General features: G+C 39.2%; 5 protein-coding genes and 1 long non-coding RNA gene across 9 annotated transcripts in view; all 6 read left to right on the forward strand.

Moving 5' to 3' along the window:
• The first annotated feature begins 3,467 nt into the window (after positions 1-3,467).
• On the forward strand, positions 3,468-21,591 carry LOC133739516 (protein NO VEIN-like). Its single transcript, XM_062167301.1, has 13 exons — positions 3,468-4,074; positions 4,524-4,861; positions 5,254-5,902; positions 6,517-6,621; positions 7,300-7,489; positions 9,186-10,945; positions 11,476-11,688; positions 14,177-16,414; positions 17,813-17,922; positions 18,783-19,185; positions 19,259-19,573; positions 19,801-20,058; positions 20,377-21,591. The coding sequence occupies exons 1-13, from the start codon at positions 3,625-3,627 to the stop codon at positions 21,484-21,486; spliced, it is 8,139 nt and encodes a 2,712-aa protein (XP_062023285.1). The 5' UTR covers positions 3,468-3,624; the 3' UTR covers positions 21,487-21,591.
• Positions 21,592-32,409: 10,818 nt separating this feature from the next.
• Positions 32,410-38,311, forward strand: LOC133738368 (G-box-binding factor 4). Of its 3 annotated transcripts, XR_009860096.1 has the most exons (5): positions 32,410-33,399; positions 33,485-33,556; positions 34,573-35,510; positions 35,599-35,666; positions 36,115-36,144. XR_009860096.1 is itself a non-coding variant. In XM_062165896.1 (4 exons), exons 1-4 carry the CDS (start codon positions 32,635-32,637, stop codon positions 37,958-37,960), a joined length of 948 nt encoding a protein of 315 aa, XP_062021880.1. In that variant the 5' UTR covers positions 32,453-32,634; the 3' UTR covers positions 37,961-38,311. The 3 variants fall into 3 exon arrangements, 1 of the variants encoding a protein (XP_062021880.1); XR_009860095.1 differs by having other exon boundaries at positions 34,573-35,666; XM_062165896.1 differs by lacking the exons at positions 34,573-35,510; positions 35,599-35,666 and adding an exon at positions 37,880-38,311 and having other exon boundaries at positions 32,453-33,399.
• A 12,305-nt stretch (positions 38,312-50,616) lies between these two features.
• On the forward strand, positions 50,617-52,959 carry LOC133739423 (uncharacterized). 2 transcript variants are annotated; one of them, XM_062167204.1, is made up of 5 exons: positions 50,617-50,928; positions 51,040-51,155; positions 51,822-52,211; positions 52,628-52,707; positions 52,744-52,959. In XM_062167204.1, exons 1-4 carry the CDS (start codon positions 50,799-50,801, stop codon positions 52,688-52,690), a joined length of 699 nt encoding a protein of 232 aa, XP_062023188.1. In that variant the 5' UTR covers positions 50,617-50,798; the 3' UTR covers positions 52,691-52,707; positions 52,744-52,959. The 2 variants fall into 2 exon arrangements, with proteins under 2 accessions (XP_062023188.1, XP_062023187.1); XM_062167203.1 differs by having other exon boundaries at positions 52,628-52,959.
• A 500-nt stretch (positions 52,960-53,459) lies between these two features.
• LOC133740326 (uncharacterized) lies at positions 53,460-55,157 on the forward strand. Its single transcript, XM_062168266.1, has 2 exons — positions 53,460-53,872; positions 53,977-55,157. The coding sequence occupies exons 1-2, from the start codon at positions 53,725-53,727 to the stop codon at positions 54,897-54,899; spliced, it is 1,071 nt and encodes a 356-aa protein (XP_062024250.1). The 5' UTR covers positions 53,460-53,724; the 3' UTR covers positions 54,900-55,157.
• Positions 55,158-62,957: 7,800 nt separating this feature from the next.
• Positions 62,958-65,146, forward strand: LOC133737529 (ATPase family AAA domain-containing protein FIGL1-like). Its single transcript, XM_062165064.1, has 6 exons — positions 62,958-62,971; positions 63,068-63,195; positions 63,275-63,402; positions 63,491-63,583; positions 63,701-63,760; positions 64,967-65,146. Exons 1-6 carry the CDS (start codon positions 62,958-62,960, stop codon positions 65,144-65,146), a joined length of 603 nt encoding a protein of 200 aa, XP_062021048.1.
• A 3,444-nt stretch (positions 65,147-68,590) lies between these two features.
• The window catches only part of LOC133739434 (uncharacterized), a 2,959-nt gene continuing 911 nt past the window's right edge, over positions 68,591-70,638 (forward strand). Inside the window, exons 1-3 of the long non-coding RNA XR_009860624.1 lie at positions 68,591-68,941; positions 69,170-70,182; positions 70,297-70,638. The exon at positions 70,297-70,638 is cut by the window's right edge and continues 911 nt beyond it. This is a non-coding gene — a long non-coding RNA (uncharacterized LOC133739434). The remainder of the gene's footprint in view (positions 68,942-69,169; positions 70,183-70,296) is intronic.

The raw sequence follows: 70,638 nt of genomic DNA on the forward strand, positions 1-70,638 counted from the left end.
TATCCCAAAACAACATTAGTGTTTTGGAAGGTTTTGCTGATGCTGGGTATCTCTCTGACCCACACAAAGGTCGTTCCCAAACTAATTATGTGTTCGTCATGGATAAGACTGCGATATCTTGGAAGTCCACAAAACAGACCATTGTCGCTATATTTTCGAACCATGCAAAAACTATTGCTCTTCATGAAGCAGTTAGCAAATGATTATGGATTGGATCCATAATTATGCATGTTCGAAGCACTTATAAAGTTTGAAGTCTACCACAAATGAGCCTACGAGCATTTATGAGGATAATGTCGCTTGCATTGAACAAATGAAGCAAGGCTGCATCAAAAGCGACGACACCAAGCATAATCAGCAACAACAGACTCTCCTCAAAATCAAAGTGAACTAGGTTCGATCTGATGACAGTATGGCAGACTTGTTACTAAGTCATCGGCTCATATATATGTGGTTTTTCTCACCATATGTGTCTTTATTATATCTACCTACAATAGAAGAAAACTAATTCGTAAATTTATATCTCTTACTTAGGTACATGTCTCAATTAAGTAATCAAAGAACATTAATCCGTAATCGTATATCTCTTTTTTTTTTTTTTTGAAGAAGAAACTTTATTAACTAGATACGATTACAATCGTACAAGAGGGCATCCAGTATAAACTCTGGAGCAATAGTAAACCATTCAAGATGGACATTTGAATCAAAACTATGACTAGCTAGACGATGAGCAACCATATTTGCTTGTCTAGGAGTAAAACTGATTACAATCTCCCCCATGACATTCACTAAACCTTTGATATCAGAAATCAAAGCAGCTAAATCAGAAAGATCCTCAGCCATGGAATTGATAGCCTGAATCGCATATAGACAATCACTCTCAATCACAGCCCGTGTAACATTCAAGGCCTGCAACAACTCTAGGCCATACTTGATAGCCACCAGTTCAGTATGCAATGGAGAGGTAACGAAAGCTGACCTGTAAGAGAACGCAGCAATGAAACCTCCATGGGCATTCCTTAACACTCCACCTGTACCGCCATACTGAACAGTTGGAAGGAAAGCCCCATCCACGTTTAACTTAAGCCTATCTTCCATGGGTGCCATCCATTTCTTCCTACGAGGAGGATGACTTCGCACCAACGGTGCATCATCCCTGTGGACTCGGGAATACTCCTCAAACCAGGCCATTGCAGAGGCCGCAACCCCCAACCCTGTTTGAGTCCGATCCCTCCACAGCTTCTCATTCCGATTCCTCCAGATACTCCACATCAGAACAAGAAGTTTATCAAAAAGCTCGGGAGGCATAGAAGTAGCTCTCTCCAGGAACCAGTCCTTCCAAGTGGCAGATGAAGACTGAAGATGGAATGGAGGAGCACCTAGGATCTCTGTAGAGAAGGGACACTGGCAGAACAAATGCTCCACTGATTCAATAGCATTGGAGTAGACAACACAATGTAGATCCCCCGAGTACCCTTTGGTCGACAGAGCAGCTCGAGTAGGAAGGAGGTTCTGCACTGCCCGCCACCCAAAGATAACAACCTTACTGGGGACTTTTGCCTTCCAAAGAGCCCTCCAGACCGGACCATACGGGTCTCCAACTGAAGTTGAAGCGAACTGGTAGCCCATGACAAGATCACAAGCTACCGTATAAGCGGACTTCACCGAGAAGAAACCTCTCTTGTGCAATTTCCACGCCACTCGATCTTGACCATGATGTCTACTAAGAGGGATGGAGAGAACCTGTGTAGCCACCTGAGGCTCAAAACACATTAGTACAGCAGCCTCATCCCACGACCATGTAGACTGGTTAATCAAATCTGCAACTCTCTCAAAGATAGTATCCAGAGGCCGGACTAAGGAATGATGAGAAACCTGTGGAATCCAGTCCGAATCCCATATACCCACAGAAGCCCCGTTGCCAATCCGCCAGGTTAATCCAGCCTGCAATACAGGCCTAGCCTCCATAATACTCCTCCAAGAGTACGATGGTCGCTCCCCCATATCCGCAGTGAGGAAAGTACCATGAGGATAGTATAGCGCCTTGAAAACTTGGGCTACAAGCGTAGAAGGATGGGAGAGTAAACGCCATCCTTGCTTTGCCAACATGGCCAGGTTGTGAGCATGAAGATTTTTGAAACCCAGACCTCCTTGAGCTTTTGGAAGGCACATCCTCTCCTAAGACCTCCAGTGGATTTTACGTTTATCATATGTACTACCTCAAAAGAATTGGCAGCAAAGTTGTTGAAGATCGTCACAGAGTGATCTCTACACTAGAAGAAATCCTTAAATTTATATCTCTTACTTAGATTATACATATCTTTTAGCTAGAACGTTTTGATGAACTTTTTTTTTTGCACCTTCCAGTTAGGTTGATTTCCCATCTCTATTTACTAATTTTATAGTACTAATTATATTTTGAATTATTGCAGGTTCATCATGGGTTCAAAATCCAAACTGAAAAAAAAAATGAATAAATTAATGCTTAAAGGCAATTAATTTGTTTCTATATTTAACTCAAGGGGCAAAATGGGCATGAAAATATAATGACAAAAGTCAATGGACCTAGATTGATAATAAAATTACCTATGGACTGCATCCATTATGGTGGAATAAAATTGGACTTATATTCAAAAACCTCTTTAAATTACTAATAAGATTGCTAATTTTAATCATATTAATTTTTGACTTTTATGTGCAAAGACATTCAATAAGGGCATATTAGTCATGTAAAAAGAAAAACTAATGAGGGTTGAGTCAACAAGATGGAAAAAGAAATAAATCTGAGGTGACAGCTGAATCATTGGACTGCAATTAACAACAAAATTGATGTATAGGGTCTAGCTTTTGCACTTTAATCAAATTAACTCAATTTATAAAGTGGCAGTTTGCTGTAACAAGTAGTTGGCTTGATACGTATAACGTGTATAAGAGGACCAATGTTTTAGTCGCAGTAAGTTAAAATTCCTACATATGAGTATCTTTAAACTCGTGTTACTTTAGCATATTGCATATGAAAGTTTTTCTCACTCATGTGCTTAAGTGCTTATGTCACAAACTTAAAGAAAAATCCTCTCAACTCATGTACTCTGGCAAATCTTTTTATAAGTCTTGTATAGAGTTCAATACATGCTTCCTTTAGAAACTGCTAGAGATCCTCTACAAAAGGAGAGACATACAGACTCGCTAACCCTAGAGTGGCAATCATTCATCGATGGAGAGTTCAATAATAGGTATTGGGCATCTTGAGCCTCTGCTCACGGTTTTCTCTGGATTCATGGACTCTTTCACTTGTTGATTAGATCAATTTGGTTCGATCGAGTAACATAATTCTAACTCAATTCTCTGCCATCTCATTTTTCTTTCCCTTTTTAACCACTCAAATATTCTCGTAAAATAAAAAGGAATGAGCCAAATATGAATTTATTGTTGTATTGTTAAATTTCTTTATATTAGGCCTAAAACCCTAAAGTCCTCTGAACCCTCAGAATGAGACTAACAAAAAAAGTCCCTCTAAACCCTACGGAGAAAGACAGGCCAAAGTGCCCAACCTAAGAACATAAAACGAAGCACCGGAATAAGGAGTTGGCGCCAAATTAAGCAAGGGTAGAGTCCCGTGCCGCCATGTACGGACGTCCTTCTCGCTCCTCCGGCGGCGCATGGGGTCAGCCGCCGCCGCTTGCACAGCCTCTAAACCCTAATTTCTCACTCCAAAACCCCAACACTCCATACATCTACCCTATAAACCCTGCCTTTACGCCCCACCACCATGCCTACCGAAACTTCTCCCCCAACAATCTCCCACCGCAGAACCCTAGCTTCGTTCCCCAGCAGTTCTCGAATTCGCCGTTTCGGCCTCCGCCGCCTCAGGGTAACTCCAAAGAGCTGCTGGAGAAAGTCGACCGCGCCGTGGCGAAGGCTCGGTCGGAACTTGTTGCCGCCGGCGACAGCGTCTCGGCGTGGAAGGTCTCGCAGTCGGCGCTTCTGATGCTCCAGATTGATGGCTGGAGCTCTCTGGGGTTTCAGATGCAGCAGGTGCCGTCTCTACACCGCCTCATGTTCACTGAAGGCAAGGTAATGGAAATTCCATTTCCGATTTTCATTGTTAATCTGGTAAATGCTTTGTGTGGTTGCAACAATTGTATGGAAAAAAATTGTAATTGATATACAAGATAAGAGAGAAACGTTTCGCTTTTGTAACTAAAATACTCGTTAGGAATGTAGTGAATTCATTCATTTACACTAGATACTCATGTGGTTTTCGATAATAATTCTCGACTTGAATGAGAGCTAGACTTTCTGTGATTATGTGAGTCCGGTGTTGTTTGTCTTCTGGATTCACCTATGATTAGTTGCTTAGGGGGAATGAGTAATTGGCCCTTGTCATAATAGAAGCAATCATGAGGAGCATGCTATATGATTTCTCTGTTTACTTGGCAATGAAGAATAATATACCTGGTTAAATTTTCTGTCTCTCTCGATTAAATCCTGCCTCTAATTACTTATTTTCTGTTGGGATATAGATAAATGCATTTATTCAGTGTTTTGTTGCGGTTCGAAGAATTTCTTCATTATATGATCTGGAAGTAGCAGTCTGCAAGAATGAGGGCATCGAGAAGTTTGAAGAGCTAGGGTTGGGCCCTTTGGTGCGACACCCACTTGTTTTGCATTATTACTCAGTGAAGCCTGATACTAATGAAGTTTATAAGATTACTAGCGATGAGATAATATCTTTACTCTCTGAGTACATGGATACCTGCAAGAATAAAGAAATTAAGATTGAAGAATTTTTAGATTTCATTGTAAAGAAGCGATCAGTTGCAAGCAAGGAAGATCTTGGAATACGAATTCAGAGCATGGGGTATGTCACAAATTATTTGTTTCTACATTTTGATACACAGGAATGATTAATATAAGCTGGTTTGTTAGATACCTTTTTACCGGTGTTGCATCATATTTCTTTAAAGATTCACCATAACATATAGCAGTTAATATTCTATGTTATGGTTGTTGGGTTATAAGGGTAGCTTCTCTTATGAGCAGGCAGAAAGGGTACAGGTGTTAGTTTTCAAATAGGCAACTTTTTCAATCATAATTTAGTTTTCAATGGGCCAAGATTACTTAACAATATTTTGTATTCAAGTAAATTGAACTGTCCGTTTCAATACAGACAGGCACACAATACATATTTATACCTATGAAATTATGCAAACTTACAATGCCACTCATTAAAGCAAATTTTTATGATCATAGGATGCATATTTCTGCTATCCGGGATGTGAAGAAAACTGAACAGGTTCTTAAGCAAACATCTAAGAAAGGTAACAATAAGCGTTACTTCTCATTGAAAAGGCAGCTAGACGAACGTTTCAACGACATTTCTCAGCGTGTTGAATCATTTTCCTCCGTACAGAAGTTTTGTGGCAAGCACATTAGGTTTGATTCTTCAAAAGACTCGGAGGCTGACAGTAGTGATGATGATTCATATGAAGATGATGATGAAGTTAATGACCATTCGACAGGCAATCAGGTTAACTTATTATCAAAATCTGTTACAACTTCTGATCGAGCTAGCAGATGTCCTTACCCTTCTGAATTAGAAGAGAAGAAACGGCTAGGATTGAACCAGCATTCCCCAGCTAGTTGCTCCCAAAAGCTTGGTGAGAGTAATCAGTCAGCTAAAAAGAAAAGAAACTCTGAAGATGTAAACAGTCCAATCTCAGTGCCCACCAAATTGCGTAAGAGAGATAAGACGGGAGAAGATGCTCCTCGAACAGGGCATGGCTGGAAAACCAATGAGGTTAACAATTTGGATGAGAATGATCTCTCAATTACAGATAGCTGTTTAAAGACCTTCATTACAACTTGGAAGGAGGCATGTCGGCAGAAAACTGTGGCTGAGGTATGTTCATCCTGTTGTTATTATATGTACAGCTGACCATAAAATTGCATTTACAGTGTAGTAACACCTGTATATAGTTTTGTATCCATTATGAAATTAATTTTTGTTTTCTGTTAACTAGGAAAGAGAGAATAATGCTGAAGACAGCAAATTTTTTTTGTGTACAAAGCACATGAATGTAGCACTTACCATTGGATAGTGCTATAGAGACCACATGACAATGGTTGACTGCTACATCATGTGGTCGAAATTGTCGTACAAGAATACACAAACTTTACATTTCCACATACTGTGACTGCTATTTAGAATTTCCAATGAAATTTCTATTGAAATAAAAGTAATATTGAATTTGACCAAATCACTTTTTTGAAGAAACATAATGCTAGAAAGTTTGCCTCATTTTCTGACTAGAAGTTTTGATATAATGGGTTTATGGGAAGGCTACTGAAAAAGGGAAATCATTTTGGGAAGAATTGGAGGTATTTGCTGATATTTCTCACAAGAATAAGTACATGTCAAATTAGTTTAGTGTTAACTTTTTAGCTACTGTTTTATTATTTATATTTGTTTCTAAAAATAATGGGTTCTTAGAAAATACCTTCTGTTTCTTGTAGGTACTTGATAGATTACTGCAGCTTAATAACATAGAAGCTCAGAAGAAAAAGGAAATCAAGTCAATGTTTTATTTGGATCCATTAATTGGATTGTTAAATGTTGCTGTAAGTCATTGTGTTCCATTTATCGGTTTATTGTTCAAGTAATATAACATTATTTTGCGGATATTTAACTGTTTTGTTCAAGAAGTTGTTAAAGTTTGAATAACAATATGGCTTATGTCATGCGTGTATGTATATCGCTGTACAAAATCCTCGTTTATCCACATGCTTTCATTTTAATTTTGCCACTGGATACATTTAAGTATCCTGTACTTTACTCCTTCAGGGTAACTTTCAACTGAACCTTTATATAATTAATTCCCTTGATGTCTCCATCTGTGCCAAACAGGTTCAAAAGAATATGATCTTTAATGAAATTGATGAAATTTTTTGGTGGCTTTTAGCATAAATCCTCGATCAGTAATAGTTTCAAATGGTTGTTTGGTTTATGCGGCAAAATACAAAAAGCGTTCAGTTTCTTAGCTATTTTTCCTGTTAGTTTGCTTTGCCATCTAGTTCTACTGTATAAAGGAAAGTTAAATATTCTTATTGAAAGACTACTGATTAGATTTATCGCTATTGATGGTTGATTGTTATATTATGAACAAATTATTTAACTTCTGCAATACTCTTGTCTCTAAAATATATAGATTTTACTGTGACTACATGGGTGCAATGCTTCATTACTGTTATGGAACTATATATGGTCACTTACCTGAAGTTGTTGCTTCCACGTTGCAGGTCTCATCTATCAAATCCGGATTGTGGGATAGCATGTATGATGCATTCCAAACTGTTGGTCGGTTAACTGACAGTCTTCCGGATAACTGTCCTGAATATGTGAACATAGATGTTGAACCAAGTATTAAAGATGTGAAAAGTACCAAGGATGCACTAGTCATTCCTGAACACGCTGTAGACCACAGGCAGAGTGAGTCGTGTTGGCTTTTCATTTCTTTTGACTAGAACTAGATTTTATTAAATAAAACAAAATCTTGTCCACTTTACATTCCTGCTTTGCACAAAATACTTTAATGAGAAAAGGCATGCATAATACCCACTTTGGATTACCTTACACATATAAACTTTCCCATGTCAAAACTTGCACTCCATGTGGAGCCTTTGCTCCCCTAATCTGCCTGAAATGCTGAAGTATAAGAGCATAACATACAAATCACATGATAATTCTCCTGAAGAGTCCAATGTATCTCCTTGCATTAGATTTAGTTAGTGAAAATACCACAGTTTCTAGTAACATGTGTTACAGAGATTCCTCTCCTGAAGAGTCCACACTTTCTGTTACAGAGATTCCTCCACCTCCATCATATAGGTTTCTCCTAAATGTTTAGTCCTGATGTCTGATGAGCACATATAATCTAAGTAATGCTGCTTTGAAAAGTTGGCATTCTAGTTAAAGGGTGGTGATGTATTGTCTCGTTTGCATTTTTCGTTCATCTTCTATTTTCTTTGATAAAACATCATTGTTTTCTTTCTTTCTTTTTCTTTTGGTTATTCTTTATTTTATTTTATTTCATTTTTTTTTTAATTTTCTACTAACCCTGATTAGATAACTGAATGTTGAATAAGTGAGTAGCTGAAAGTATATCTTTCGATGGTATATGAAATGTCAGTTATCCCATTAATATTTGTAGTGTTTAGTGTTTGGAAGTAAGAGCCACTGCTTGATCTAGGTAATTGTCTTGTTTTGCAAAAGTTACGTGTCCTTCATAAAAGTTCATGGGTTAGGACTGCCTGTATGAGTAAGGAAAACGAGATGTCTTCTTTATTTGTAGATCCACTGTTGAGAAGATTTGAATCCTAGAAATCAAATAATATTTTAACAGCTAACTAAGCCTTATGTACACTATCAGATAGTGTTTTGAAAAATTATACATTATGTACCCTTTCGGTAGAAAGGAAAATAACATAAAGTATGTCCATCTAGGACATGACATCATCTTTAGTATTTTGACTATTTGCTAGTTGAAAATTAGCTCAACGAATATTTTTAGCACTACCAGTTTTGTTCTCTAGTTCAGTCAATTCTGGTATGGTTCAATGGCAGAAGGCTGTATTACATTGGAAGTAGCCCTTTCCCCTACCCAGAATCCTTACCATATTGCTGGCGAGGCTAGTTGTTTGTGATTATTGTTGAATCAACACCAATGATGAACTTTCCTAATTAGTTTAGCTGGTAACTAGATTTATGGTTTAAAGAGTAAATTGACTATTGGTTGTCTGAAGCTGCTGGAGTTCACCTGCCGTATTATTTAATAGAGGGTTGGCACTCATATTTGGTCAATTCTCTGTCTCAGAGGCTTTTTTTTTTTTTCCTTTATTTATTTATTGATGTTCATCAATACAGAGATGTCTGTTTGATTATTGTAAATGGATTCAATAGCAGGTTAGCCTCGCAAATGATCATTATGGTGCCCATTTTATTAATAGATATTCAGACCCTTTTTAGTAATAAAAAGCTGTTTCTTGTCAAAAAAAAAAAAGAAAAAAAAGAAAAGAAGAAGAGATATTCACAAACCCCTTTCCTCTTTTACATTGGCACCCCTTTTTATATGTGTTCTTTCAGTAGATTTGTAAACCTTATGGTATTTTGTAATTAAATTTGACAGGTGTTTCTGTTGAGGACATAATCAGGAAACTTACAATGTATTTTGAGATTGATCGAGGTGTACATGGCAATGGTAAATCACTTCAGGAGAAAATATGTACCTTCTTGACAAAGCTTTACAGTTGTGAACTATGGTTAGTGGAAGAATTTTCTGTCAAGGAATTTAGATCGCTTGGTCATGGAGAGTTTTTAAGGTTCTTAGAAAATTATGCTGGTCTACTTCCACAAGACCTGTGCAAGTTCCTGACTGATGATGTAATTGAGAAGTGCCCTTTGGAAGTTTGCATGCTCCAGCACCATTTGGTTGTTTTACTATCTCAAGCTTTAAATAGTTTATGGGAGGATGAAAATATCACAAAACAGGACATTCTGTTGCTGCTTAGGAAGCAATTCCCATTGGTTAGTTTCAAAACTATTGAAAATGGTTCAGTAGAAGATTTCTTAAGCATAGTAGGAAAGCATAAAAATGCTGTGATTTCCAAATGTGTTCTGTTCTCAATGGCATTACATGGCACTAGCTATGCGATAGACTCATCAGTACATTATGAGAACGTCCTATTGAAAAGCATGTCATTGAGTTCTGACAGTGGCCAGAAAGCAAAAACCCATGTTACATCCAAGGATGCAATTAAAGTCTTAGCTAGGGCACCAATGATGTCTGACTTAAACTTATGGTCACACTGGGACCTTTTGTTTGCTCCTTCACTTGGTCCTCTTGTACCATGGTTATTAAATGAAGTTAACACAGATGAATTGTTGTGTTTGGTGACCAAAGATGGAAAAGTCTTTCGGTTAGACCAATCAGCTACTGTAGATTCCTTCGTGGAAGCTGCCCTTCAAGGATCCTCTTTCCAAACAGCAGTGAAATTGTTATCTCTATTTTCACTAGTTGGGGGAGAAAAACATGTCCATGTGCCTCTTTTGAAAATCCACATGCAACATGCATTTGAAGTCATTTTGAAAAATTTTGTAGATGACATGGTAGTACATGACAATAAGAATTCTCTTAATTATGGAAAAGCGTTGTCTGGACAACAAATGATTGGTGAAATTGCAGCTGGTAAACTATCACACAGAGACTTACACAAGACAGATATTGGAAAACCCATTATATCAAGATTTGTCCTTGAATGTCTTGGGTATTTACCTGCAGAATTTCGTGGTTTTGCTGCTGATGTATTGCTTTCGGGAATGCAGTCTGTTGTCAAACATGCTGCTTCGGCCATATTGAGTGAGTGCAGCCAATCAGAGCAACGTATCATGCTTCATGAAGTTGGTTTGTCTCTTGGTATAGTTGAGTGGATTAATGATTACTACACATTTCTTTCCAATGGTATGGCTCAGTCGTTCATATCTGGGGCCTCATGTTCCAATGCTGTTGGATATGAAATGGGGTCAGGTTCAGAGCCCTTGCAAGATGTTTCAGATAATTTTGTGACTTCTGGAGGGAGCATGGCTGGATCTGTTAGGGAAGATGTGCAGGAATTTGGATGTACTGATGTCTCTCTGAAAATTAGTGGTGCGGAAATCTCTGATGAGAGAGCTGGCAGTGGTTACACACAACATTCTGCCAAAATTAGTGAATATGAAGATGCATCCCAGGTGATTGAGTCAATCAGAAGAGATGAATTTGGTCTTCATTCAAGCCAAACGACCTCTGAAAGTATCATGTTGAAGAAGCATCATGCTCGCTTAGGGAGAGCTCTACATTGTCTTTCACAGGAATTGTATTCTCAGGATTCACATTTTCTTCTTGAGCTGGTAAGACCACTTTTTTATTTTTTACTCTTTATTGTGCTTTGTGCAGTTATCTACAATAATGATGAACGTAACCATATAGGACAGTTTTGTTTCCTTGTTTGTTTTGCTCTTCTTTCATTTATCTTGGGCTACAAATGAAATTCCCAATGTTACCGCTGTGGTCAAAATTTTTTATTAACACCCTTGGGTGATCCTGTTTGCAAATTTGATCAAACCCTGATTCCTTTCTAGTTCCATCAAAAGGGATCAACATGATTCCCAGGTGCAGGGATAAAGTTGTCCCTGGGGTGGGGAATCATCAATGTTATTGTAACACCCTTGGGCAGGACTCTACCAAATTTTTGTTTATAGTATGTATTGCACGATTGTTTCATGATCTTTTTAATACTCTAAAGTCTATTATTTTGGATTTATACGATCTTGTATTTGACACTATAGTTGAGTCTGCAGTTGAAAATAAGCCTCTGACTGATAACCTTTTGATGCTTTATATTCAATTACATACATATTTATTCTTCTTTGTTGTTCAGGTTCAAAATGCAGATGATAATACATACCCAACATATGTAGAACCAACTTTAACATTCATTCTTCAAGACTCGGGTATTATTGTTTTAAATAATGAGCAAGGCTTCTCTGCCGAGAACATTAGAGCACTTTGTGATGTTGGAAGTTCAACCAAGAAAGGATCTAATGCTGGCTATATTGGGCGGAAGGGCATTGGTTTCAAATCTGTGTTTCGGGTAGGTCACTAAAATTACTAGTTTTTCTGATTGTATATTAATTCTTGTTAAATTCGCTCCCTCCCTACCCCCCTCCCCCCAAAATATTTTTTTTATCAATAACCAAATCATATCTTACATAGCATGGAAAAGGAGATCACTTCTATACATATATGAGATTCAAAACACAAAACCAAAGCCACAGTCCCAATCTGCAGAATGGAAGAAAGAAATTAGGGAAAATGCTCATTTACCCAATTTTAGCTTAAAATGTGCCCACTTGCCCGACTAAGAGTTTTTAAACCCCATTTACCCAAAACACTCTAAGGGATTATTTCCCCTTTACCCAATTAATTCTTTTTATTAATTTTTGGGACTTTTTTGCCCTCTCCTTCAATCTCTCTACTCTCAGTTTCTCTCTCTCTCTCTCTCCCCCTCACCGATTTCTCTCTCCTCCCCCCTCACCGATTTCTCTATCTCTCTCTCTCTCTCTCTCTCTCTCTCTCTCTCTCTCTCTCTCTCTCTCTCTCTCCAGAAGACGTCGGATCTCTCTCTCCCTCCCTCCATCCCTCCGGCAGGTCGCCCACGACGCCTGCTCTAGCCATCGCCGCGCCGAAACTCGTCGTCGTGCTCTCCGCTGCCAGGCTCGACGCCAAGCCGACGGTCCTCGTCGCTGAGAAGCTCGGCGAGGCCGGGGTTGACCTTCTGAAGGAATCGACGACGGACTGAAAATGGCTATCTGCTATTGTGCAGTCATAACCATAAAAGTTGTAACATTAGTGCCCCCCAGTAGACTTTGTATTGGGGGCCAATGATGACTGCTTTATTTATTGACGGACTGAAAACTGCTATTCCAAAGTAAATGTAGTGTTAAATTGCAGTAGTTGATAAATGAAAAAAATTGTGTTGTTTGTGTCAGTCTAGTGGGGGGCAGTAGACAGAATATTGACCCTCATAATGTGGGTTTTTAGACATTATCTGTTGTTTTGAGTGTGAATAACTTGTATAATCTGCGAAACATAGGAAGCGGTGTAATGTTTGATGGTCTATTGGGGGGCAGTAGACACATTAGTGCCACCCAATAATGTCTTTCTTAGGAGACAGTAATCATCTCTTGTTGATTTGTTTGTGATAAAGTGCAATACACTGTGAATCCTTGAAACTGGTACAAGTTTTAATGGTTTAGTGGGGGGCGGTAGACACATTACTGCCCCCAAATAATGTCTTCATACGAAGTCAGAACCCTTCACTTAATTGGTGCAAGTTTTAATGGTTTAGTGGGGGGCAGTAGACACATTACTGCCCCCAAATAATGTCTTCATACGAAGTCAGAACCCTTCACAAAACTGGGGCAAGTTTTAATGGTTTAGTGGGGGGCAGTAGACACATTACTGCCCCCAAATAATGTCTTCGTGTTAAGTTTAGGGTTTAGGGGCAGCGTTAGGGGCAGTAGACACATTGCCGATGAACTGCGACGAGGACGTTGGAGTGGCTGGATCGCCGATCAATCGAACGGCGACGAGAACGTTGGATCGCCGACTGGAGCTTCATCGTCGTGTTCAGATTTGGACTGCATCTTCGGCGCGGCGATCAGAGAGAGAGAGACAGACCGGAGGTGGAGATCATGGGGAGGAGAGAGAGAGAGAGAGAGAGAGAGAGAGTGGAGGTGGAGATCGGGGGGAGAGAGAGAGAGTTTGGGAAGGAGAGAGAGACTGATAAGAGATGGATGGGTTTTAATTTAATTAACAGGGGCTAAAATGTCAATAGATGTAAGATTGGGTAAATGGGGTTAAAAAACTCTTGGTGGAGTAAGTGGGCATTTTTTGGGCTAAAAATGGGTAACTGGTCACAGCCCCAAGAAATTAACTGACAGTGGTAGTCCAATCTCACAAACTGGTTTAGAACAGAGGGACACCCCAAAAATTACTCTATCCCAGCATGCATGCTTGCTGTTGTAGGATCTATTTCCTGTTTTTAAGATCTCCTCTACTGGATACATGGTTATTTTGGGATCCCACTCTACAGTATTAAGTTTTTACTTTATGGTTCAAATATGGTCCAGATATGAGACAAAAGAAGGGAGAGATGGAACAGAACATGTCATACAAAATATTTTGTTTCCTGTCATGGTCCATCAGCTAATCAGTTTATTCTCTTAATTTTTATTTTTCTCTGATCACCTGCACTATGGAGTAATTGTTGAAAATGTTGCTGGGGAAAAGCTCAATCTCAGCAATATTTTTCTTACTCAGATTATTGATAGTAGTTGGAGATGTCTTTCCCTGCATTTGGTGATATTCTTCTCATGCTTTTATCTTATTCATTGGGTGTGGTGAGACTCTAGGGTGCAAATAGAAATACCCAAAGTAATACATTGATCCTAAAAGAGAGATCTTTTGGTTAGGAACTTGTTATATAGGTTGAAGGGGCCTCTGTAATCTGGTGTTCAAACTAAGAAAGCCAATTTCCTGTTGTACTACTTTCCTTAATACATGTACGTTTTCTGCAGGTCACAGATGCTCCAGAAATTCATTCCAATGGATTCCATATCAAGTTTGATATAAGTCAGGGTCAGATTGGTTTTCTTCTGCCAACAGTTGTACCTCCTTGCAACATTGACATGTTAAGTAGGCTGACTTCTAGTGACAGTGATCAACAGGACAGTAACTTCTGGAACACTTGTATTGTTCTTCCTTTCAGATCGAAGTTTTCAGATGGATCTGTCATGAAAAGCATTATAAATATGTTTTCAGATCTTCATCCATCTTTATTACTCTTCCTTCACCGCCTCCAATGTATAAAGTTTAGAAACTTGCTTGATAATTCACTGACTGTCATGAGAAAAGAAACTGTGGGAGATGGTATAGTAAAGGTTTCACATGGGAAAGAGAAAATGACATGGTTCTTAGTATCTCAGAAATTGCAAGCGGATTTTATACGTAGTGATGTACAAACAACAGAAATCTCCATAGCATTTACATTGAAGGAATTAGATAATGGTGGTTATGGACCAGATCTAGGGCAACAGCCTGCTTTTGCATTTCTTCCTCTAAGAACCTATGGCCTGAAGTTTATTGTTCAGGGTGATTTTGTTCTTCCTTCATCTAGAGAGGAAGTGGATGGAGATAGTCCCTGGAACCAGTGGCTATTATCAGAATTTCCTGGTTTATTTGTCAATGCTGAGAGGTCTTTTTGTTCTCTTCCCTGCTTTAGAGAGAACCCCGGGAGAGCAGTGGCAGCTTATATGTCATTTGTTCCACTTGTTGGGGAAGTGCATGGGTTTTTTTCTTCTCTTCCTCGATTAATCATTTCTAAATTACGGATGTCAAATTGCTTACTCCTGGAAGGAGGAAATAACGAGTGGGTTCCTCCTTGCAAGGTCCTAAGAGGTTGGAATGAGCAGGCCCGATTGCTTTTGCCTGATAGTTTACTTCGGGAGCATCTTGGCCTTGGGTTGTTGGATAAAAATATAGTTCTGCCTGATCCACTTGCAAGAGCACTCGGCATTGCAGACTATGGACCCAAAGTTCTGCTTCAAGTTATGGACTCCTTATGTCGTTTGCAAAATGGCCTCACATCAATGGGACTGGGTTGGTTGACCTCTTGGCTAAGTGAACTGTATGCAATGTCATTCAATGCTTCTGTGGAAACATCATTTGACTCTGGACTTGGAATGGATTTGATAGAAGAACTCCGAAAAATTCCATTCATTCCTCTTTCAGATGGTACATATGGTGCAGTAGACAAAGACCCAATTTGGTTACATTTTGATGCCTTGAGCACTGGGTTTGAGGGTCAGCATGGACTTGAGTCTTTTCCTAACTTGTATGCTAATCTTCGTATCGTAAGCCCTGCCTTCCTTTCGACATCATGTGTAGATATGTCATCCATGGATGTGACTACAATTGACAAACAAATACGTATGCTTCGTAGAATTGGTGTCCAGCAGTTGTCCGCGCATGAAATTGTCAAGGTACACATCTTGCCAGCTATATCTGATAACAGAAATGCAGCTAGGGATAAGAATTTGATGACCGAATATCTCTGCTTTGTAATGGTTCACCTACAGTCGACCTGCTCCGATTGTCATGGTGAAAAGGAATACATAATGTCAGAATTACGAAATAAAGCTTATATACTAACAAATCATGGCTTTAAACGACCTGCTGAGATATCTATTCATTTCAGTAAGGAATATGGAAATCCTGTCGACATAAATAAGTTGATAAATATGGTGGATATGATGTGGCATGAGGTTGACATCTCCTATTTGAAGCATCCAGTTACAAAGTCACTCCAATGTGGACTAACGGAGTGGAGGGAATTTTTCCAGCAAATTGGCATCGTGGATTTCGTGAAAGTAGTTCACTTTGAAAAAGGATTTAATGATACATGTAAGGACTTGGTTTCTCTTGGATCAAATGTCACAGATTGGGAGTCCCCTGAATTGGTCAGTTTATTGTCCCTGTTGACCAGAACTGGCAACAAAAAAGGCTGTGAATATCTTTTACAGGTTCTTGATAGTTTATGGGATGAATGCTATCTTGAAAAAGCTACAGGCTACTGCGCTTCTAAAGATGTAGTGGAGAAAAAGCCTTTTAAATCTTCATTTATAAGCAGCATCTGTGATGCACAATGGGTAGTATCAACAATGGATGATGCACTTCACTATCCTAGAGATTTATACCACGATTGTGATGCAGTGCGCTCGGTTCTTGGTCCATCTGCTCCATTTTCTGTTCCAAAGGTTCGTTTGAAATATTTCCACCTTAAATTACTTCCCGCTTTATTATTTCTTAAGTTGTTTAGCCATACTTCCCAACACAGAGTTGTTGGATTGGGACTTTATGAGAATTAGCATATGTGAATATGACCTCAATTCAGTCTCCTGTCCTGTTATATTCTCTACTCTCCTCTTTGCAAGAGATCTAAGGTCATGGTATTCCTGATTTACCCCATTACAGTTTGAAATATGCGAAAACAAAAAGAAAAAAAAATGGAGCTAGTGGAGCTTAATTTTGGCATATACAGTAGTTTATGTGCTATGCTATAGCAGTACATGCATGTTACTTGTCTTTTTATCTATATATCTATCACATAAGGGTCCCTTAAATTGCACAATTTGAAAGATTACATGTGGGACTCACTATGCAATTCTGTTTCCATGATAATAACTGTCCAAGTTCTAGGCTCATAGATCTCTGTAAAACATCAGTTAAATTAAAAATAATTTTGCAAATAGCTTTCATTATGATAATCAACTGTTAGTATTGGACATTGGACACAATTTGGGTGTTTGCTTGGTTCCAACTAGATACCTTATTTCGGATTCGGCTGATGTTGGTACAGAGAGAGACCTAAACATTGTAGGGGCTGGAGTGGGCCACATATGCAGTCCCTCGACTTAGACAAAAAAAGTGATCCCTTATTGGAGGGGTCTCATATAATGTGTGTGTGTGTGTGTGTGGGCCACATATGCAGTCCCTCAACTTAGACAAAAAAAGTGATCCCTTATTGTGTGTGTGTGTGCGCACAATTCTTTATCGTGGAAGCTATAAATTTTTTATTGTATTTGTTATGATGCTATAAATGATACTTATTGCTCTAGTATTTATACATAATTTTTCTAGCGTAAAATTGGATGTGTCCAATAGAAAAACAAGATGTGAAGTTGTAGCTTTTCATTTTATTTTTTTTTGACACAAATCCCTACATCTCAGAGGCAAGGACTTGCGGTATGTTCCCTTTTGATACATGCTGCCCAGAAGTCTTTATGGCCAACCTTTAAGAATCCGTTAGTTATTTGGTCCCTTTCTATATTCTTCTAGTGTCCACTACTCCTCTTTTTGTGGTAATTTATCATCTTTAGAGTAATGATAGTTATACATTAATACAATCTGGAGATGGCTGTATCTTTCTTATATCAAATTCTGTCCTAATTGATTTCACTGGTAGAAATTTTGTACATCTTTTTCAATAATTGAAGTGTTGTTTTATCTTTAGCCTCCTACTCTATGACAATAGATTACTTGTTATTGTGCTTATCCAGTTTACTCATGAATTACAGTTTAAGGTGTATGATAGTATCATATCTCCTTTTAAAGCAATCTTTCATGCTATACATTTTTTTTTTTTTTTGAAACAGATAGGGAGTGGAAATTTTGCAAGTGCTATGGGGTTCAAGACATTAGTTTCTCTTGACGATGGTCTAGAGGTATTGAAACTATGGAGGTGTGATAACCCATTCAGGGCCAGGTATGCTTTTCCCTATAGTGATCTTCCTCATTTATTTTGAAGTGCTTTCATTAGCTTCTGTTTTTTAGATTGGATATCTTATCCTAATTTATTGGGGTTCGGCAATATATTTATTGCTCGCAGAACAAAGAATTCATGTCTGTCTTTTTTTTTTATATCCGCACAAAGTATTAAGCTATGCATACGACAAGAACCTTTGCAAGTTCTGGTGAGGGTTTAGTAGGACTGATCAGGCCCGTGATTTTCTTCCATGTGGTGTGGGGTCCAAAATCCAAATCTCCTCATGCTATCTACCTTGCTAATTACTAGAGTTTACTGTCTCCTAAAGTTCGCCAAGTGGCCCCAGTTTTTAGCCTGACTCCACAAGCAGGACCGGTATTTCTGGTTCTGGGTATAAAAAAAATAAAAAATAAAAAGCTTTTGAACAATTTTATCTGCAGTGCAAATACTTTCTGTTAGCTTTTATATCAGTATTTGGGTTAAGTTTCTCACTTGTTCGTCGTGATTTGAGTCTGGCCACAATATTTTTATCTTTGCTGTTGAGGACTAGAGTGTTGGGTTAGTATGAAAGAACTTTCGTGATCTGTAATTTGTATGAAGACAATAACAGAATATTTGGATGAAGGATCTTTGGTGATTTAGTTTTTGTTTCAATAATGTATGCCATTTGATATTGTTACCATTATTACCATCAAGCCCAAGAATCACATAAAAGAAACCTCAATTTAAGTGCATCTTCTTACATTGAGCATTATCCTTCTGATACCAAATGAAACTCGAATCTTTATTTGCATTTTATCTTTTATTTGTTTTGTTTTGCACGATGCTGACACTTTGGCACTGAATTTTACGTCTTCCAGCATAGCGCAAATGTTCAAATTTTACACATTAATCTGGAACGAAATGGCCACTTCGAAGCCGAGAGTTTTAGAGGAGTTCCATTCCAAACCTTCTATTTTTGTTCCATACGCATCTAGCTCAAGGCATGAGGATGTGGTGTCTGGTACATTTTTGTCCCCTGAGGAAGTATATTGGTATGATTCGACTTCCTTCGTGGACCAAATCAAGCAGATACATCCTCAGTGCAGCCCAACAGGTGTTACTCATGGCCCCTTGAATAAGACATTGTGCAACTTTTATCCTGGCCTTCATGACTTCTTTGTTGATGGATGTGGAGTACCTGAGACCCCTCCTCTCCGTAGCTACCTACAGATTTTGCTGCATTTATCAAAGGTTGCTCTGCCTTCACAAGCAGCTAATGCCGTAAGTAATCAAATATAGAAGAATATTAAAACTAATGTTAGTTGCAGGATAACCCAAGTGTTCCTTGTCTCAGGTTTTTCAAGTCTTTCTTAAGTGGACTGATGGACTGAAATCAGGAATGAGCCCTGAGGATATTGTTTACATTAGAGATTCTCTTAAGAAGATGGAATGCACGGTGCTTCCTACTGTACATGATAAGTGGGTTTCTTTACATCCATCCTTCGGTCTTGTATGCTGGTGTGATGAGAAGAAATTAAGCAAGCAGTTTAAGCATTTGGATGGTATTGATTTTTTATACTTTGGTCAATTGACCAAGGACAATGAAGAGATACTACGTACGAAAGTGTCGAACCTCATGCAAACTTTAGGGATTCCTGCTCTTTCACAGGTAAGATATGTGCTATACCCAGGTGTGTGGTTTCACGCATGTGTGCAGTGCGAGTGAAACATGTGAGACATGATTTAAGAAAACCGTTGAACTTCAATAAGTCATAATAATCATTGATTTCCTATGCATAGTTATGCCATACAACATTGTGTAATATATAATCCTGTAATCTAAATGAAAGATCCTTTTAACACTTGAATCACCCTTCTTCTTGCATTTATATGCAGGTTGTGACTCGTGAGGCAATATATTATGGCCTGCAAGACAGTAGCAATGAAGCTGCATTGGTAAATTCAGCTCTTCCATATGCACAGCGCTACTTGCATAGTCTACACCCAGATAAATATTCTCAACTCAAGCAGTCTGGATTTGATATCCTAAATTGTTTGCAAGTAGTAGTTGTTGAAGAGCTGTACTATCGAAATGTTATAAAAGTTGCTGGAAGTGAATCTAAGAAGCGGGTTGCATGTAGTTGTCTTCTGAAGGTATGTTGAATGTGTATTACTGCTTTTATTGAATTGCGAACTGATTTAGAGGTTTATTGGAACCAAAATATGTTTATACAGCATGCTAAACTACGGGAATAGCACTTTATAACATATCATGTCAGTTATATAACATGCATCGTCCAAAATCCTACTTTGTTTGTTAAAAAAGAAAAAGAAAAAGGTAAAATGAAATGTATTGTCCAAATGTGCAGACTCTTCTCCTTTGAATCAAATCTCTCAAATGTTGTTTGCAACTGGTTTATGATTTTGATAGATTTCTCTCATAACCTTGTTCCTTTATTCATGTCAATACAGGGTAGCATGTTGTATACAACCCGAGAATCAGATTCTCACACATTATTTATGGAACTTTCTCGTTTGTTTTTTAATGGAAATCCTGAACTGCACTTGGCGAATTTCCTTCATATCATCACAACCATGGAAAAATCAGGTTCGAACGAGGAGCAGATAGAGTTATTTATCCTCAATAGCCAAAAGGTGCCAAAGCTTCCTGATGGGGAATGTGTTTGGTCCCCTTCTTCTTTGCACTCATTGACTGAGGATGATGAATCACTCCAGACAAGTAATACTTCAATGGAAGTAAATGAACAAAACAGTTGGAAACCCAAAAGGAAAGCAGAAAACTGGCCGCCTGTTGATTGGAAAACTGCACCAGGGTTTGCTTATGCTCGTGCACATGGTTTTAAGACACAGCCAACAGTTTTACAGCCCTATGGCGCCTTACAAAATAAGATGGATGGTGATTCTGAAGGAATTGTTGGACAAATAGATAATTTGGCTCACAGTTCTGTGGAAGCTAATTGGACGTTGGAAGATTATTCAGCAACTGCGTCTTTAGCTTTGCCAGACAATAATGATTTGCTAGAACATCGTGGGGAGCATTTCAATGACTCTGACTTTGCATCACATATTGAATTTGATCCCATCAATCTCGGTCTTGTTTCCAACCCTCCAGAGTTGGGCTCATCCAATGTTGGCAAGAGAGAGCAGCTTAGATATGGCACACCCAATGCTACACAAGCAATTATGACTGGGAGACTTGGAGAGCTTGTTGCTTTTAAATATTTTGTTGAGAAAGGCGGCAAGTCAGCAGTCAAGTGGGTTAATGAGCACAATGAAACAGGGCTACCCTATGACATAGTGCTGGGGGAGAACAATAAGGAGTACATTGAAGTGAAAGCAACGAAATCTGCAAGAAAAGATTGGTTTGAAATATCAATGAATGAGTTGCAATTTGCAGTTGAGAAAGGTGAAGCTTTTAGCATAGCTCATGTCATCTTATTAGATAATAATGTTGCAAAGGTCAGAGTGTACAACAATCTGGCAAAGTTATGCCAGCTTCGCCAACTGAAGTTAGCTGTATTGGTGCCTGTGCAGCAGAAGGATTTCGCCATTGTATCTTAAGATTGACATGTTAGACGTGTATTAGGAGATGGACAACAGTAGTGGAAATCATTGTACGGTTCATTTACCTATAATAGATACGAGCTCTGAGAGTTCTGCGCGTAACCTTCTTTAAGCTTTTTCTATCTTCTCCAATTTTGTGACATTCGTAATTTATGCATCATTGATACCTCGCGCTTGAACTAAAGCTTGCAGGTGAGATTTTTAACATCATGTTAAACCAACTTCACTTATGAGACCATCTTTTTAAAAACAGGCATCTTCTAGTCTTCCTTGTACTAAAGAATGTGGACACCAAATTAGTGTGTCCTGTAATGCGATCCTTTAATGGAAACCATGTAGTTGACCATTTCAGTAGATAATGTTGTAGTCAATAAGGGTGCAGTGGAGTATTTTAGGAAGAAAATGCTGAATTGGACCATTCCCCTCGTTTCGGGAGGTCAGCATATTACTCCCCTGGTCAATTCAGCATTTTCTTCCTAAATTCAGCATATTACATTTTCTTCCTAACATACCTCATTGCATTTCTAATACTTGCAACTGACTTGTCCAAAATAAAACCGGATCTGACTATAAGGTTTAAAATATGAGCTAGGCCAATGCAGAGGATTCAAAGTCTAAAACTTGTAGGAAGAGGGTTGGGTCACCCGATGATGCAGATTGGGAAATGGCATAAATTTTTGTGAAGTTTGTAAGAGATTTTTTATTATTCTTTTTTATTTTTTATTTTTTTTTATGTTACAATGGGGATAAATGCATCAATGAAGCCTCTACTGCACAAAGGCTTTCATGATATTATTGCAATAGATGCAGATATTAGTGTCTTGTTTGTGAGCCCTGAGATGGCTGATGGAAGTGAATCGAGAGGATTATGGCTCTAATGGCAGTGAGGATTAGAAATAAGTTCCAAAAATACTTTGGCAAGACTGATGATATTAATTAGTTATTTTTGGTTGTGTTGATTATGGATCCTAGGTATAAATTGCGCAATTTTCAGCCATATTTGTAGTAGGATGTTGCATTTTGATGAGCAAACTGTTAAAGAGAGGGCGGCAAAGGTCAAGGATTTGCTAGTTGCAATGACGGACATATATGCATCATCATTAAGTCCATTGACAGACCAAACGGGTGAGACCAAAATGTCCTCTAATATCACCACTTTTGCTACTAAAAATCTGAGCTGAAAATTGCAACTATTCGAACGATTGCATAGAGTGATTGCAACATAATGTTTAACTTCTATAAATATGGTTGTCTAATTTTTGTGATTACTACGTTTCCATTGTTCCCAACCTTCTGGAATGCCATTATTCATGTTCTTCTGGTGCTTCTACTACTTGAATTAGTAGGACTAGCTTTGCAGGTTTGGCTTCACTAACATATCTTTTCTGGTTTTGGGCAGCAACAAACACTCCTTGGTTGTCATTCCTTCTCCTGGTTTTGGAGATCAAATCAGTATCTTTTACATCCTTCACAGAGACATAAACTAAATCCGACTTCTCAGAGATAAGCAAGGTAAAGCTTATTCCTTTTGTTTCTACTTCTAGCACAGACACAAAAGACTAAAACTTCAAGCTGTTTTCGGGTTATTTTAGAACTCGGGGCTTGGTTCCTGTGATGCTTTTAAATATTTGAGATGTTAAGATTCTGAAATTGGTATCCACCCATGTAACTAGATATTTAAGTTGGAACTTGTGATTTTGGTTCATTCACAATGATCATGGGAAAAAGGGATATGGCTCACTCTATCTCTACGTTTTTGTTAGGTTACTAGGTACATGTAAAGGGCAGCAATAAACACTCCTCGGTACGTTCTCATTCCATGAATGCAAAAATAGTTTTTGTTAGGTTACTAGGTACATGTAAAGTTGGAATCGAGGAGTGTTTATTTTGGGAAATGTTGCCTTCTAGTTTTGGGTATTGATCTCAACATGATGGTTATGTTCTCACTCTCTGTACTGATCTTGTTGTTTTTATTTCACTTGTTTAGATTCAGAATTGTATATTGGAATTTACACTCTCTGTGCTGCAATATTAGGATTTGCTCCTGCCAGTTGCTTAGTTTGTTATTGGTCTTGGCCTTAGTATTTGCAACTACAGTTATGAGTTATGACCTTAGATCTCTTTTAAATGGTCTTAAATCTAGGCTGCCACTGTGCAGTTAAGTAATGTCAGTTATCTGCTTTGGTTTTTGTTTTTTGGTAGAGGAAATAGTTTCAATAATTCTGAAGTTTGAGTATTTATGTGATCATTAATGTTACAATTACACGAAGGAGGTCCGGCATTGTATTACAATTTATATGTAATGTATGCTTATTTGAGTTAAAGACTGTTATTTAGGTTCAGGACCAGATTGTAAAACTATGGGAGTGAATGAGAAAAGATTAGGACATAATGTGTAATATGATTTATACGCACAGAGATGTGATTTTTTTGGTTAACTCTTGTGTTTCTTTGAAGAGATAATGTGGTGGACTGGTGGGGATAGGGGTCTGGGAAGATTAAAAGATTTTATAGTGGATGAATTGATGGGATCAAGGGCACAAATGATGGAGGAGACTTATACTTGCTGATTTACGATCTTATACTTGTTTTTCTTTTATGGGGTTTTTAGCATTGCTTTCTCAGTGCTATGTCATCTAAGTTTGTCACTAGTTTATCCTATCTACTTTTCTATGTAATGGTCACTAATTATTCGAAGCTATATAACATGTATGGTTTTATGCTTGTTCCTTCATTCTGCAGTTCTCTTGATAATGTTCAAGAAAGCTGCCCTTTCTTCATACAATTTCCAATCTGCAAATGTCATCATCACTCTTGTTTGCATCATGTAAAATTGTAAATAGCTATCATGTAAATGGCTAAAGGTATAGTGAGGTTGCTTCTTGGTTATCATGTTTGCATGCTAGCTTCAACGTTTGGTGTCCTATTTGGCTGATAAACTATTGTTTCAACCGTAGCTATGTCCTTGCTTTCTCCGATTGATATGTTTGCATTCATTTTTCTTCCATAGGTACTAAAGCTTGGGCTACTTTTGATAGCAAAGACAGTTCCACTTTTGAAAAGAAAAAAGTGGAAGATTTTAAAGGACATGCAAGGTTATTCATTTGAGAAGCAAGTGAAGATTGTCATTGCCACCATGACACTTCATAATTATATACGGAGACATCCGCATCGTGATAGACATTTTGTCCGTAGTGAAGAAAGAGAAGGTGATGGGTCAAGTGGTGAGATAGAGATGGATGATGATGTAGAAGAAGAATATCATGGTCATGGTGCACAAGAAATGGAAACAATAAGAAATAGGGAAAAATGCACCAACAGTGTCCGGACACTGCGAGGACTGTCAAAATAATACCTGAACTTTCAAACGTATCAATGTGATACCTGGACTCATATTTTCGTATCAACGTAGTACCTTCCGTCACTGCTCCGTTAAATTTAAGGGTAAAATTGTCTTATTACACATTTTTATTAAAAAAAACAAAAACAGAAGAAATTTCTTATTTCTTCTCTCTCTCCTCTCACTCTCATTCTCTCCTCGCCAACACCACCGCAACCAACACCAGACCACACCAGTCGATCAGTTCAACCAACACCACCGCCGCGCCCATCGAGCCCATTCCCTTTCTTGATCTCCGACGAAACCCTTATTCTTCCTTATGGTCCTCTTCTTCTTCACCCTCGTCCTCTTCAGCATTTAAATAAAAGATGATTACATTTTTTCATGTTCATCTTCTCAAACCCAGCAAAAAAGCAAAATTTTTTCATGATCCCATTTTCAGCTCCATAGTTAAGCTTGTGCGCTTCAACTTTCAGTTCCTAAAAGAATGGATCCTGATCAGGGCTAACTTCTATTATGTAAAGCCTGACAGAGCCTTCTGATTCTGCAGATTCTTCAGCCCATCTCAGCTCTTCATTAGTAGTGATGGTGACCAAATCACCTTCTTCGTCTCTATATTTGATAAGAACTGCTCTTGATCTTGGAAACCGATCACGGATCACCTCTCTTAGTTGCAGGAGGGTGCAATTTACTGGCAACTGAGCCCATCTTATGTCCTCACCCAACACCAATTTCACACTTCTTTTCGGCACTTCTTCCGTTGTTGTGATCTTCTCCTCCACAACTACCTTGACCTCTGCCTTCTTTTCCTCAGCTATTTCCAGATCCTTATCTTCCTCACCTATACCCCCAGACTTCTTTTCCTCACCTATTTCTACAGCCTTCTTCTCCTCAATCTTGTCTTCAGTATTCCCCCTGGTATTGTCCTCATGAACTTTCTTCTCTTCATCTTTGTTTCCCTTCTTCTTCCGACTCTTCAATTTCATTAATTTTCCTGGCAGCACATTATGACTCTTCAGTAATGCTGCCGCCGTCACTGCAAGCCGCCGCCGCCGTAATCGAACGCCCACCGAACCCAATCTAGAGCCACCCCCACCAAACGTCACCCCTGGTGCGTTACCGTCTCCAAACCCGATCGAACCGGCAACCAGATCCCACTCCTGCAGCCATGGCGATCCGATCTGATCCCATACTCCTCTCAGCCCTTCGACCCACTTACCTTTATCTCCCACAACGAAACAACCTCTCCAGGCCGCCATTGGAGCCCTCAACACCATGAATTGAACACTGAACCTAGCACATAGAACCCAAGCACAACACGTCCAACAATAAGGCGTACTCGCGCTGTCGGGGAAGAACTCTGAAGAAGAAGAAGAAGAAAGAAAGAAATAAAAAAGAAGAAAGAAATAAATAAATAAAAAAGAAGAAAGAAATAAATAAATAAAGAAAGAAAAAAAAACTTTTGAGGGTAAATAGGTCTTTTTGACCTCATTTTCGGCCTCACGTGCGTCGCACGTGCAAAATTTAACGTTTCCGTGACGGAAGGTACTACGTTGATACGAAAATATGAGTCCAGGTATCACATTGATACGTTTGAAAGTTCAGGTATTATTTTGACAGTCCTCGCAGTGTCCGGACACTGTTGGTGCATTTTTCCCTAAGAAATAACATTACTCAAAATTTGATGAGTGTGCGTAATAATGGACATTTGAATATGTTATGATTTTTTTGTGGTTACTTGATGCTATTCAGAAACCAATTGTTATTTTATTTTTATTTTTTTGAAGGAGGGCCGGTGCGGCTGCTCTCAGGTCTTGATTAATGAAACCATATAATACAGAAGGGGGGGGGGCATAGATCCTTAACCCCAGATTACAATAAGTAATGTATTCTAACATGCACCAGTTAGCAAAGATTGCACAATTGGCTACTCTATTTGCTTTGACAAAGCGGTGACATAACGGAAAGATAACTCTACTAAAGAGAAGCATCATAACAAAAAGCGCAGCTTTCCTACTATGTTGCCGCACAGAATCTAATCCAGCGACACTCTGTTTCATCCTGCCACTAGGAGGTTGCTCCTATTTTAAGACAGATAGCCATCTCACTAGGCCAGGCAAGGCACACTGAGTGTGCAGACCGGGACAAAGCCCACTATCGCCAACCATACTTTGATTGGGGGGGGGGGGGGACATAGAGCCTTAACCCCAGATTACAATAAGTAATGTATTCTAACATGCACCAGTTAGCAAAGATTGCACAATTGGCTACTCTATTTGCTTTGACAAAACGGTGACATAACGGAAAGATAATTGAGTTTCAAATCCGACAAAACGGTGACATAACGGTGACCACACTCATCTTTAGTTAAACCCACTTTTAAATAACTATCCACTATCATATAACTTCCTAATGTTTTTTTTATAATAAGTTTTAGTATTTTTCTTATCTTGAAATTTATTTTACACATGCTTTGTAGGCTAGTGTTTTTTATAAGAATTGCGCAAAGGTATTGCCTAATCGATTAATACCTATGTTTTTTTTTTTTAACCCACCTACCATCTCTCCCCACCCTTAATGGGGCTCAAATTTATGACCTCCCAAATGAGGAAATTGTTGAATACTATTATTTCTCCTTACTATCATTAAGAGAAGAGAATTTGCTCTCTATAATTGAGTTTTTTTTTATGATTATAGCCATGAATATATTAATAAACTTAAAATAAAATTAATTAACAAGGACAATAATATCAATATATAAAATAGAAGATAAACGAAAATAAAATAAAAAGAAATCAAATATCTATAAACATGGAGGAAATAAATTTTCCAATACTTCATATCTCCCCACACACATAAGGTGTGGACCCTTCTAGTTTATTTAATAATTCAATTAATTTTGAAAAGAGTAATGTGTGATTTAGCCGGTAGCTTCTTCATTGGGTTTCTTTCTATCCTTTACTTGGAGGATTATTGTACATGCACGGTAAATACATTTTTTTTTTGTAGGTGGTAGATTGGGAATGGTAAGTCGGTTGAATTTGAGAGCACTGTTAGTTGCCCCACCCTTATATTTTTTGACTTTTGCTTCATCTACGGACTTCAACAACCCTATGTTTGGTTTCCCAACTGATCGATTCCGTTATCTATACGGCGTATACTTATATATTGAACTCTATCTTCTGATGGTGTGATGGTCTTGTTATTCTTTCCATTCAATTAAGTTTGCAGTTGCTTAAAGGAATTGTTAGTATGACATTATGATCGAAATTATATCTTTTTTGTCCATAGTGCTTATAATGTAAGCTTGTGATCAAATTATCTTGGTTATTGTCTTATTGAAGCGAACTCAGCCTCCAACTCTTCTTCCTCTTCTCCATATATAATGAATGTCATTTGAAAGTCTAACTTTCCAGGTAAGGTGAATTTGTGCATGTAGAAGGCATACCATGATGTTTTTCCTACATTTATATGTTCTGGGTGCTTGCTTATTCTATCATAATCGCCCAAAAACTATATCTCACTTGTTTGTTGGGTCAAGGAGGTTGCTTCCTTGAGTTTTAGCATGTCTTTAAGTCTCAAGCTTCCTCTTTATAAGAATGGTTATTGGATGAGTTTGTCAACCTCCAAGTGGTTAAATTCCTAAGCTTTTGGTTCTGCATGTTATGGTTCATGTGGAAATAAAGTTCAAATTGATAATCTTTGGAATGAGAAAATATCCCCAGCTCATACTCTTTGGTGATGTTTCTGCCCAGATCGAGAGATCTAGATAGAAGCGAGGTAGAGAGTAACTGATAGTGCTGACACAAGATGGATATATAGGTTCACCTCCCGTTTTGGGGAGATTATGTCAACTTGAATGTTTCACTATATGTTTGGACCTTGTGGCCCAAGTAAATACAATTATTAGAGACAGATGTCTAAGAAGGAAGGAGTCCTATTTTATAGGTAAGAGAGGCCATTTCCTTTACATTTTCTCCCATGTAAGCTATGGCTGTTCTAGTTCATAAATGCTTATCATGAAGCATATTGGTGAGGGTGAAAGGATGAGGTCTTTAGCCGGCTTCCACCATGACGAGGTAGCATAGGTATCGTCCTACAAGATGCATGTTGTGGTTAGATCCCACCATGTCTTGTGGGCCCACTAAGAGGGTATCACTTATGGTTGGTGACATAGTAATACTAGAGGTATGTACATGTGGTATGATCATAATGTTTAAGTGAACAAGAAACACCCAAATCAAGTTAGTGAGTGAGGTCCTCGGAAGAAATCACCTTATGGCTAGTATGTATAGTCTGACAATGGATGACGCTTTAAGTGGGGACTCAAATGTTGGTAGTGTGGGAGTTCTAGTACATAAGAAAAAAGATGAGTTTGTTATGGGTAAAGTCTCGATGACACAAGCTAATTCACTTGCCAATCTTATTCATGTGGAAGCTTTGTGGGTCGTTTTGCTTGTTAGCTAGTGTTAGAGCAAGACTTATCTCCAATTTGTATTGAGATTAAACTAGGACTCACTTAGTTTTGTATAAAGGAATGCCAACAATTACAACTTCATATACTAACAATCTGTTTCAATTTTAAGATTGATATGTTGCAGCTTTGAACTAGGTTTAAACCATAATAGAAACCCCATGCTTCGAACATCCAAAACTATTCCAACGCCTAAGTTTATTTGAAACCCAGAAATCCAAGAACCATTATGGTCCCTGATAACACCTCCAACCCCAATTTTCCCAGAAATAGCAGCCTTAGTACCATCAAAATGCAAACTTCATAATAATTCACAGAAGGTTTTTCCAACAGAGCCTAGAAATATTATAAGTCTTGACAAAATCGGCTCTAATCCGAGCAATTCTTCATTCATCATAAGCCTCTAAAATGACTTTGCAATGACTAATAAGCATGTGGAAAGAATCATCAAAAATCTCTCAATTCCTCTTCTTCCACGTGAACAAGATTTTAGGTGTTCTTATTCTCTATAATTGAACTCAACTACCTAATAATTAAGGGTTTAGAGTAAGGGTGGGTCCTAGACATGATGGACATGTTATGCTTGGATCAGATTGAGTATTTTTTCATGGCCCTTTGGATTGTGTGGTGTGAAAGGAATAACCTAGTTTGGAAGGGGGGTAATTTCCAACCCATGCATATGCTTCAGTGGTGTAGACAAAGTTTGGAGGACTTTCAGAAATATCATCCGAAGGCCAGTAGCAAGAAGAAGCATCCTTTGACCAAGTGGAAATGTCCTCCACGCGGTAGACTCAAAATTAACATTGATGGTGCTTATAGAGCGGATAGTGGTGAAGGAGGTATTGGTGTGGTGGTCAGAGATGATTTGGGCACGGGTATTGCAGCCATTGCTAGACCTTTTCTGCATGCACACTCGGCTATTAATATGGAGGCTGAGGCGTGTAGAGCTGGTCTTCTTCTTGGCATACACCTAGGTTGGACAAAAGTAGAAATTGAAAGTGACTCTGCCCTTCTGATTGCCGCACTCAAGAATGAGGAGAAGAATTTCTCGGAGGTAAGTCGGGTTTTTGATGATTGTAAGGAGTACTTAACTGCTTTTCGATCTGTGGAAATTCGACATATTTACCGTGAAGCAAATGGTGTTGCACATAGGCTTGCACACCTTGCTAGTTTATCTTTTATTGATGATGTTTGGTTAGATGGGACTCATGCTATTATTCAGGATGTACTCTAATATTGTAATAGTTCTACTGTAGCTCGGGGTTAAGGTTTTATGTCCCCTCCGATGCAAAATTTTAATATTAATTTAATAGATGGAACCGGGCGTGGGGCTGAGCCTCCTAGCTAGGCTGGGTTCCAAACTCCTTTAAAAAAAAAAATTAAGGGTTTTTGTCCATTTACCTCATTTCTAGGGAGACATTTCCCACTTACCCCATTAAGTTTTTTTTTTTTTTTTAAAACTATTTTACCCTCACCCATTTGTTACTTAGAGAGAGAGAGAGAGAGAGAGAGAAACCATAGGAGACTTCGCCGGAGCCCCGTCACTGGCCGCTGGATTCTGATCACCTGCCGCCGCCTAACAGACTTTTCTGAAAACCTCGCCGGAGGTCCCCAAAGAGGTCGTCGGAGATTTCATAGGTCGCCGGAAAAGTTTATTGCCCATAATAGACGTCCATTGCCCCCTCCCCCCCCAATAGACGATTGCCCCCAATAGAGGGGCAATAAATCTCTATTGCCTCCCAATAAAACTTTCGGTCGCCGAAATAGGAACTAATATTCCTAAAATTAGACAAATAAAACTTTGATTAAAAAAAAAACGAAGAGATTATATCAATTCAAAACGTCTATCGCCCTCCAATATACTTCTATTGCCCCCCATAGACCTCTTTGGGAGGCAATAAACAACTTTTAATTTATAATTCAGTATTTTTAGCAGCACATCTGCATTATCTATTCACCTATATATTGATTTACTCAGTACAAAGCTCAATCAAAATTTTTTAGAAAAAAAAAAAGTGCAAAAAGACTATTATTCCACAATCCCACACTCAAAAAAAATAGTATCACAAAAAAAGAAAAAGAAAAAAAAGTCATGCTGGCCATGGCTGTTCAACTTGACTTGTTTTCTTGTCTGTCCTTTGTTGGATAAGATTTTGACTTTTCAACATAGAGAGCCAAGCAAAGCTTTCAATGAATTCAAAAGGTAAGAACGTGGCTTTTTTTAATCAAAAGCCACTAATCCAAAGCTTTTAAGATACCCAGAATCCCAGATACCAACCAAAGCTTTGCATTATTCATCCGAGTTCATATTTCAACCAAACCTTAGCATTATTCGATTTGCCTCCGGAAAAGGGAAATCTCCTACGCTAACCAGCAAAAAGGAGCTACCAATAAGAGGATGAAAATTATGAAGCTGTAAAAACTATGAGTAGAAAGTAGAGGATCCTTAATTATGCGTATCCTTAACCCAGATTCTTCTTGATGATGAAGGTCTTGTGCGACGGCTGCAAAAATCAAACGGTCAAATTTCCGGCATCGATCGGCGACTTGGAGCAGCGGCTTGCCGTATTTGACCCAAATTTGGGCATCGATGCACGCGCCAATTTCAGGTGGAAATCATCGGAGCCTCCGGCAAGTACCCCTGCTCCGACGGCCTTGACCGGGACAGGGAGAGAGAGAGAGATAGCAATCTGAAATCGGAGAGGGATGAGAGAAAGTGAGATCTGAAAGAGGAGAGAGATCGAGGGAATAAACAATTTGATTAAGGATAAAATTGTCATTTTGCTTTAACACATGGTAAGTGGGAACAAAAATTTGTTGCTGTGGTAAGTTAAACAATTTTGGCTTATTTTAGTACTTTGGGTCAAGAATCCAATAATTAAATTAAAGTTAATTCAATCTTTTTTTTTTTTTTCCTTATATAAGCTAGTGCTAGTGCTAGTGCTAGTGCTGGTGCTAGTGCATCATTTGTCCTACCCTCAATATTTTCTTGTCCTCCTCTTTTGGTCACATCAATTAGTCAAATTTGGTGCAAGGGGAAACTCCTTAAGGTCATCTCCTTAATCGCAAAAAAAAAAACAAAAACTAAAAAAAAGACTGTTATTAATTGGTGGGTTCCTCCTCCTTATAATATGGGTAGGTCCGGAGCAATACTGTCAAATCGTAAAATGTAACTCTCTCTCTCTCTCTGTGAAAAGTGAGTCCAAATAAACAAACAGACACGTACTGCTGCTGAAAAACTCAAAACCGCTCCCCCCACATTTGCTGATCCCAACACAACAGTAAACCCAAACCCTACACAGTCGACGCCATTTTGGCTTCGCCGGAAAACATGGCGTCGTCGAAGCTGATCTCGTCGTCGTCAAATTCCCGCAACTCCGACCTCTCCCGACGCCCCTCTTCCAATTCCACAAAACCCTCACCCTCCTCCTCCTCCGCCGCCGCCAACCAAGCCCTAAACACCACCACCGCCGCCGCCGGCTACATTAATCCCACGCCGGTCCAGCTCGGCTCGATGGCCGTCAACGGCCTCTTCTACAACAACAGCCTTTCCACCTCGGAGCTCGAAGCGCAAATAAACCTGATCGACACCGCCGGCTTGGAAATCAACTCCGCCGCCAGCGTCAGCTCGCCCCCGCCGCCGCCGAGGCCGAAGACGGTCGACGAGGTCTGGCAGGAGATTGTGTCCGGCGAGAGCCGGAAGGGGTGTAAAGAAGAGGTGACTGATGAGTTGATGACTCTCGAGGACTTTCTGGCTCGGGCCGGCGCGGTGGAGGATAACGACATTAAGGATTTTCACCTTGTGCCGCCGCCGCCGCCGGAGACGGAGAGGTTGAGCGGAGGACTGAGCGGAGGGATGTTTGGGTTCGATCAGATCGCACTGAGCCCGTTCCAGTCGATTGAGAAGATTGAAAAGGTTGAGGGATCCATAGTTGGCTTCGGAAATGGTGCTGAGGTGGTGGCGAGTGGAGGAGGGAGGGGGAGAGGGAAGAGAGCCAGGGCTGTTTTGGAGCCAATGGATAAGGCTGCACAGCAGAGGCAGAGGAGGATGATCAAGAATCGGGAGTCGGCGGCACGGTCCAGAGAGAGGAAGCAGGTTTGATTGATCAACTTATGGTGTTTTGTGAGTTTGAATTTTGAATATTTGTGTGGACTGATTTTGTGTTTTCTTCTGATTTTAGGCTTACCAAGTTGAATTGGAGTCGATGGCGGTTAGATTAGAGGAGGAGAACGAGCGGCTTTTGAAAGAGAAGGTAATGAAAAATGCAGTTGCTCTTCAATTGTGTTGTTTTCATATGTTCTCATCTTGTACTTGTGAAATGTGCTTTCTATTCTAATGGCCAGAACTTTATGCTTCAACAACACAATTAGTAATCTTTTAGTCACATTCAGTATTCGGGTGAATTAGAATAGTTGAATGCCAAATTCTAATGTTTGTGTTACCGAGTGGGGGAGGGTGGGGAATTGGGTTCAGATTTAGGATAGGTTTTTGTCAGTTAAAAATAGTCCACTACCAGTTCTCATCATTTGTCTCATTTTCTAAGATGCCAGCTCTTTGCCGGTTCATAATAGTCTACTACTAGAAATGTAGGTTGGATACATGAATTTTCTCATCAGTGTTGCTTGGATTTTGGTTGTCCAAACAATGTTGATAATAGTAATATCTAGATCTCATCTACTTTTTTTTTTCTCATTCTTTTCACTACTAGTTTCTTTGAATCCTTTTATTCACTTATTTCAACCTCAGACAACGGTTTGATCAGATCACTACTGTGAGATGAAACACTAGGAACGTAATAAAAAATTATATGCTTAGGACTAGTGGGGTCTGACCCTGAGTGAACTAGGCAGCAATAGACAAATGGTGATGATAGGCAATAGTGAGGGTCCTACTTCAAGCAAATATCGTGACCCTGCCTCCTTTCATCCCATTACAGACTTATATATGGTCAGTATCGCTGCATATGAACAGAGATCCTAACTTGTTCATAATTAATTTTTGAATCTTCAGTGAACTCTCCCACCCAAGTCATCAAGAGTTGTATGGGAGCAAAATCAAGTCAGCTCACTCTTTTTCTTTTATTTTTTATATAACTATCAGTTCATCACACACCTTGAACTTAACCATCTGATTTTTTTGTTATTCTTTTTTTTTTTTTCCTTCACTTGGTCATTTTAGTACACTCCACTCTATTGCTACTTCTGTGACATTCTCCATTAAAATGAATGATGCAGCGCATAACTAAGACCACCTGCCCCTACTTTTCAGGGCATTTTGTATATTCAGCGGGTGCCTTATGTGGGTAAAGGGTTGGTTGTTCAAAAGGGGAAGAACTTCGGACTTTGGTTAGAAGTCCGAGCTAAGGAAAGTAATGGTTTGAATTGAAAGAAGTTTCTTGCCAAAAGAAAAGAAATTTGGAAGGGGCGATAAAGTTCAATATCTATGGATACAAAGGTGGATTTAAAAAGTAAACAGGATGTTTTCTTGGAGTCGTAGCTGTGGTGTATTTGATTGGTATTATTTTCTTTATCCTTTTCGAATCAGAGAGAAGAAAAGAACCAGATTTAAATTTGAAGAAGAAATATTTAGAAAGAGGGATATGGGATTTCAAGATTGAGAAAACATGAAGAAAGCATATGAAAAGTTCGAACAAACAAAAGATTGGGAGGTTAATCCTATATAGAAACAAGAAGATGCTTGAAAGAATGAAATAGATAATGGAGAATCAAAGATGCTGGGTTTGAGAGAGTTGATAAACAATGAAAGGAAGAATCATAATATACTCATGACTGCAAGTTCCAATTTGAAGAATCGGATGTTTTGTAAGTTGCAGTATTGCACAATAAATTTTAAAAGCAGAGGCTTGGGGATTTGCGAGTAGAGTTCATGTTGCTATTTATTGAGAGTTGAGATTTAGATTCTGAAATGAGAATTAGATAAGAATCAGATGCAACTGGAAGATGTTACCCCTTTGGAATTGAAGTCCTTTGCCTCCTTTGGAACGACAAAGCCTTGACCTCACATAAAGCACCCCTGAAAATATGAAAACGCCTTCAAAAATATGGGTATGAAGGTGCTTGTATGTGCCATGTCATTAATTTGGCTGAAGGTGTGTATGACATTATGTGAGAGTGTTACTTGTCACATGGTTAAGTACCGAGAAAACAAAAGCTCAGACGGTTGAGTGCACCACGTGTGATACTTTGGTAGGGTTTTTGTAATTTAGCCAAAAAAAGTCAAAAATTGTGCATGCTTTCTATAAGAAAACCCATTTCACGTATTTCTGTCATTCAGATACGAAGTTCCAGCTAGGCCAGGACCACCTACAGCTTTGTCCTCTCATCAGCCACCAATGCTACTTGGTAATTAGAAGTAGCTCAGCAAATATGTATGAGGGAAAAAATGAGACATCCAGCAATGAAACATATTGAAAATAGAAAAAAAGAATTAAGGATAAAAAGGGAGAGCAGATGGGGAAATGTAGTGCGCGAAAATCGCTGCCCACTCTTTACTATTTAGCAATTTGATATTGTTGTATTTGCTTTTCAAGTTGATATTAAGAGGTTGTACTTTCTTGTCTATGTCTTACCTCTTTCCTTTTTTCTTTGAAAGATGGAAAGTAATTAAGAACGAAAAATTGCAGTGCACACAGAGCCAAGAGCCCCTACGAAAGCTCAGCACAAACTATCTAAGTAGAATTGTTGTGTGAAATGCCACCAAACTTACAGTGAAAACAATGGCTTGATAGTTGCCTGTCTTTCACATGCTCTCTTTTGTTTTTGTTGTCTAACAAAAGATTTTCTTTTGCAGGCTGAGAGGACCGAGGAAAGACTTAAGCAGGTACTTGTTTTGGTTATGCCAGGAATTTATTAATTTGGCAAGGGGCTGCATTTCAATGGGAAATGGTCTTTAGGCTAATGGTCATTTATTTGGGTATAGTATGCAACAGACAACCGTTATTAAGCTGCAAATGATAATGAAACGTTATGATTATTTCATGAAGCAGCCAAAAAAGTAAAGGAAAAGAAATAACCAGTGAATATACAATGTGAGCTTCACTTTTTGAACTATGTTTGCGAGCATAGAATAATATTTAGAAATAGAGTATAATCTTGTAGTGTTTTGTTGGTCGAGGCTTTGGTTTGTCTTCAATATCTTTTCATTCATTTTGTAGTTCTATGCCTTAAGACTATCCTGCTTTTCAAACCATTTTGAATCAGTAGATTTTAATTTTTTCAGCATAGTTCCAATCGTTTGTCTCCAAAACAAAACGTTTGGCTTGCCAAGTTATGTGTTTTGTTCAAATGATTCATGTTATTTTGAATTCCACAACAGTCTACCAAGTCATCTGACAATCTGATCCCTAGAAGAACTTAGAAATAGAGTGAAATCAATTTAATCACGATAGTCCAATACTCTTAAAAGGCAACTCAAAAATGTAGTCTGTAAATATGTTTGTGGAGCTACAATATTTTGTTTTTTTTTTTGTTTTTCTAATAAGAAAAATCCATTTAAGGAGTACAATATAAGCTATCTAGCATGGTACTTTTCTTATGATGGCAAACAGACAGCGTAATGCATTATGACTGCTGGAAATTTCTTTTGATAGCAGACAGTTATTCGTGAGGGGACTTTTTTCATGGAGAAAACCTTGCATATTTGTTTCATTGTTCACTTGTAGCAACAGAGCCTTTTCAATTAAATTTAAGCGTGTCAAGTGATGCTGCCTTGTTGGTTTCAGCTCAAGTATCATCTAACTGACTTTAGGCAAATACATGTCACATTAGATATTTGCTTTTTGATGGTGGGGATGCAATTTGTGTTATAGGGATATGATTCTTAATTTCTTATGAATACAACAGATAGTTCTATGACCCTTTTCATGATTGAAAGAACATAAACAATGTGTGGGTAGTTACAATAGTCAGTAGGTGTATTTCACCATGATAAATACGACCGCACAATAAACAGATTCTCATTCACTCATGGTCTTTTAGGTTATCTAAGCTTTGGATTTAGACTCTTTAGAGCAGTCAAGATAATTACCATGATGAATCTTTGTAATGATGAAAAATGATTTCCATAGGTTTATTGTAGGCTTTTGTCCAAGTTTGCTTGTATGAACTATGATTACACAAGAAATTCGGTTACAACTATTGCACATGCATGCTTTGAGATTTAATGCTGTTTTTATGTACTCTGAGAAACTTGTGGGGTTTTTTTTCTGTTTTCTCATGAAAAATGTAGAAGTGGAAAATAGTGAAGATTAATGGATCAGCAGTGGATCATAATCAAGTGGGTTGAATGTAATTCTTTTTGTGATCTCTTCTAATAAAGTGTCCGTGTATTTATAGTTTATAACGGAAGAAGACAAGAATAGTTTCCTTTCTTTCAAGTTGTGGGCAAATTCATGATTTGACATGTGACTTTTACCAATGATTGTTGATTAGTTTCTAGCATCTGTGCATATGAGGGAGATAGATGAAAACTCAGTGAAAGATAGAGGGAGTTTTTTCTTTTGAAAAATTGCGGTCATTTATTATGAAATTGACTTTATTATGTATTGATGCTGCAGCTCATGGAAAATATTATTCCTGTTGTTGAGAAGAGAAGACCATCACGTGTCCTCCGCAGAGTTCGCTCACTGCAATGGTAGAGATATGATTGAGGTGTTATGCGGAAAACAGAATTTGGTTTAAGACCTAGGGATGAAAAAGTAGAGACATTTGATCTTATTTTTAAGTTAGATAAATCCACCTGATGAATATCATTTTAGAAAGAGCTATTGTGTTTTTCCATCGAAAGAAAGATGTAAGAAGTTGCCACATGTGTGATGAAGGGCAATTCCTTATATTTGAAGAAAGAGATGGTGTAGATCGAGGGAGATAAGAGGTAACAGAGCCTTCTTTTGTATGTAGTTGGTTTGCAGGGAATTGAAACCTCTTTTTCCCCCACGAATGATGTGAAGGTGAAGCAAAGTTAATTATTTATGTTTATAGGTTTATCACAGCTTTTGAGCTAAATATAAGATGGTCACTGCCCTTCTCATTCCTTTATATGAAAGGAGACTGCATTGCAGCCCCTAGAGGAGAATTCCTATTGAATCAAATTTGCTAAATTTCATATAATAATATTAATACTAGTTCAATTCCAGCTCTCATAGACATCGGGTACAAGCTCTTAGGGCAAGTTGCGCCCAAGTAGTCTGGTAAGCGTAGTTTGCCCTAAGGCCTCGTTTGGTTCATGGAATGATTTTTTTTTTTTTTTTTAGATGGAATGGAATTCTTAAGAAAGTTGTTCCGTTGTATTTCCATCAGGAAGAGAAATTAAGATTCCTGTTGAAGGAATATCGATTTAGTGTGCCTCATCAAACTAGGAGTAGCAATAGGAGAGAAGGTTCTAGATTTCCCAATCCTACACGGATTGGTATTCCTTGTAACATTAGAACTAGTACTTTGTAATCCCTATATATAGGGCTCCTATTCTCAATAATAATACACATCTCTCTCTACAATTCTCTCTCGAATCTATTTCACTTAAACACGTTATCAGCACGACTCTAGCCACAAAACAGAAATCCAAAAACCGAAACCAACTCATTCACAAAGCAGCCCCTAGCCCGAGCTAGCCGAGCCTTCGCTGCAGCTTGCCCTCACGCGCCCCCTGAGCTCCTTCGCTGCAGCCCGTGCGCCCGTGCGCCTGCAACCTTGCACAGCAGCCCCTGCGTCGCTGCTTACTGCTCCCTCCCGCAGCCCTGCGTTCCAGCCTGCTGCCACCGAAGCATCCCTGCACCTAGCCAATTGCTAGCCCGCCTGCTCCTGCACCCCCTTTCGGCCAGCATACCTGCTAGCACACCCCTGAGCCTACTGCTTCTCCACTGCTCCTGCACCACTACTACCACCGCAGCCCCTGCTGCCCCGCATTCGCTGCACGACTCTACTCAGATTGCTTCGCTCCATCACGCCTGCATCGACACGCGCGTGATCCAAAACCAACAAGTAAGTATCCAACAGAGTAAGTTTTGAAGTTCCTGTAATTTAGAAATTAATATTTCTTCTTTTTCTCGGGGACTTGAAAACCTCCCTTCTTCTACATCCCACCTTTCTTATAACGTGGGTTCGATTTTGAGAAAGCGGAATCGTGGGGATTCGCGCTATAAACGAACTAAGAGCGTTCGTAAGACTTCGGACTAAGAGCGTCCGCAAGCATCGATTAACGACCTTATAAACATCATTGTTTCGGTCTAATCCAATTTTCTTGGAAATCGATTTCTTGGTAGCATAGCTCGGAAATCTCAATATTTAGTTGTCGTGGAAGTTTTAACTCCGAAACTAATATATTTCTTCTTCTTATTTCAGGATGTCAGAACTTGACTTTCCTATCCTTGACTCAACTGGCTCGGAATATCATAGTTGGGTCACGGATGTTGAGAACCACCTCACTTCAAAAGGGATCCTACCCGTAATTCAAGCACCAAATCCCGACCTCATATTTGAGCGTACGGCTACAAATAATGCCACCGCTCTCATCTTGATGAGACGCCACATGGATAAATCACTCCGATTGGAGTATATGGCAATCAAGGATGCTAGAGAATTATGGGTTGCGCTTGAGGAGCGTTTTGGTAATGTAAAGGATACCCTCCTCCCTGACTTGAAAGTTCAATGGAACAATCTACGATTTGCTGACTTCAAGTCTGTAGCTGAATATATTTCAGAAGTTCTTCGCCTCAAAACCATGTTGGGGTTCTGTGGACAACCTGTCACAGAGCAAGAACTAATTGAGAAAACTCTCTCCACCTTCCCCGTCGCAGCTATTTTGCTATCAAAGCAATACCGAACTGAATTCAATACTGGACGGCTCACGAGGTTTCATCAGCTAATTAATATTATGTCTGTAGCTGAAAAGCATGATAATATCCTCGTGAAAAATTATAATTCAAGGCCCATCGGAACTAAGAGTGTTCATGAGGCAAATTATAATAATGCACCCAAAGGAGGGCGCAAGGAGCGGAACCCTAAGAATCAGGGACACAACGGACGTTCTGGTCCATATAACCGCCCTACAAAGGAAGGTACTCGTCAGAATGAAGGACGATCAAGTGGCAATACATGGCAACGTGGGAGAGGAGGCCGTGGGGCTCCAGGACGTGGAGGAGCCACCCAAGGCCGTGGGAATGGCGCCAACTCCTATAAGGGACGCCACCCAAGTGCAAACAATGCACCTCAATTAAAGGGAGGAAATCACAATGACATGTGTCATCGATGTGGATCTAGTGAGCACTGGTTCAAACAATGCAAAGCAAGCAAACAATTAGCTGCGCATTACAAGGCATTTAGAGACTTCAGAGAGCATGAAGCCAATCTTGCCGAAAATATAGAAGAAGATGGTGATGATGCCAACGTCAATCTCACCATAGCGGACTTCAAATCTGACAAAGAATTGCACAAGGATGCTGCAGATTTTGATTAGTATAGTCCTTTATTTTTCCAAGAATCATGTAATGGAAATTATGCCTTAAATCAATAAAATGACTTCTTGTATTAACTCTTTCCCTCTAGGCGTACTCAAGAGTAATTGTGATGTCTAGGCAAGGTTTGATATGAGAGAACGGATTTAAAAGTGAGCAACGCTCCACCAAAATCTCGCCTTACCTTACCTGGTCACAACCAAATTGAAATTACCGAACGGATTGAGTGACTACGATTTGTCTACGATTTGATTTGTATTGGATTAGATTTTGGTTAAGAAACTTTGATGTAATCATTGGCTATTACTAATAAAGTGTCGATTTATTTTATCTCATGTCTTGGACATATTTTTCGACTTTATTACTTAAAAAGATATAAGAGCCAATGGTTTTCATGCGGAAACGCATTGTGAGAATGGACAAGAGTTCCTTTGCATCACCTCTAATGACTACAGAAATAACCGAGTATTAGAGAAACTTATGTGTCGATCTAGTGAGTTGTATGCAACCACTATTCGAATAATTGAATCCAACCATGTCATGAGAGATGATTTATGGGATTCCGACACATATAGGCTTTGGCACGACCGTTTGGGACACCCAGGTCATGACATGATGATCCGTATATTAAAGACTTCACACGGACATCCCTTTTTCAGAACGAAAGGAAGTAAAACCCGAAATTTGGATCAAGGCGGAGCACCTGCGCCTCACAGCGCCTTCCCCCTCCAAGTCCGGCCACCACTAGCCGGCGCCGCCATCCCCCTGCGGCTCAAGGGTGGCTTTGACGCCACCTCTGCTCCCCTGACTCAAATTTCTACTTCTAAAGTCAATTGTGACTTCATGGCTCAACCAAAATCCTCATTGGTTGTTTCTAAAGCCCATTATTCGTTCTGCAAAGCCTGCTCTTTAGCAAAGTTAGGATCGAGATCATCCTATGCAAAGGACACCAAAGAAAATATACCATTCTTGCAAAGAATCCAAGGTGATATTTGTGGACCTATTCAACCACCATGCGGACCATTTAGATATTTTATGGTGTTGGTTGATGCATCGACACGCTGGTCACATGTCATGCTATTGTCCACAAGGAACGCTGCATTTGCTAAACTCCTAGCACAAATAATTAAGTTACGGGCTCACCACCCTGATCATCCTATTAAGTCTATAAGATTAGACAATGCTGGGAAGTTTACATCAAAAACTTTTGATGATTATTGCATGTCCATTGGGATAGAAGTTGAACATCCAGTTCCTCATGTTCACACCCAAAATGGTCTCGCAGAAGCCGCCATTAAACGACTACAAATGGTCGCTAGGGCATTGGTAATGCGCACCAATCTCCCTATTTCTGCTTGGGGCTATGCAATATTGCATGCAGCTGTGCTTATTCGTCTGAGGCCCACTGCCACTCAACCCTTTTCTGCGTCCCAGATGGTGACTGGGTATGAGCCTAATGTCTCACACTTACGCATATTTGGGTGTGCAGTTTATGTGCCAATTGTGCCGCCACAGCGCACCAAAATGGGTCCTCAAACGACGATTAGGCATTTATGTTGGATATGATTCTCCAACGATTGTCCGCTACATAGAACCCTTGACAGGCGATCTCTTTACCGCAAGATTTGCGGATTGTCACTTCGATGAGACAGTCTTCCCGTCGTTAGGGGGAGATAAGAACATCAATGTTCAACAGGAACGACAGGAATTGTCGTGGTCTGTCCCCACTCTGTCTCATCTTGATCCCCGAACCGCACAGTCCGAAATTGAAGTGCGGAGAATTCTCGATCTTCAGAACGTAGCAGAATCGATGCCTGATGCGTTTTCTGATATCGCTAAAGTGACGAGATCACACATACCTGCTGCAAACGTGCCTGCAAGGATTGAAGTCCCTAAAAGTAGAGGACATGACGCCAACGTCCCATCTCTCAATGATGGTGACGTTATGGCTAGGCCCACGGCTCCTGCCAGGAAGCGCGGGAGGCCCATAGGTTCGATGGATTCTCGCCCAAGAAAGAAAGCGAGTTTGGCACAAAATAATCCATTAATCATCGATGTGAATAATCCATCTCATGAGAATATTCCGGACTATGGTTATGTCCAAGAGACATCATTGGGGGGCGCTCCAATGTCAGAACCAACTCCAGAGAATAGAGAGATCTCCATAAGTTACACTAGTGTACATGAGATGATGGATAGAAATTCTATGGCGATTGATGATGCATTTGCATATCATATTGCAAAAGGAATTATAGAATATGATGATATCGAACCTCGCTCTGTTGAAGAATGTCAACGAAGAGCAGATTGGCCTAAATGGAAAGATGCGATCCAGGTTGAATTGGATTCACTAACAAAGAGATAGGTATTTAGGCCTGTAACGCAGACACCCCCAAGTGTAAAGCCTGTTGGCCATAAATGGGTCTTTGTTAGAAAGCGTAATGAGAAAAATGAGGTGGTAAGATATAAAGCCGTCTTGTGGCGCAAGGTTTCTCACAACGCCCTGGAATCGACTACGAGGAGACATATTCTCTCGTAATGAACGTTATAACACGTTCCGCTACCTTGTCAGTTTGGTAGTTTCCGAAAAACTTGACATGCAGCTTATGGATGTGGTTACAGCATATCTCTATGGGGATCTAGATTCAGAGATATATATGAAGGTTCCAGATGGACTTCAATTACCCAAGTCAAGTGGCTCTAAACCACGGAGCGCGTTTTCAATAAGGTTAAAACGCTCACTATATGGATTAAAACAATCCGGACGGATGTGGTATAACCGTCTAAGTGACTACTTGATTGGGAAGGGATATATTAACAATGAAATATGCCCATGCGTGTTCATTAAAAGAACAAGTTCCGGATTTGCAATCGTAGCAGTTTATGTCGATGACATGAACCTAATTGGAACTCTAGATGAGTTGAAGGAAACTGCTAAATACTTGAAATCCGAATTTGAGATGAAAGATCTTGGGAAAACACGGTTTTGTCTCGGTTTAGAACTCGAGCACCGTAGTGATGGGATTTTGATCCATCAGTCTGCATATACTCAGAAAATCCTAAGGCGCTTTAATGAAGATAAAGCAAAGCCTGTTAGTACTCCCATGATTGGTCGTAGTCTTTAGCCCGGAAAAGATCCGTTTCGTCCAAGGGATGAGGACGAAGAACCATTAGAGGCCGAAGTGCCCTATTTGAGTGTAATAGGCGCATTATTGTACTTAGCTCAATGCACAAGACCGGATATCTCATTCGCAGTGAACTTGTTAGCTCGACATAGCTCTGCACCAACACGCCGCCATTGGATTGGTGTAAAGACCATCTTTCGATACCTAAGAGGTACGATTGATATGGGCCTATTTTATCCCTACAGAGAGAAGAGGAATGACGGAAGAATGGGATCAGACCCCATTAGGCATGGAGCCACCGTCCACCATGACAAAGTGGCCGGCCATATTGCCAACGCCGCCACAACCACCAAGGGTGGCCGTCCTCACCCTACTCCCCTCCATCAAAACGACAATGATGGGATTTGCTGATGCAGGGTACCTCTCTGACCCTCACAAAGGTCGCTCCCAAACTGGTTATGTCTTTACCATGGGAAGCACTGCGATATCTTGGAGGTCTACGAAACAGACCATTGTTGCTACTTCCTCGAATCATGCAGAGATTGCTCTACATGAAGCCGTTCGTGAATGTATATGGCTAAAGTCTGTGATTCGACATATTCAAGGAAGTTGTGGTTTGAAGTCTACCACAGATGAACCTACATGCATTTATGAGGATAATGCAGCTTGTATTGAACAAATGAAGTTAGGTTTCATTAAAGGCGACAACACCAAGCATATATCGCCTAAGTTCTTTTATAATCAGCAACAACAATCACTTCTAAAGATTGAAGTGAATCAAATCCGATCAGAGGATAATGTAGCAGACTTATTCACTAAGTCGTTACCTAAATCCACCTTCGAGAAACATGTGAAGAGCATCAGATTGAGAAAGTTATCCGAACTCCCACGATTGTAGCAATCAGGGGGAGATATCGACATCAGGGGGAGTTATGATGTCTACATGTTCGATCTCGAAGAGTGAAGAACGTGTTGTGCTCTTTTTGTCCTTCGACCAGGGTTATTTTTATCCCACAGGGTTTTTGTTACCTGGCAAGGTTTTTAACGAGGCAACGGATGAAGCGTCACCACCAAGTTTGAAGCGGCACAAGGGGGAGTGTTGAATGAATATCGATTTAGTGTGCCTTATCAAACTAGGAGTAGCAATAGGAGAGAAGGTTCTAGATTTCCCAATCCTACACGGATTGGTATTCCTTGTAACATTAGAACTAGTACTTTATAATCCTTATATATAGGGCTCCTATTCTCAATAATAATACACATCTCTCTCTACAATTCTCTCTCGAATCTATTTCACTTAAACAATTCCTACTAATGTCTGATGGCTGCTAAAGCAGCTGATTCTATTGTAATGTAATTCTTCTTCTTTTAATAAAGGTTTTGACATCATTTTACTCAAGAAAGATTCCTACTAATGTGTTTGGTAGTAGTAAGGAATGGAATCAATAACTAATTGTATAATTGAAGAAAATTAGTATTTATTTTTTTATAGAATTATTTTAGCCATACAAATAGTGTAATAAATGTTAGAAAAATGTAATAAATGCTAGGAAATGAGAGAGAAAAATGGTTCCTTAGGAGAATGGAATGATTCTGTGAGGGTTCTTTTGAATTAAGCAAGACTAGGCCAAAATTAACTCAATAACTTGATGTTAATGAGACAATCTTGTGCGTGATTCAGATATTGAGTGAGGCTTGACAGCGTGAGGACGGTGTGGGAGCTAGAAACACACTGCGGTGAGAGAATTTGGGGATTTTTGAATTTAGGTTTCTGGAAGATGAGTTTGAAGGGGGGTTTTTGGGAGGATAATGGCTAAGAGCTGGGTTCTGTGCTTAAAGGTTTGGAAGCTTGAAGAGTTGGAGACTTTTGGATATTGCTAAGCTTTCTGGGTTATTGCTCGATGATGATTTCAGTCCTAAGACTCTCCTTTTATAGGCTCAATTGGAGGAGTGTTAAGGTGGCTCGGGGTCTTTGGTTTTCTGGGTAAAATGCTTCTCCTTCAGCATATAGGATTTTTGCCTTAAAATCTGGGAGATTAGAGCTTACTCGAGAGATGGAGTCTTGGAAAAAGGAGAAGATCGTTGCAGTGAGCAAAGGTTGCAGCAGAAACAGCTGCAGTGGCATAAAACCTGGAACGAAGTTGAAGGGGAAGCTAGGGAATTGTGAGCTCATCGTTCAAGGGGGAAGGGGATATCCGTCCACCGGTCGGGAAGTTTCCTTCTTGCCAACTGATAGGGAAGATCAATGTTTCTCCTGGATCTTTGGGTTGACTGGTATATTTAGAAGCTGCGGGGAAAAGGAAAAGAAGCTAGAAGAAAGACGGGGAAGGCTGGACTATCCTATTTCTTTTGGGTTTGGGCTTTTCTTTGGGCTTTGAGTTTTGAGGGAAAAAAGGTTGACCCAAATTCTACATTCACCAATTCGCTATTGATTTAAATTACCGGGCTTGGATCTCGAGCCCAAGATCGAGACCACCGACGATGCTAAATCAATAGACGAGCGTAGTGTGTTTCCGTAACCTTCCACACCACACCCACTTCTGCAAGCCCCAAAAATGCATGGATGTGGCTTGGGTCCACATCTAGGGTGCGTTTGCTTGGCGGGTTAAAATCGAGAGACGGGCATAAAATTATGTAGTTTTACAGAATTTTATACAAATTGCGTGTTTATGCTAAAATATGTCGCGACGACATATTTATTTGCCTTGTGATTTTTTGAGTACCAACAGATTCATTTTCCTTTCTATTTTCTCCTGTAAGAGGAACTATTTTTCTAACCTTGCACTTACCATACACAGGAAAGTAAGTACTTTTCCTTTTTCAAGCTTAAAATCTGTGAAACAAACGATGGGACAGTATGGGGTATAGGAGCCCTAAATGTGCATGTGCAATAAACATGGAACAGAAGAAGAGTCTCGTGAGTGAGGTAGACTCCATATCACGCAAATGACCAGAGAGGAAATAATGACTTGAGAGCAGAGTTGGTCATTGTACTGGACTCATCGTCTAGGTTGTGTCTCCGAAAAAGATGCCTCTCTTTTATCGTTTCCAAGTCCATAAGGTTGTTTTGTTTGTCCTTTAGTCCATGCCCGAGTGCCTTGTAGTACTAGTCTTCTATGTCTTTATGCCCGGTCTTTATGTGTCTCCTTTGGATAAAATCATAAAATCAATAGTTGGACCACTACCATTACCCTACCCCTCCTCGACAAAACACAAATCAAATTTGAGGTTGCTCTCTAGCTTCGCGCCATTCTCTTGTTCCTATGCATTGTGATACAATGTGCTTGAAGCAATAACCCAAATCAATATTTAAACAAATTTTTACTTAGTCATTAGTCATGGTCACCAATATTTGTATTATCTAGACCAGAGACTAGAGACCAGACACTATTGCCATGCGTCGCACGTGAAGTTAATAAGGAGGACTGGAGGAGGAAGTTCCGACTCTAGTTTTGACTTAATTTTTTCTTTTGTTTAATTTGAGAATAACATTTGAGGACCCATAAGTTTTAGCTAAGACAGTACCCGGGAGTCTAGGACCCCCTTCATAATAGAGACTTATTTTTCGATCATATTTTGACCTTTTGAGAATTTGATTGTTCAGTTTTTAGTCTCATGACTTTAGTCTCAAGACGTAAGTCATAACTGCAAATTTTTCAGAGAATTGGTAATGTTTCACATAATGATTTTTAGAGAATTGTTTCATGAACATTGCTAACAATTCTTAGTCTCAAGATGTAAGTCACAACTGCAAGCATTGCTAACGCCTGTTTGGTAATGTTTCACATAATGCTTTTTAGAGAATTGTTTCGTGAATTGAAAATAACATATTTGAGAATGTATTTGATAGATTTTTTTGAAAATAAATTCTAAAAATAAAAAACTATGAAATTGTATTTGACAATTTTTTTTTTTTTTTTAACATAATTAAAGAGGATCAAAGGATTTCATTCCTACCCCCATGGTGACTCGAACCCATGACCTGGATCTTAGGTAGTGGGTGCTCTAACCACTGAGCTAACACCACTTCGTCAAAAAAGGAAAAAAGAGGGGTGCAACACGAGGACTTCCCAGGAGGTGGTGGTATTTTGTGAAACAATTATTTGTCGGTCGGTGAGGTCTACCATTGGTCAGTGGTATCGCTAATTGAGTAATATAGTCGGTCGATTGGCGATAGTGATGGTCAGGCTGTTATAGAGTGGTCATAAGGTGGTGGTAGAGTTTGTGATCGTGTGTCGGTTGGTCAGATCACTGGTCAGGTGGTCGTGGAGTCATTGTGAGGTGGTGGTATTTGTCAGTCAGTCAGTGAGGTTGTCGACTGGAGAGGTTAATGGTTGGTTAATCGGCAAATTGTCGGTTGGTAAGTGAGATCACCGGTCTGTCAGGTGATTGTGGGGTTGCTATGAGATGGTGGAATTGGTGAGTTGGTCGGTGAGGTTGACGACTAACAAACTTGTCGGTTGGTCAAACGGTAGATTATTGTTCGGTAGGTACGTTGAGATCGCTATTTTGTCAGATAATTGTGAAATTTGTCAATCGGTCAGTAAGGATGTCAATCGATGAGGTTTTTGGTATGTCAAAAAAGCAGATATTCGATCAGTTAGGTTATTATGAAGTCGTTGATGAGGTGGTGGTGGGATTTGTTAGTTGGTCAGTGAGGTTTCTAATCGGCAGGGTTGTTGGTCGGTCGATCGATTGATTGATGAGATAGCCGGTACGTTGGTAAGGTTTTTGGTTTGTCAATCGGCAAATTGTCTGTCAGTCAGGTTATTGTGGAGTGGTTGTTGAGGTGGTGGTGACATTTAATAGTTGGTCAGTAAGGTTTAGGTTTCTGACCGGCGAGGTCGTTGATCAGTAGATTGACGGATCGCAAATCGGTCGATTAGTGAGATAGCTGGTACATTAGTAAGGTTTTTGGTCAGTCACTCGATAAATTGTCGATCAGTCAGGTGATTGTGGAGTCGTTGAGGTGGTGGTGGAATTTGTTAGTAAGTCAGTGAGGTTTCCAACTAGCGAGGTCGTTGGTCAGTGGATTGATGGATCACAAATCGGTCGATTAGTGAGATAGTTAGTAGGTTGGTGACTAGTGAGGTCACTAGTCAGTTGATGAGATCATCAATCAATCAGTGATGCAAAGTCACTAATCAAGTGCAGGGGCGGCCTTGGGGGTGTTCAAATGGAGCAGCAGCACAAGGCCTCCGGTTCTCGAAGCCCTCTTAGTTCAATTTTTTAATGGCTTTAACAAATATATACACCAAGAATGTTAAAAGTTATAGAATTGCTGTCCAGTTCAGTTGGCAACTCTACTTTAAGTTATTAGGCTTGATTGGTCTTGGGTTCAACACCTACGGGTGCTTTAGCTCTATTTAATTTTTTCTTTGCCTTTTTTGTGATCTTCTCTCTTCTTTTATTTTTTTTTCTTTTTCTTTTCATTCCTAAGGCCTCTCTACTTTTTTTTTTTTTTTTTGACTTTATCAAGGGGAACCCTAAGGCTTCCTAGGCCCAAGATAAACCCCTTCGGCGCATGTGAAATGCTCCAACTGTGCATTGCAGCACAGTGTCTCGCCACTTTGACAGCTTCGGGGTTCGAACCTAGGTTGGGGAGCACACCCAACTAGGCAAGAACCACTAGGTCACTTGCAGTGGTTCTCTACTTTCTTCTTTGATCTGTGTTATGTTTCTTGACTTTCTTTTTGTCTTTATATTTTTCCTTCCTTGTTTATGTTTTTAGGCCTCCACTATTTTTTCCTTCTATTTATACAAGACATTTTTCTTAGTTCTTCTAATTGAGGTCGTGATTAATAAGACATCATTTAAATTGTCGCACTAGGCCTCTTAATTTTCAGGACCGGCCCTGATCAAGTGATTGTAGAGTCGGTGGTGATGTAAGGTTATCGTATGGAGTGGATGGTCTCTTTTTTGCTCTTTTTCCTTCTGTGAATCATTAATTCATTATTCTAAAAAAACCGACAACAGCAATTTTATGTGGAATCAGGTAGAGTTTCTCATACCATTGATTAAATCTAGCAGCTCATTTGTAGTCAACAATAACGCTCTAGAGCATTAATAATTCTCCATAGTCCATAGCATAGCTTTTATATATTTGCCACAGGGCAGAGAGGATTCTCAGTTCTCACTAGTGTAGTCTACTCTGCACTCTTTATATGGAGAAGAAAACGGGAAAAAGAAAATACAAATTTATAATACAGATAACAAGAACAGGGAAAAGGGAAGAGATTTTAAAGATTTTATTCATTTATGCATCAAAGTATGAACCCATTTAATAGTTCTTATTAGTTATAGTTTCAATAAAAAGAAAAAGAATTTCAGAAAGATTTCATAAGAGAAAGAGATTATTATTTTTTTGGTTAGATTAGAACAAAGTGATCTGCACTCACCTCCCAAGACACTGCATTATTTGGTTAAAAACAGAGCCTGCAGATTGATAATCAAAGAAGTAATCATTTTAGAATTATAAACCCCATCATCAACAATCACAGATTCATAGCCACTCATCATTTTGTTTTTATATTTTAATCATCTCTTTTCCTTAAATATGTTTGCTCTTTAAGGAGTAAATTTTCTCCAAACAAAATGATTCCAACTTTTTACTGTGTAAAATAAAAAAACAAGAACAATCTCCAATATTCATGTCTGTCATCCATTCAAACCCTTCCCATGAAAAAGCCAAGCACTCCTGACATTTTAACAGTCTCTCTTTACCACACACACACTCTCTCTTCCCCCTCCCTTTCTCACATTTTTCAAACACTCTTTGCTTTCTCAGTGACCCAGAGAGAAAAAGAAAAGCTACATAAAAGGACTAAAGCCTGTCTGTAATCTAAACCATCTTTATCTTTTGCATTCACCAAAACAAAAGAGAAGCTCTTCAAGTCTTCATGAAGTTCTCCATGTTCTTCTTCCTCTGTTTGCTCCCTTTACTCTTCCAGCATTCTCACTCCACCACAATACTAGTGGATGGAGTTTCAGAGTGGAAGAACCCTACTGTTCATATTGGAGACTCCATCAGTAAGTTCCTGAAACTTCATTGAAATCCAACATTTTCTTTATTTTTAAATGATTCATAGTTACTTGGGTTTCGTATAGACTTATACTGACAATTTGTCTTGAACATTTCAGTTTTCAAGCACAAGTATCACTACAACCTCTACATTTTCCAGAACCAAAGAGCCTTCAATGTCTGCAATTTCACTCGAGCCACACTTCTTAATAAACCCGATTCCACATCCTATACGGTATGGCATCTCTTTCCCTGAGACAGACAGAGACTCACACAACATGTTTATCTGACTTCTATATAGTAGACAGTAAATTGACTCTGCTTTCATTTGAATTCTTGAGAAATAGCTCAACTAACTCTGTCTTTGACACTTTGAACTTGGGTTTTCAAGGGATAGTCCCTAAAAAAGTATATCAAGGACATGATTATTGGCTCCATGATTTTACCTGTCCTTCTTGCATTACCAATTACGTGGTTGTTTTGAACTTGGGTTGTGCTTCAAATAAGTAGTTTCTATCTGGGTATATCATAATTGACTAGAAGATTTGAGCGTTTTAACCAAGTTCATCTTAAATTACTAGATAAGTGATGCTTTTGAACTTGGGTTTTGAAGAAATTCTGCTGAAGTAACTCCCATCTAGGATGTGATGACTGGCTCAAAGATTTCAGATGTCTAAGTTGAAAATTAAGTGCTGTTTTTGAACTTGGGTTTGTGCTTTATATAAGTATGTCATCTATGTCCAAAAGATTTGAACTTTCTAACTAAATGCATCTCAGCACTGCTTTTGGACTTGGGTTTTCAAGGAATTAATTGTGCTTGAATCAAGTAGTCCTATCTGGGTATGCCGTAAGTTTGTCAAAATTTTGAGTTTTCTAACCAAACTTTTCTTAACTTCTCAAGTGGCACCCATCACGGCCCGGTTTCTTCTACTTCTCCTTCAACAACGGTTCTCTGCTCAATACATGCCAAGACACACAAAAGCTTGCCATAAAAGTTGCTTTAACAACAATGGCTCCAGTGGCAGCCCCAGAACCCAGTTCCAAGACAGGTTCTGGTGGCAGTGGCGGCAGTGGTGGTGGTGTAGTGTCATCTTCTCCAACATATCCATGGCCTTTCCAACCTCACCAAGCATCCTTATCGCCAAGTCCAGGGCCAAGTGTCGGCTCTTTAATTCCAAATAAAGGTGCTGGCATGCCATTTATCAACAGCAACCCTGCTGTTCCTTTGCCTACTGGTGAAGTTGATTCTGCTACAATTCGCCCGATACCAACATCTGGCCACCAGGGACAGGTACCCCAATTTTCCCTCTTTCCATTTACATTGCATTGCTCTGTCTGCTTATTCATCATCCGTGCAAGTATATATCTGGTTAATAGTTCTTGTTCATAGACTTGAGTATTATGAAGTGTGCTTTTCTTGATTTCCTTGAAATGAAAGGTAAGCACAATTTCTGATCATATGATGTGTGAGTTTGTCTTAATCAACAGTTAGTCATAATACTTGATGTAGTAAATAACTTACTAGTAAGAGGTGGTCACAAAATGTGCTCTATTTAGTATCGGAGTGAAGTATGCGTACACATATGTTTCAATACTATACTAGGCTGCATTTTTGTATAACGAAAGACTGTTAAATATGGCCTTCTTTTTCTTTTCAGTTCTAGTTTTGATGGGTTGTTGAGGGTTTCCTTTGTATTGTGACTGCAGGTGTTGGTGGGGTTATTTGCTGCGCAAATGGCTCTATTTAGTGTGGTTCTCTTGATGCTGTAAAATTGTTGTGTGTGTGTGTGTGTGAGAGAGAGAGAGAGAGAGAGAGAGAGAGAGAGAGAGAGAGAGAGAGATGGTCGATCTGTAATATGTGTAGGTACATCTGATTAGGTTAATGTGCACCAGACTGTGGTATTGAGTCTAAAGTAACTTTAAGAGTGATGATTATACCATGTATTGGAGATGCTCTTAGTCCCTACTTTGGAAATCATTAGCACTTTTGATCCTTTGTTCTGCAATCAATAGATATCTTTTCTTTTGTGCTTGCTTTATCCTGCTCTTTGTGTTTTTGGATGAATTTAAAATTTGAAAGTCACAAGACCAATTACTTGTTGGCTTAGGAAGTAATCCTTGCATAGTGGTACTCAAAACAAAATTTAGAAAAGCATTTTTTTCCATTTAATACCAAAATAAATTTCAAGCAAAAGATTGGAATCTGAACCACCCAATGTGGGTCTGTGGCTGAATGATTGGTGGGCATTGTGTCTTTAGTGCTATCCAACTTCTATCACAGCATGTATGAGAAATTCCATAAACTGTGTTGATATGAACTTCTGAAAACTAAAACACATGGAATGCCATTATCATCATATAATGAAATGATTATGCTGTGACAGAAGTAGAGTTTCTATTAAAGTCTTTTGTGGCCCATATAATTTGTTAATCAATAATTTTCCAAACTCGGTAACTTCTTGCAGGTGCGTCTGATTTTCATTTTCTTTTTCGTATTCCCATGGACCAACACTCTTAAGTTGGATTTATGTTTTGGAATCAAATAAAGCAATTGGCTTCCCGCCAAGGCAAACAATATTGTTATGGAAAGCAACGGACTTTTACTATTATAAGTTTCGAACAGACCTTACAGAATATCATATCAAGAAGCAATGAATTTGTGCTTTGTTGATATGCTAAAAGGGTAAAAGACCATCATTATGGACTTTATAGACTTCATACTCACACATTTGCACATTCTCCTACTCGTTTAGAAAGTAAAATCTGGAGTTTCTAAGGTGATTCCTAGTCCCCTAAATCCAGAAATGGATCTTGAATTAGGACTCAAGATCACCAAAAATGCAGATGATCATACTTCCTCTTCTGATTTTCGGATTGCGAAGGACAAATCTGGTCCTGTTTTCATATCCACCGAAACAGAAAGCGCGTACATCCTCACTGCCCATCTTAAAGGTCAATATCATTTTCATTACTCTGTGTGTGTGTGTGTGTGTGTGTGTGTGTGTGCGCGAGTATTTTTTTTTGGTTTTTATGGAAGTTTTTCGGGGTAACTTCAGGTCATAGAAAAGAGCATGTTGATATTGACATAAATGAAGACGAGACTCAGCTAGGCATTGCTGTGGAGAAGCCAGTTCAAGAGAAGGTGATGTCAGGATGGTCAATGAACAAGAAAGAAGGGGAGACAAGGGGATTCAGAAAAGTCTTTCGGATCCCAGATGGAGTGGTTTTGAGTCGAATCAAGGCCAAGATTAATGAACAAGACTCGACTCTCAGAATCTTCATGCCAAAAGTGGTGAAAGGATTTGTTGGTGCTGGGGTTGAGGAACTGAAAGAAGAAGAGGTGATCATAGGGAAACCACAGATGACAGAAGCTGCAAGTGATGAGGTTCCTGAAAAAATCAGTGAGAAAATGAAAATGGATAAGAACCCTCAGGCTAAAGGAAAAGAGGTAGATAAAGAAGAGTACACGAAAGAAGTTGTATTAGATGATCAAGATTTGCAGACCAATGATCGAAGAGAAACTAAAGGTGGAGGGATGGCGTCAGAAGAAAGTGAAGAACGAAAGAATATTGCAAAGACTAAACAAGCTGATAGAATTGAGAAAGAGAGAGAGGATGCTAAAAAAAGAATCAAGGAAAAAACACATGGAGGAGTCAAGAATGATAAGAGCACTGAAGCAATAACTCATCAAGTTGCTAAACCATCACAAGAAATTGAAGAAATCGAACCAGAATCGAGACCCCCCAACGCGAACGAAATGCCAAAAGCAACGCCAGAGAAGAAGGAAGTACTTGACAAGGGTGAATCTTCTGAAATGCGGAAAGGAAAAGATGTGCGTGAGAAATCAACTCCAGAGAAGAAGCCTGCTGCGTCAGAAAAGTCCAAGTTGCTGTCCACTCCTTTGATCATTGCAGGTTCAGCCCTTCTCGTCACTATTGTACTGCTAGCAATTCACAGGATTAGGAAAAGAAAGCAATAGGTTTCATTTGTGTACTAAAGCTATACATATCATTTTTAATTACTTTCTCTGTATAGCAGGTATGACGTTAATGTAGTCTAGTATACGTAATAAATGCATGGGATTAAAACCATTGTGGCATGGTGCATATTCAGATTGAAATACGAAATGGAAACACCGTATGCACTGCACACACCAATAGAAAAGGCATATATAAATCCTGCGATACAAGAGATGCATATATATCAAGCTAAAAGCACAGCCGGAGATAACCCCAGGTTACCCCAGGTTACCGTCCTCACAAACCCTTCGACTTCAAAGGCGCGCTAAAATACATATATAATTTCTCAGACGAGGCCGAAACAAACGTCCAGCTTACCAGGTCACATCTACTACTCCAGGGGGAACCCGTATCAGAAGCTTTTAAGGCTTCTTAAGCTTCCTGACTTTGGTATCAGCACCACGACAGACTAGTGGCAGACACAGAAATTTATGGACATTTGGGTGGAAAGAGAAATGAAAACATTGACGAATGATGCAAACTTTAATGAGTACATTTTCTAGCAAATAAAAAGATCTATTTTGAGTATTTTCAATCAATACATTTCCTTGCATGCAAAATATTTGCATTCAATTTCCTAATGTAAAAAACATTAATTCATAAAATTTCCCTAGCAAAACAAACCTACGGCAAGCAACAATAAATTACATGAATAATAATAAAAAAAATCAATAGTAATTAAGAGCACATACTATGACAAAATAAGAGATTTTTTTTTTTTTTTAAGTAGAAACGAAAGTACACTAAATTAAGATGTAGATAGCTTCTCACAAAATTCTTGGTGGTTGAATTGATATAGATAAAAAAAAAAAAAAAAAAAAAAGAGTAACAAATTGTTGAGATTTAGATTTAATTGTTCAATGGTGTTTTGGTAAAATTAAGGAGGTGTACTTAGCTTTTAAGTATTCAAAAAAGTAAATTTGAGATTTAATAAGTGGTAGAGGTCCAAATATCAAATTTAGAGGTCCAACTAGAATCACCCTAACTTTATTTATCAATGATACACTTAGTGACCCGTAAATATAAGCCGCCCACATATAACGATACACTTACATTTGCATGTTCGCTTTTAAACACAGAAAAGTTATAGAATACAGAGCAAGATAAAAATCAGAAACATCACTCTGATTTAATTTTGTAGTCATTATGACTATGTCAAAAGTACTAAATGAGTTTTCCCATTCAGTAAATCAAGTCGAGCCTACCGCAAGATAGAATTATGGTGTTCAATTGTTGCTTTCCTGCCTTTAGAGCATGAATGCTTCCCGACAAGAGGGGCTCATACGGTAAAATAAAAGAAAGCTAAAGCGGCTTCCAACTATGTTGACACTGGAAGAATAAATCCGATGACATGAGAATATTAATTATGTTGCCACTATGATTTTAAAATCCATGCATCAATAAATTCATGAATGTTTAAGGATATCTCTATTTGTGTTTGGCCCAAACTCTAGGTTACTTGACCTAGTGGTAATAGGGTTAAATTAGAAGGATCTAGATTCCTATTCAATGTACGATTACTTTCCTTGTACGATTGAGATTCTATGCATTGTAATCCTCTATATAAAGAGGCCCCTATTATCAATGAGAATATACAGCAAATTCCTCTCAAATTCAGTTTCTCTACAACACGTTATCAGCACGAAACACTAACCCTGAAACCCTAATTTTGTAGCCCTCAAATTCCAACCTCCACCGCCTCACATATTGAAGCCCCAGCCTCAAGGAACCCAGAACCGGCGGCGGAACCACCGGCACCGGCCAGAAAACCCCTGAACCGGCCATCGGAAAAATCGGACCGGCCCCTGCCTTGTGCCTGCCTTGAACCTGCCCTCTGCGCATCTGCCGAGACGTGTGCCTGCCCCTGCGCGCTTGCTGCCGACAGCCCTTGCAAGCCCCTGCCTACCCCTGCGCAGCAGCTGCCGACAGCCCCTGCAAGCCCCTGCCTGCCCCTGCGCAGCAGCTGCCGATAGCCCCTGCACAGCTCCTGCAAGACCCCTGCAGCAGCCCCGCACAAGCCCTGCACCACACTGCTTAGCTCCGGCCATCAACTTCCGGCCAATTTTCCGGCCACCTCCGTCAACTTTTCCGGTCAAGAATTCCGGCATCTTTTCAAGGTAAACTTTTCTAAAAGTTCCCATTTTTGAAGTTTTTCAATTTCTTTTTCTTTTTCTCGGGGACTTCCAACATCCATTCTTCTACCCCCCTTTCTTCTTCATAGGGGAGACCAAAAGCCGAACTGTGGGGGTTCGTGCTCACTCCAAGCTTGGAGCTTGTAGAGTCCTCCAAACTTAAGAGTTTGTTGAGAAGAAAACGATCGACCACACACATCATTGTTTCGATCTAATCCAACCCCTCTTGGAATCGAATTTCTTGGAAGCGACTACGCTCGGAAATTCCTAATTTCTTGGAAGCGACTACGCTCAGAAATTTTATATGTTTTCATGGTAGGCTTTCACGCTCCGAAACTAACCCTAATTTCTTGTTCTCTTTCAGGATGAGTAACCTGAACAAATTAGACTTTGCTCCATTGGGAACAACTGGCTCTGAATATCACAGGTGGGTTCGTGATGTCCGCCAGCATCTTAAGGCCGATGGAATCCTGGATACGATTCTCGAGCCTAGCCAGGACGTGCTAACTGTTGAGCAAGCTCAAGCTTTGGAAGCAAATAGAGCAGCCTTAGAGGCAAATAAGGCGAAAGCCATCATCCTAATGACTCGTCATATGGATGATTCGCTCCAGTACGAGTGTATGAATGAAGAAGACCCCAGAAGGCTGTGGGTCTCACTCGAAGAAAGATTTGGCAACGTCCGTGACTCCTTCCTCGCTTCCTGACCTAGAAGTGAGATGGCATAGCCTCCGCTCCTATGATTTCAAGTCAGTTCTTGACTACAACTCGGAAGCACTTCGCATTAAATCCTTAATGGAATTCTGTGGTAAAGAGATCACAAATGCGATGTTGATTGAGAAGACTCTCTCTACCTTCCCCGTTTCTGCATTGATGGTTGCTAAGAACTATCGAATTGATGTTAATGCAGGACGGATCACAAGGTTTAATGAGCTCATTGGAGCTATGAATGTCACTGAAAAGTATGACAACATCCTTGTGATGAACTATAAGTCGAGATCCGTGGAAATAGAGCATATTCCGAAATCCAATTATAGTCGTGCCCCTAAGAGAAGGCGCCAAGAGCAAAACCCTAACATTAGGGATACTTCTGGACTTTCTGGTCCATATAATCGCTCTACTTGGGAAGGTAATCGCCAAAATAGGCGAACACGGAACCGAAGAGGTCAACGTGGAAAGAGAGAGGGAGGCAACGCCTCTGGCCATGTTGGTGGCTCCACCAACACTAAGAGCCATCTTAATGACGCTTTCAAAGCGCCTCAATCAATGGAGTTAGAGCAAAGAGATGTATGTTCTCAATGTGGAGTGTCTGATCATTGGGCACACATTTGTAGAGCTCGTGAAGAACTTGTCACCGCCTACAAAGCATATTTGTGAAGCAAGAGAAGCTCACTATGTAGAACAAGAAGATCAAGAAGATGATCTAGAGTGAAGGGTTGAAGACTACGAATCTGGCTGGGATCAATAGATCGCCAATTCTGTTTAAGTCTTTATTTTCCAAGAGATGTAGGCAATTTCCATATTATTTTTGTTGTAGATGCCTATGGTTTAGTCTTTCTTCAAAGTAGGCGTACTCAATGTAAATGTGATGTCTAGGAAGGTTTTGAGATAAGTGGTAATTAAGCGAGCTTTGCTCCACCGACATCTCCCTACTCACCTGGTCACATTTGCGTTGGAATTACCGAAAGAAGTTGGACGACTACCATTGTTTTGCATTAGCTAAGCATTTGGATTAGATTCTCCTAATGGTTAAGAGACAATGATGTACTCCGTTGGCTTATGAATAAAATTTTGAGTTCTTTTCATTATGACTCCATTTTGATTCATGAGCATGTTACTTTGTGACTACGATGGCTGGGCCATTAGTATTAATTCAAGGACATGGAATAGCCCAAGTTCTCTTTGCCAAATGGCACCTTGATTAATGTCACAGATACTCTCTACGCTCCTAGGGCAACTCGCACCTATGGATAGCCAACGGATTCCATGCGACAACGCATGTAGAGAACAGAAATGAGTTCCTTTGCAATGCCTCTAATGATTGCGAACGAAGGCGCATCTTAGAGAAGTTTATGTGTCTCTCTAGTGGACTCTATGTCACTATTCGAGCTATTAAATCCAATAAAGTTATGAGAGAAGATCTCTTGAATTTAGACACATATTGGCTTTGTCTCGACAGGATAAGTCACCCTGGTCATGATATGATGATCCGTCTACTAAAGACTTCACATGGACACCCTCGAGCGAAATGAAGTAAGAATCAAAAATTGATTCCTGGACTTAGCAAGACCGCAACAATTGCAGCATCTGGCGCTGCAGCTGTCTTGGAGCGCCATATGGCCGCCCAAGTCCCTTGTGACAACGCCATATATGGCGCTACCCATGGCCATGACGCCATGGATGTCAATCCCCATGGTTATAACGCCATGGATGCCATTTCCCATGGTCATGACACCATGATGGGTGATGTAGTCACAAATTTTGCTTCAATATGCGTTTCAAACTCTCAGGCCCAACCAAAACTCTCCTTGGTTGCTTCTAAGGCCTCTTGCTCATTTTACAAAGCCACTTCCTTAGGAAAATTAGGACTGAGACCATCCTATGCAAAGGATATGAAAATACTCATTATGTTCTTACATAGAATCCATAGGGATTCTGGGGACTGATTCAACCAACTTGCGGACGTTTAAATATCTCATAATGTTGGTTGACACGCAAACACGCTGGTCACGTGTTGTGCCATTGTCCACTTGTAAAGCTGCTTATGCTACACTCCTAGCACATATCATACAACAACGGGCTCACTCCCCGGATCATCCTATTCCATCAATTGGATTTGACGATGCTAGAGAGTTTACATCGAAGAATTTTGATGGTTATTGCAATGGGACTGATGTTGGACATCATATTCCCATGTACACACCCAAATGGTCTCGCGGAAACGACTACGATGGTAGTCCGGACATTGGTAATGCGCACCAATCTCCTTATATCCGCTTGGGGAGATGCAATATCGCATGCAGCTATGCTAATTCGTCTACGACCCACCGCCACTCAATCTACCTCTGCGTTACAGCTAGTGACTGGGTACAAATATCGTACTTACGCATATTTGAGTGTGCCATTTATGTGCCAATTTCACCGCCACAGCGCTCTATAATGGGTCCTTACAGATGAATGAGCAACTCAGTTGGATTTGAGACTCCAACAATCTTCCGCCACTTAATGCCCTTGCATGGCGATCTCCTTACCGCTAGATTTGCGGATGTCACTTTGATGAGACAGTCTTCCCGTCGTTAGGGGGAGATAAGAACACAGATGTTCAGCAGGAACGACAGGAATTGTCGTGGCCTGTCCCCACTATGTCTCATCTCGATCCCTACTAAAGTGACGAGATCACACAAATATGCTGCAAACACGCCCGCAAGGATGGAAGTCCCTACGAGAGGACGTACCGCCACCCTACACAGAGGTAGGCATGGCGCCAATGCCAAAGAGAGTGGTACTCTGGCGTTATAGGCCATGGCCCCAGCTAGGATGCGTGGGAGGCCCGTGAGTTCGAATGATACTTTGGCACATTCCAACCCTTTGATCATCGACACTCAAAATCCGTCTCATGAGAATCTTCCGGGTTATGGTTATCGTTGGGGGACGCCTCAACGTTAGAACCCTATTCCTGAGAATATAGAGCTCTATGAAACTTACACTAGTGTACATGAGACGTGGGATAAAAACTCCATCATAATTGATGATGTAGTCACGCATTTCGTTGTGCATGAGTTTGTTGAGTCCAATGATATCTAACCACGCTCCGTTGATGAATGAATGCCTACGTAGAGAGATTTGGCCTAAATGGAAAGATGCGATCCAGGTTAAGATGGATTCTCTAACGAAGAGGAAGGTTTTCTGAGCTAGTGATGCCAACACCTCCTGACATAAAACCTATTGACTAATGGGTCTTCGTTAGAAAGCGTGATGAGAAAAAGATATGGCAATCTCGCCTTATGGCGCAAGGCTTCTCATAAAACGCCCTGGAATCGACTACGATGAGACATATTCTCTCGTAATGGATGTCATTGCACTCCACTACCTTGTCAGTTTGGTAGTTTTCGAATAACTGAACATGCAGCTTACAAATGTGGTCACTACGTATCTCTATGGGGATCTAGATACGGAATATACATGAAGGTTCATGGTGAACTTCATTTACCCAAGTCAAGTGGCTCTAGACCACGGAGCGCGTTTACAAAGAGGTTGAAACGCTCACTAAAGTGACTACTTGATTGGGAAGGGATATGCCCACGCGTTTCCATAACAAGTTTAGGATTCTATCGCGGTTCATGTTGGACATGATCTTCATTAGAAGCCCTTAAAGAGTTAAGGGAAACTGCTGAACATTTGAAATCCGAGTTTGAGATGAAGGATTTTGGGAGAACACGATTATGTCTCGGTTTGGAACTTGAGCATCGTGTCGATAGATGCTTAGGAATTTTGACAAGGTCAAGCCTTCAAGCACCCCCATGATCGTCCGTAGTCTTGATCCTGAAAAAGATCCTCTTCGTCAAAAGGATGATGACGAAGATGTGCTAGAGGCAGAAGTGCCTTACTTGAGTACAATGGGCGCATTATTGTACTTAGCTCAATGCACAAGACCAGACATCTCATATGTTGTGAACTTGTTAGCTAGATATAGCTTTGCGCCAACGCGACGCCAATAGGATTGGTGTAAAAGATATCTTTCAGTACTTGAGATGTACGATTGATATGGGCTTGTTCTATCCCTACAGAGAGATGATGGATTCGGACCCATCATATACCAGGAACGCCGCCAACACTGGCCTGCGTCCCCTCTCCCCATCCCAAAACGAAGTTATTGTTTTGGAAGGTTTTGCTGATGCTGGGTATCTCTCTGACCCACACAAATGTCATTCCCAAACTGGTTAAGTGTTCACCATGGGTAAAGACTGCGATATCTTGGAGGTCTATAGAATAGACCCTAGTCGCTATATCTTCGGACCATGCAGAGACTATTGCTCTTCACGAAGAGATTCGTGAATGTATATGGATTGGATCCATAATTACGCATGTTCGAACAATTGTGGTTTAAAGTCTACCATAGATGAGCCTACGAGCATTTAGGATAATGCAGCTTGTTTTGAACAAATGAAGCAAGGCTACATCAAAGCGATAACACCAAGCTTAATCAGCAACAACAGACTCCCCTCAAGATCAAAGTGAACTAGGTTCAATCTGAGGACAGTGTGGCAGACTTGCTCACTAAGTCATTGCCTAAATTCCACTTTCGAGAGACATGTTGGTAGCATCGTTTGCGGAAGTTACCCGAACTCCCATAACCGTAGTCATCAGGGGGAGATGCAGACATCAGGGGGGAGATGTCTACATGTATGGTCTCGAAACGTGAAGGGTGTGTTGTGCTCTTTTTCCCCTTCGACCGAGGTTATTTTTGTCCCACTGGGTTTTTGTTACTCGGCAAGGTTTTTAACGAGGCAACGAGAGAAGCACCGCGTTTGGACAACACAAGAGGGAGTGTTTAAGGATATCTCTATTTGTGTTTGGCCCAAACTCTAGGTTACTTGACCTAGTGGTAATAGGGTTAAATTAGAAGGATCTAGATTCCTATTCAATGTACGATTACTTTCCTTGTACGATTGAGATTCTATGCATTGTAATCCTCTATATAAAGAGGCCCCTATTATCAATGAGAATATACAGCAAATTCCTCTCAAATTCAGTTTCTCTACAACAATGAAGACATAATTAAAATTCTCGTGGACACGTGGATTTTAAAACGGCTTCCAACTATTTTAATTATCTTGATGCATTTGTTTCTCATGAGATTTTTTTATTTTTTTATGGCAGAGTGGTGCCATGCAAGTGAGATGGTTAGTGATTTGTGTCTTAATGTTGTGAGCTTTTCTTGTGATGTTCTTTCTTGTGATGTGTGTCTTAATGTGTGTTTGTTATTTTATTTTTGGCAGCGTTGACATCCTTCGTGATAGCAAGGGGAATCTTCCTCGCATGTTGAAGAATCTGGACCCATTCTTTATGCTGTTTATTTGTAATGAATGGATGAACAAATATCCCATTGTGAGATGGCACGAGATAGGTAATCTGTTCAGCCAGTTGTTCTGTTTTGTTTGCGATGCGATAACTATGATGCTGATGGCCTTGTTGTGTTTTATTAGTGGAGCTTTGTGGACCGAAAGATGCCGTGGGGGATATGTCTCTGTGGCATCTTTTGCAACCAAAACTCTATCGTCTTTCTTCAAGTTGTCGGTGCCCCCAGTCTAATCTATTGCTGTTTGGTCCGGAGGTAAGTGTTGGTTTATTTCTGCAGCCATTCATGTATGCCGATAAAACGGTTTTAGTTGTGTAGTGTCTAATTCCGAGTTTTTTTTAAGGGATCTGGTAAAATGTTGTTCGCCCAAGGAATTGCGGGGGAAGCGAAAGCCACCTTTTTCCATTTTAATGCTGCTTCATTGGAAACTGAAAATGTAAGTTTCTTGTTGAGATGTGATATATTTGCAAGTATGTTGATTTACCAATGCAATATCTATGATGAGGTGCTTTTCTGGTTTTTATTTTCGTAATGCTTTGGTGAATGTTTGCAGTTGTCATTATCCATGCCTCATTTTATTGAGGCAATCTGGTCTTCAAGTTTTTCTGGAATTGTACTCAATGCCTTGAGACAGTTATAACCCCATACAAATACTACTAGATAGAACATCTTTCTTGACGTTTGAAAAACATAATGAAAATATTTTTATTACGTTTTTCAAACTCCATCAAGGACTTCACAACGGGTGTTAAGGTTTGTCTTGCATAACTATAGTGTTTTTAAAACAGCTTGAAAAATGATTTATGAAATTTAGAGAACGTCACTAATACTATTTTGATGACGTTAGCCAAATGTCATGGAATTTGTTTAATTGATGTTCGGTTAAACGCCACTATTTTTTATTTTTTTAATTTTTTTTAAAAGCCGATGTAATAATTCTCTTCACAGTACAGAAAATATTCATTTTCCACATACCAGGTCAAGTTTATGATTTCGCTCCACTCTACATATGACCTAGACCTCACATCTTTTCTGGTTAAATCATCAACATCTGGTGGGCGGTTTTTCTTATGAGTGAAGAAAAACTTTATAATTAAACATAATATGAAAAATATCAAATCTAATGTTAGTTTTTCCTTTTTTTTTTTTTTTTTTTCTTCCGGAATTGACAAACGACAAGTTTTGGTTTCTCCTGTTTTTCTCTCGGATCATGTCTTACATATTTTTTGTTATTGCATACTATTAGAGCAAACTCTCGCATAAAATCATGATCTTACATATCTTCTGCTCTTGCATGTGATAATTAAGCTTAAGGTAGCTCAACTAGGTGTCATCATTATTTGGCCCTTCGGCCGTAAGCCCATTTCAATCCCGCCCGGCCCAGCCCGATCCTTGTTCAAATAGGATAGGGTAATGGCCATGGAAATGAAACCCGGCCCGGCCCTTTAAACCCGTCCAAACAAACCCTAATAATTTTTTATTTTTTCTATTTTCTAATTATGTTCATCTTTTTTTATTCACATACAACTTATCCTTTTGTTTGCCCTTCTGCGTTTAGTATTTTTTTATTTGTTCACTTTGTTGAACTGAATCCCCATCCTCTTCTGCTGGAGATGATTTCAAGAACATCCCATTACTTCTATGTCCGACCTCTACTTTTGACATTGGGCTTATTCCTTACTCCGTTACAACGTATCCCACAACGCTCTGTGGGACTTGCAGAAAGCCTATGCACTTGGAGGTTCCATATGTTGACCATGCTAGGAATGAAAATGGTGGATGGATTCACTTGCAATTCATCATTTTTGGTGACATGAAGATGATGCCCGAGGGTGATTATCTTGATACCTTCGACTTGGTCAAGAGTTTGAGATTTAACTGGGGTAACCTCAGGAAAAAGGAATTCCCTCAGCTTGGGAATGATTCGTTCACTGCTCAAATCTTGTGTGGAGAAAAAGACTTCCCTGACCGAGTTATTTCTGGCAGAGCTGATGAATGATGAATCTGATTAAGACGCATGAGTACAGGTGATTAGTTATTGCTGTTTAACTGCATCAATATGCTCCTAGATATTGCAGGTTTATTAGCAATCCATGAAGATAATCAAAACCTAACGTCGTTGGACACAGTGCTCTGTTTCTCAAGCTGTTTGGAGGTGCTGTTTGGTGTTTTTGGCTATGTAATGTTTGACTTTAACTATTAACCTTCAATGTGTGTGTGTGTGTGTATATGTGTTTTTTTATTTTTATTTTTATCTAATACCATTGAGCCTCAATCGTACTTATCATAGTTTTGTAATATGCTATTATGTAATCTAAAATTCGTGTACTCTACGTACCGTATTGAAATAGCAGGAATGCAGGACTTGAAAAAGTTTGCACAGGTTCTTCCCAAAAAAAAAAAAAAAACATTATTGCTTTATTATTATTATTTTTTTTTTTACCCAAACATGATTTCTACAACTATTAGAATTTTCCTCAAATCCTAGAAGAAACTTACATGGGTTCCAGAATAAAATGTGGATTCTTTATAGTAATTTCGGCAAAGAAGATTACAATGAAGATTCAAGATTGTTCTCTACTTCTCAAGAAATATTTTGATTGGTTGAATGATGTCATTGAAGTAGAAATTAATCAAGATTCTATGCTATGCCATGCACTATATATAGGGAGGTCTAGACGTCAAATTTTCATCACCACAAAATTCAGAATCAAAGTAACGCATACCTCTCACCTTCTTTCTCTCAAGTTTTCAGTTTTCATCCATTCTTCCAAGTTCAAGAAGCCGTGAAGCATTCAATCCTCCATTCACCATCCTTGCCGTGAGCAACCTTCAACATTCCACCACCTTTGAAGCTTCTTGCTTCCTTGAAGTTGCAAAAGTGTAACCATGACCACCTTTTTATTGTTTTTGGTTTCTAGACTTTGTAAAACAATTTCGATTTTGGTTTTTGTTTTATTGAATTGGATGTTGCGATTTCATGTTAGAATGAAGCTTTGAATTTAGATGTTTAATTTTCGAATACTATGAAGCATGTTTTAGGTTTTCAAAACAAAAAATTGCTATTTCATATGTGTGATGCATGATTGTTGGTTTTGTGTGAGTAACCCATCGTTTATGTGTTAATTGATCTGTGGATGCATACTTTGATTGATGAGTATGTAATTGAATCCATATTAAGATTTACTAGCGTTCTAAGTCTTAATAATTAACGTGGAAAACCTATAGTTCCTTAGGTAAATCAACAGTGAGCTTTGCATGATAAGATTAGCGTTCTAACTTGTTATCTTTGCTTGAATTGATCAAACTTCCATATGTGCTTAATGCGTTAAAAGTGCTTTTATTAGTGATTAGCTACCACTATTAATTGCATGCTTAATTGGGTTAACTATGGTGCGTTCATCCAGTTTATTTAATTAACGGAAATAAAAAGGACTTTGTACGCGTTCATCTCTGTTCTTGATTGATTCCTTACTATGACATGTTTTGATTCGTGATTGATGCTTTGAAACCTTGCCAACGTGTTAATAGTAGTTAATTAGATCTATATTTCCTTCCATTCATCTATATCTACTTGATTCTTTGTTTTGGTAAGTCACTTGTATAATATTTACTTGTTAGATTAAAATACAAATCCTAAAATTCCTTCCTTTGTAAATCATAAATAATAAAGTGTAAATATATTTTTGTTTTCTTTATCTAACGTGTTATTTTGCAGAAATAAATACGTCCTAATTCCCGATTGATAACGATCCCTACTTATTCTTACTACATCAAAGTTCCCGAAGTTTTCAAAGAGACACTGACTTTAGGAATAGTTGGGGATATCCTTAAAAGTGATCTATTAAAGCAGGACGTAGAGCTGAACCCAACTGCCCCAACTATCCCCATCTCTAATCCTAGTGTTTTCCCACCTATGCTTGGATACTTTGTTCCTTTAGATGGCGCTGTGATGGTTCGACCAATATAGGCTACAAATCCAATCCAATTTCACTCTAGCAGTTCATTCACCACCAGCCCTACTGCTTCTAATCCAACACCAAATGTGTTTCAGTATGGCCTTTCACCAAAATCTTTAGTTGGCGCTGGTATGGTTGGACCAGCACCATAGGCTACAAATCCAACCCAATCTCACTTTAGTAGTTCATTAACCACCAGCCCTGCTGCTTGTGGTTTGGCAGTTATAGCTGGAAGCCTCAAGATATATAATTAGGAAAAGTTATCTTTTGTCATAGGAAAGGTTGTGGTAGTAAATAGTTGTATAGATCAATTCAGAATTGGCATTTTGTGGAACAATATTTGCACTCAGAAGTGAGAATGATAGTTTCCAGATGACATCAAGATTTGTGAGGGAGTTTGATGCTGCTTCTCTATGGGAATTTTGAGTGTATTAGAGTGCATCTTCCCTTAATTTGGTCTTCATTTAACTCGTATGCAATCAGGAAACCTAAATTGATAATTATTATTTTTTATTTTCTTTTCCATAATTCACACGAAGTAGATATTCCTCCAAACTCTCCCTTTTTGATCAATTGTCGAAATCTTCTTTATTTCCTTTATTTCTCACGGCAAAACAAATAAATGTGGGACTATGACTCCTCCAAGACGTCAAGACTCTTCTAGAAGGTCATATGGATGTCACATGCTTCAATCTTTGGGTCAGGCTTCTTCCCATGTATATGACACCAACTAGTCATTCTAGAACATTCTTGTACATTCTTGAGTCATCTTGAAGCCACAACATCTCCTAGCCTTCCCAGGTATCTTAGCATCATCAAGACTCCCAACAGCTTTCCGGCCTAGTCTAATTAGGACTCTTTATTTCCGAGATGTTCTGAAACCTTTCGAAGCTCTCCTTGTGTAACAGGGATTCCTAGTCATGTTAGGTTTCCTTTTCCTAGCAGGAATGAGTTTCCTTGTTCAACTGGGATTCTGTCATTTCCATGAGCTCACTCTTAGTTGACTCAGGATTCCTATTTCAACTGGGATTCCTTCTCTTAGTAGGATTGGGAAAACATTATTTCTCCATTTCTTTCTCATTTCTGCGCCATTTCTTCCTTGCCTGCCTTTTTAGACTCAAAAGTACCTAAATACAAAAACTAAGTTAGAAATGATAATATTAAGAGAATAACTAAGTAAAATGTAGAGAGAATAATATTAAAAACATAGCAAATATTGCTCTCATTATAACTGGACCATATTTCTCAAATACCGATTTGAGCCTCTTCTCGCTCACACTTGAATGAAGCTAAGTTACGAACAATGTCCTCATTTTTCCGCCACGGCGTGATATCACTACAAGAAATTTGGGTATATGCAACGGGTTTATATGCAAGGAGTCAAAATTCCTTGCAATTGGTTGACTTATACAAAGAATTTTGTGAATCCTTGCATAACAACGATTCCTTGTGCTTGGTTTTCTGAAATCTAAAAAATGGTAAATTTAGAATCCTTGCAATTATTGATGGGCGGGACTCCAAAATCACAATTGCAACGATCTGACGATTCCTTGTTTTTATTTGTGGACTCCTCTCGGAGCCCTTATCACTAGACTGAGTCTAGTTAGAAAAAGAAGAAACAAAAGTTCTCAGACTTCTCTTTGGTCCTTCCAGATCGATGAAGAACACACCCAAAATACCAAAACCCCAAATCCAACTGTGAATGGCGAATCTGGAACTCATGAACACTCGCACTCAAAGTCAACAACGCAAGGTTCTCCATCTCTCATGTCGTCATCGCCACCTATCTCTGCTTTCTTGCTCAATTAGTTTGGGTCTTCTTTATCGCTCGCAAGGTTCTCCCTTGATCTCTGGATATATATAATTTGGTTTATTTTCAATTCAGTTTGCCTAGGGTTTATATGATTGCATTTGGGTTTCAAGACTGGGCTTTTTGTTTAGGCATTGCCCTCTCTCTCGACCTCTCAAGTTTGTTAAAGCTTCAATTTTTTTTGGGTTGTATGTTTAACTGCTCTATTGTTTGTTTTGAATTTTTCCTTTCTTGCGTTTTTGCTTGGTTGTAGGTTGAATTGTTCTGGTGATGCCGATTGAAATTACTCGTGAATGTGTATTTGAGGTATTGTAACATTTCTAGATCCCCCCATTTAAGATGTTCAGAATGTGGATATCGATGGTTGGATTTCTTTGGATGAATACTTTCACATTGCTCTTGGAGTCTTGGTACAGTTTGAAACAGTTTTCACTATATTTTTTCCCTCATAATGTTATATTAGCTATTTTGTTGACTGCATTCCTATCACACTTCATTATCTCCCTAATTTTGGATTTACTCTCGGAACTTTATTACACTAAGTTTGAAGATTAACTTATTTGAAAAGTGGGACTCTGATTGTTGATGCTGGTGTGTGATTATTTCAGATATGAAAGTTATAGGTGATTTGAGTTGCTAGCTTAAATTTGTTGTGCAGATAGCCAGATAGTAGTAATAAGAACAAAAAATAGAAGAAAGAACACAGAAACAGAAACAAAATTGATCACCTCTATAGTTCTAGGGGACCTTCAAAGTGAAAGCCAGTCACTTTAGTGCATGAGAAAGTACCTTAAAAGAATAAACTAATAACATTCTCGAAAAGTATCAAGTATGTAGTGAGTTGAAGCTCCATTGTTACTGAAACTTGATACTTCCAGGCCCATTATCTTTTTCATTCATATCATAATCCCATAAACACGTCTTGCACTCAATATATGGTGTAGCATGTTAACAGATATTTTACTAATAGTACTGATGCATTTTTAGAATGAAAATGTTGTCTAATTGTATTCACTATCTCTGCAGCAAACGCTCTAGCTACCTAAGTAATGTTATAGATAGATTCCTTCAACTTCTTTGAAGAAATTTACTCAGCTTTCACTTGATTGTTGTCTCTTTGATATAGAAATGTTCTGAGAGATCACTTGATAATCATGCCTACTACTCTACTAGTGCATTCTTTGCAGTTGGATCATTATTTTTCCGTGTGGTTCCTGTAAAATCAATCCTCTCAAGTTGGAGTTTGCTATATATTCTAGTATGCAGGTATATTAATTAACCTCAATATGCAATTGTTATGTGGAGTATACGTTGTATTGGATTTTTAACTTTTTTGGAGTGTGCCTCTGTATCCATACTCTGAAATCAAGTCACTTCTAGTGTAGGATACTTTCAAGCTAACTTCTTGAAACTAGTTCAAAATGGTTGATAGCAACGCATCATCTGCAAAGGTACATAGCTGACTCAACTGTTCTGCCATCTTAGAAGATCGTATTGAATCCAAAAGTAGTACCATAAAGCATTTTATGCACCTGTTCTGTTTGAGGGTTAAAGAATAAAAGAGTGACTCTCCAACACAAATATGGTTAGTTCTGTAATTGGTTTAATTATAATTGGATATTGGATAAAATTTCAGTGATGTCCTAGTCTTATTTACATACACATTGAGTAATGCTTATTTACTGTCCACTATGTGCAATTTCTTTTGCAAGTGAACTGGGA

The sequence above is a fragment of the Rosa rugosa genome, chromosome 3 (assembly GCF_958449725.1).
Source record: "Rosa rugosa chromosome 3, drRosRugo1.1, whole genome shotgun sequence".
Classification (NCBI taxonomy): domain Eukaryota; kingdom Viridiplantae; phylum Streptophyta; class Magnoliopsida; order Rosales; family Rosaceae; genus Rosa; species Rosa rugosa.

Bases quoted from the DNA above. Each gene is read 5' to 3' on its own strand.
- LOC133739423 (XM_062167203.1), top strand. From the start codon at position 50,799: ATGAAGTTCTCCATGTTCTTCTTCCTCTGTTTGCTCCCTTTACTCTTC. The intron at 50,929-51,039 runs GTAAGTTCCTGA...TGAACATTTCAG, and splicing joins TCATATTGGAGACTCCATCA to TTTTCAAGCACAAGTATCAC. The intron at 51,156-51,821 runs GTATGGCATCTC...TAACTTCTCAAG, and splicing joins CCGATTCCACATCCTATACG to TGGCACCCATCACGGCCCGG.
- LOC133739516 (XM_062167301.1), top strand. From the start codon at position 3,625: ATGTACGGACGTCCTTCTCGCTCCTCCGGCGGCGCATGGGGTCAGCCG. The intron at 4,075-4,523 runs GTAATGGAAATT...GTTGGGATATAG, and splicing joins TCATGTTCACTGAAGGCAAG to ATAAATGCATTTATTCAGTG. The intron at 19,186-19,258 runs GTAAGTAATCAA...TCCTTGTCTCAG, and splicing joins CTTCACAAGCAGCTAATGCC to GTTTTTCAAGTCTTTCTTAA.
- LOC133737529 (XM_062165064.1), top strand. The intron at 63,403-63,490 runs GTAAGTGTTGGT...GTTTTTTTTAAG, and splicing joins TATTGCTGTTTGGTCCGGAG to GGATCTGGTAAAATGTTGTT. The intron at 63,584-63,700 runs GTAAGTTTCTTG...GAATGTTTGCAG, and splicing joins CTTCATTGGAAACTGAAAAT to TTGTCATTATCCATGCCTCA.
- LOC133740326 (XM_062168266.1), top strand. From the start codon at position 53,725: ATGGATCTTGAATTAGGACTCAAGATCACCAAAAATGCAGATGATCAT. The intron at 53,873-53,976 runs GTCAATATCATT...GGGTAACTTCAG, and splicing joins CCTCACTGCCCATCTTAAAG to GTCATAGAAAAGAGCATGTT.
- LOC133738368 (XM_062165896.1), top strand. From the start codon at position 32,635: ATGGCGTCGTCGAAGCTGATCTCGTCGTCGTCAAATTCCCGCAACTCC. The intron at 33,400-33,484 runs GTTTGATTGATC...TTCTGATTTTAG, and splicing joins GGTCCAGAGAGAGGAAGCAG to GCTTACCAAGTTGAATTGGA. The intron at 33,557-36,114 runs GTAATGAAAAAT...TTTCTTTTGCAG, and splicing joins AGCGGCTTTTGAAAGAGAAG to GCTGAGAGGACCGAGGAAAG.